Source organism: Malaclemys terrapin, chromosome 1, assembly GCF_027887155.1.
Source record: "Malaclemys terrapin pileata isolate rMalTer1 chromosome 1, rMalTer1.hap1, whole genome shotgun sequence".
Taxonomy (NCBI): domain Eukaryota; kingdom Metazoa; phylum Chordata; order Testudines; family Emydidae; genus Malaclemys; species Malaclemys terrapin.
This window is the reverse complement of record NC_071505.1, coordinates 90,327,949-90,397,519: the sequence shown is the minus strand read 5'-3', so window position 1 is coordinate 90,397,519 and position 69,571 is coordinate 90,327,949. Positions and strand designations below refer to the sequence as shown.

The following is a 69,571-nucleotide window of genomic DNA, read 5'->3' as shown; positions in this document are numbered from 1 at the left end:
GGCTGTTACCCTTCCCTTTATAGTTATGTCACATGCATTTCTAGGCAGTTTGTGGTGGTTGGGGGAGGATGACATGGCAGTTTCCAGCATGGTTCTGTCCAACATGAGCAAGTCCCTTGCTCTCATGAGCAGGCCCAAAGTAAAAGTAAGAGAGCTGGCTCTGATGTTGCGAGCTGGTCCTCTTGCCACCTTTTGCCTCTAGAGTCTGCTTAAGAAAGCTGTGTTAAAAGGTATGGCACACAGAAGCCACCTGCTATAGCAGGAAGGAGACCCTACTGAAAGTGTTACCTGGGGATCCTTTTGGAACAGGAGGTCTGCGTTGATGACCACAGGTACAGGCCAAACTGCTGCCAAATACTATCAGTTGGAATTGGAGATGTAATGTTCCAGATCGTTTTTATAGTATAGCATTATGCCTGGCTAATGTCCACAACTATGCTGTGGTTATCTTAAGGCTAAAATCAAGTGTGACCTAGCTGATGTGAGGGGAGACTTGTCTTACTCCCAGAGAGCTGTAAAGCCCAGGATATCTGTTAACAAGGAAGCATTGTCTGGTGGTTTAAGCACAGCTGGGAGATGTGGGTTCTGTTCCCTGCTCTGCTACAGACTTATTTTGTGACCTTAGGAAAGTCAGTTAACTTGTCTGGGACTCTGTTTTCCCCACCTTAAAAACAGGTATTCTCTCTGTTAGATGGGGGCTGGGAAGCTGAATTCCTATTTGTAACACTTAAGAAGACTGTGTTTTTTGCCTTACCCTGTAGGTGGCAGTAAAGCAGCAGAAGCAGCTTCGAGTGCCTATTACAACCCAGCCAATCCCCACAATGTCTATATGCCTATGGTAAGCAACATTGAGTTGTCTGTTGGGCTGGAGGGCAAAGGGGCAAGCGGAGCTAACCCACTTGCTGTTCAGCTGCTACAGCTGAATCCTGGGCAGCTTGTCATCCTACTGCAGCAGCTGCTCAGGTCACAGTGCATAGCCCAGGCTGGGCCAGGGCGCACCAAGTCTAGTATCCTGCTTCTGGGTGTACCTAAGCAGGCTCTTTGCCCATCTATCTAGCTGCGGGCAGTGCTTGATCCTCAAGAGGAGAGTGGACCCACCCACATGCACCAGATCAGTTGAACTTAGATGGGTCTAGGTGTCTCATTTCTTTCTGACCCCCACAGGCAATTGGCTCCCCAAAGCAGGAGGTTTACGATCACGACTATGCTATTTAGAAATGATCTAGCCACTCTTTCCTACAAAGAAGGCTCATCAAAATACTCATGCTTAATCACTGTTCCTGGACTCAGTCTTAGTATTTTTCTGATCAAGAAGGCCGGGAACTCTAAGACCTGCACGAAAGTTGTTCCTGTACAGAAACAATATATTTCTCAGCTTCTGCAAGAATGGGGGTAGCCAGATATAGGAACTTAAAGGGAAAGGGTAATGCAGGTTTAGACTGTTCTGGGCCAGGGGAGACGGACAAGATCTGTCCTAACAAACTGCCACAGGAACCACAGAGTCACTGGGGAGGGTGAGAGGAAGATGAGGATTAAAACAATGTCCAATCACAGTGCTGCTCTTAATGAAGTACACACATCCTGATAGGCTTTTAAAGGGACTCTTTTGGTGTTCATCTTTTTTGTGTGGTGCGGGACTGGCAAAGGTTCTGGGATGTAACTGAAACTGGGAAGAAACACCCAGGGGTAGCTGTAGCCTAACATATAGGCCCCACCCCTGTCACTGTCAGCTCAGTATCTCTCAAGCTGTAGCCGATGGCAAAGGTTGGGTGCATAAGCTAAGCCTGGGAGTGCCCGGAAAGCTGAACAGCTACACACAACACTGCTGATTGTAGATCGAATCAGTCACCATGTCTGTTTTTTCTCACTTTGCAGGACCAGCCGCCTCCTTATGCACCTCCTGCTGAGAAAAAGAACAACTAGCAGAAGGAACCCACCCACCAACTGCTCACGTTCCTTCTCCCCAAAGACACTTCTGTCCTGACCACCACCCCCTCAGTTCAGTGTATCTCTAGGCTTCATGTGTGTCTAATATACATAGCGTTGGGTGGCCTAACACCTGCCCTCTTTAAACATTGAGTGTGACAATACAAGTGGAACAGCAGAAGCGGCAGCAGCGTTTTCCTGCCTGATTGCTTTCCATCCCAGGGCCAGAGCACTGTCCCTCGGAGGCTTTTGCCATGAGTTTGAGGGGAGGGCTGAAATCTTAGACCAGCAGAGCGAGCGCATCACTAACGTAGGACTAAAACATTACGGCTTCTTGATTTTTCGAGTGAAGGAAAATGGTTTGAGACAGTGGTTTTAAACTTCCTCTGAGGCAACCGTAAGTAAGAAGGACAGAGGCAGTGGGCTGCTGGGTTTCCCCATGTTGGTATAAAGGAGGAGCATGTTACATTTTTCATGGGTGCTGTTCCGTTTGTAAGGGAATCGAGTGAAGTGCTGGAGGCTTGTCACCTCAGCTTCATTGGAACTGGGCCACGTTGTAACCTGGGAGACCGCTCCTGAGACACACTCAACCTAGTTAAACATTTTGCAGTGTGGGCTTCAGTGTGGAGAGGCCAAGTACAATGCTAACTAAGCAGTAGCAGCAAGGGAGTATGAACTGGCTTTGGCTAAATCACTGGCCCTGCGGGAAAGAGGAGCAAACACAGGTGCAGTTTTACACCTGCCTTGGACACAGCGAAGCCCCCCCGTATGCACCTGTCTCCTTTCCCAGGAAACCTGCCTCTCTCAAAACAGGAGATGGCTGGAAGAGGCGAGATGCCTCACTTGCTGGGGTGTGCAGACATCCAAGGATGCCTGGTTCTTCCTCCTCCTCCTCCCCTCTATTGTGAGAAGCTTCTCTTCTGTATTGTAAACGTACTTCTGAGGAGAGGGGGATGTGTTCAGTGCAGTGGAAGCGAGACTCTGTGTCCACCTGCTGCAGGTGGCCAATGAAAGACTTGGGAGGAACCCGTGCGTCTAACCTGGAAATGGGCAGTGGCTGTCTAAAAGCAGTACGCCTGTGTAGATGGGACTGGGCGGAGGGGAGTGGAATCTGGGCTACAGAGCTCTGAGCCAAGGGGAGTGGGAATTAATCCAAATCTTCCTTTCATTCTCCTAGAAACTGGCCCCTCTGTGCAGCAGTGCTGTGTGCAGCAGCAGCCATGCTGCGGGTGTGGGTGAGTGAGAAGTATTAGGGTATTCTACTCCGACAGCACATGTTTCACCGAGGAGAGAATAACCCTTGGCAACAGCCTCACCATAGGGATGGGGTCAGAAGCTATTGCTTTGACTACTGAGCAACCTCATCCCCTGTGCTGGCTTCCTTAGAAAGCACTGGGTGGGGGCGGAGAAGGGTCTGTCTTCCCTCCATGTGCAACTAAAGCCGTGCTGGTGTGAATGTGCTGCCATCCGAACAGTAGTGGGGGTGAGGAAGAGAATCTCAGTGAGTGGGGTGGGTTGGTTTGTTCAATGGCGGTGGGGTAACTGGATGGCTCTTGACTGCTTGCATGGCATCCCCCCGGGGTGAGACAGTGCCCGTTCACCAGTAATAACCAATATTGTTTGTAATGTAGCTGTTACTGCTAACCCTCAGCTGTTACTGAGAATAGAGCAACTCAGTTGGGACCTTCTCTTCTCCCTTAGGAGCTGATGCCCTGCGAACTTGCTTTCCAAAGAGAATCACACTTGTCTAGTGGAGCACCTCTGATTCCCAGTGTAGGGCCTGCTCAGCCCCTCCCCACCCCCTGTTCTGACTCAGGGTAGGGACTGTTTGTTTGGTTTTTTTTTCTTCCCCCTTTGCTCCCTATGTGCTAGGTTATCATACAAGCAAGGCTCACACAACGTGTGTGTATTCCTGTAGCTGCCTGACATTCTTCCACATAGCAGCCATCTGCAAGGGAGGAACTTTCTTTTCTAAGAAACCTTTTTAATCTGAGTCAAAGATTCTCTAACTTTCTGGAATTAAAAATGTTCTGCCATCAATGTTTGTAATATCTTTTGCGTTGCACTTTAATACAGAAGCATTGGAATCTTCAGGCCTGTGCGTCAGTTCAGTGGTGTGCGTGTAACCACCAGTGTGCCGTGCAATGGGCAAGAAAAATGGAATGGCTAGGATAAGAATTGCAAAAAACCATAATTGGTTGTGGGATTGTTTTCGTGGCTTTGTGATCAATGCATGGTCCCTCCCCCGGAGCACTGCTTAGCTGGGCTGTAGAACTAGAGTGGGGAAAACGGCCTCTAGTTGAAAATCCCACTCCACTTGCACCTCCAGCTGTGTTTATAGCCTATCCCTTAGGCTGGGAGGGAAGGGAGGCTGCCTTTTGCCATCACTGCCTTAGCTGCTGTAACTAATGTCCTAGTTAACTCAAACTGGCACGCTAACCCTTTCTTGTGGCATGCCAAGCACAGCTAACGGGTTGTGGGAGTTCTCTGCTAATGCAGTATTCCTGCAGCTCTTCTATAAACAGCTGTTCTCAAGGGCTTGTTTGCCCTGGTCCCACAACTAGCACTGATTCTTTTATTAGTGAAGGAGCACAAGTGGAAGGTTCCCAGTTCTTACCCCGCTGCCCAGTTGTGGTGGTGGTCAGCTGTTCCATCTTCTGGGTGTAGGTTAAATCCCTGGGGACAAAATACCTTTCTTCCACATTCACCTGCACTTGTACAGCTTGGCTCGTGCATCCGACACCTGCTTCGCGGAAAGAGCGGCACTAAATGTGGGCTAGCTTCAAGGGGGTAGGTAGCTTCTCCTGAAGATGGGAGTGAGGGCAGGCTTGGGATAATCACACAAGGCTGAGAATTGCTGCCTCTAGGCTCCACCTGCCAGGGAGCCCTGTTACAACACTCCAAGCTGTAGGACACGTAGAACCGCCTCTGTCTTCTGTAACTTGACTGAGAGCTTTGGCTGGAGTGAGGCTTTAGCTTAGGTACTGAATGTGCCTAAGGTCCTACTTGTCATCACACTAGCACAGTTTCTTACCTACGTCCCTGTGATATGTTTGCAGTGGTGGGCTTGACACTAGTAGCTTGGTTTGCAATGCTACAAAGGCTGTGCTAGGAGAGGAGGAAAAGAAAGAAGCTCTTGGCAAAAGTGTGACTGCAGCCAGCTGTTGCCTGCACCCAGGTTGGCTGGCTCAGTAGCATAGACTGAGCCCTCTGTCTCATGGGAACAGGGCCGGCTCTAGGTTCTTTGCCGCCCCAAGCAAAAAAAAATTTTGGCTGCCCCCCCCGTCCCAGCCCTGGGTTCCTCGCCACACTCCCTGCTGCCCAAACCCTGGGCTCTCCCCCACCACCCGCACCCCCCTGCTGCCCCAGCCCTGGGTTCCCCCCCGACTCGCACCCCCCTGCTGCCCCAGCCCTGGGCTCTCACCCTCCCCCCCCGCACCTCCCTGCCGTCCCAGCCCTAGGCTCCTCCTACCCCTCCACCATTGCCCCCCACACACACCTGCTGCCCCAACCCTGGGCTCTTCTCCCCCACCCCCCGACACCTGCACCCTCCTGCCGCAGCCCTGGGTCACTGGTAACTCGCTCCCAGGGCAGGTCATTCAGCAGGAATTTTAGATGTGCACAGAACACAGACAGGATTGGTTCCCATATGGTTACAGAACTGCAGTAAAGTGGAACAGTTTTCAGCTTGTGTGATTGGAGGATATCTGGATGCGTATTATAAGACTGTCCTCCATAAATGAGGAAAAGTTGAGGTGCCTTTATTATTCTTTTGTTTCACTCTTTCTTTCTATGGGGAATTTGCCAATGCAATATCACTGTCTTCCTTTTAAACAAACAAACAAACAAAAAGCAATGGCTGTTGAAAATAGCAATTCCAGTCCTAATAACCACTGGGAAGCATTTCTTGCTCAATTTTATCCTACTTTTTCTACAGCAAGTTACAGTGGATCAGTATATTTGATTTGGGAGAAATGAAGTAACAGCTGCCCAAACTGAGCTTGAGCACTCCTGAATTTTGCGGTGTTTGAATCTGGAAGGCAGGTGCTGGGGGGGGGGGGGGGGGGGGTGTTGTGGCTCCGCAGGGAAGCACGGCAGCATGTATGCAGCAGCGTGTCTGGCACTGCGCGAAACCAGACACGCTGTCTGAGTAGCACGGTAAGGGGGGGCTGGGAGGTTGGCAAAGGGGTAGGGGGTTCCGGGGGGGGCAGTCAAGGGACAGGGAGCAGGGGGGGGTTGGATGCGGCGGCGGTTCGGGGGGGCAGTTGGGTAGGGAGAAGGGGGGGTAGATGGGGTTTGGGGGGGCACTCAGGGGACAGGCAGCAGTTGAATAGGCATGGGAATCCCAGGGGTTTGTCAGGGGACAGGTAGGGGGTGGGGTCCGAGGGGGGAACTTGGGGGAGTCTCAGGAGGGGGCAGTTGGGGACAAGGAGAGGGGAGGCTTAGATAGGGGGTGGGGTCCCAGAAGGGGGCAATCAGGGACAAGGACCAGTGGGGCTTAGATAGGAGGGCGGTCCTGGGGGGCAGTTGGGGCAGGGGTCCCGGGAGGGGGTGATCAGGGGACAGGGAACAGGGGGGTTGGATGGGTTGGGGTTTCTGTGGGGGGCAGTCGGAGGGAGTGGATGGTGGCAGGGTGGGGCTACCCTCCCTCCCCGTGGAGTATCCTATTTTTTGAATGTTAAAATACGGTATCCCTGCCCTTCCCAGTGCAGCTCTCCATTCATAGCAGGCTGTAGCATGAGGTCTCAGCTTCCTCACTCCCTCCCCCTTTCCTGTTGGTAGTGGCCAAGGGAATGCTGGGAAATGTAGTTCTTTCCCTGCTCCAGGGCTGGCTCTATAGGCAGGGAGCTAACCAAGGAACTACAGCTCCCAGGGCCCCCTGTTGGTTCTCAGTTCCCATGCTGGATCCCTGCCGTCCCTGCAAATGGGCTGCCCCAAGCAAGTGCTTGCTTTGCTGGTGGCTAGAGCTGCCCCTGAATGGGAAGGAGAAAAGCTTAAGCCCTTCTTTGAGCTTGCAGCAGGAGCTGTTAGGATGGACAGGACCACTCTCACTGCTGTCCTCCAGCTGGCTGCTCTAACTCCCAGTGTCCATCTAGTGAAGAGCGAAAGGAAGCTGGTGCCAACTTTTGACTCCTTAAAACTCCAGTGAGTGACATGTGGTGGGGGAGACTACTATTGCTCTGGGAATGTTTTCTGGCCAGTAACAAAGTCAACAAAAGAATTGCACTGTTTATAGAGGTCCTACACAGAGCCCATGTTCTCTCCCCTCTAGCCAGCCCTCCCCCCAGACAGCATGAGGACAAAGTGGGTCCGTACCTCATAACAACTTAACTTGCTAGATTGTCTTTGTGGCACAAGGATAAAAGGAAGATCTAACAGTGACTCTTATGCAGGAGGAGACCATTTGTTGTTTTTATTGTAGAGAAAGTTACAGGTTTGAGAGAGGACTTTTCATTACAAAAAAAAAAATCGGATTGGTTGTGGCAGTGAAGCCTGAGTCCTCATTAAGAATTAACCCTGCCCCATAATACTTTTGAACTAGGCCCTGGTCTGTATCATCTCACCCTCTCTAATGTACACAATTCCATTTCCTAGCATGGGTTTTATAGCACTGGCCCTCCAGCCTGAGATGGTACATTACAAGTATGAGTGATAACTGGGGTGACCAGATAGCAACTGTGGAAAAAATGGGACAGGGGCTGGGGGGTAATAGGTGCCTAGATAAGAAAAAGTCCCAAAAAATTGGTCTGCCCTTTTAAAAAGGGGACATCTGGTATGATAACCCCTGTGCTAGCTGGTAACATATTTACGCTTCTTAGTCGGCCAGCAGTTTCAGCAAAACAGAGCTGTGACTTACGTCTCTAGTTAAAATAAAATCGAGCTAGAAACTACTGTCCTGCCTACAGTGCTCAAGTGCGATTTATTTTCAGTGGAAAGCAATGTTTAGAGTTCTCTTCACCAGCACCTGGCTGGTTCTGCAAAGCCTGTGCCACTCTCTACTGTCATTGCTGGATGGGGGAACTATGCAGGGAATGCAGAATGTCTGTCCTACAGCAGGGGTCTAGGCTTTTTCCTTGCAGAGGAAGGCGTGAAAACTAGGGTTACCATACATCCTCTTTTTCCTGGACATGTCTGGCTTTTCGGCAGTCAAACCCCCGTCCGGGGGGAATTGCGAAAAAGCCGAACATGTCCGGGAAAATGGCGGCTCTGCTCCTCCCCGACTCTTCGGCTCTGTTTAAGAGCCGGGCTGCCCGAGCGCTACCGGCTTCGGGCATCCCCCGTGCCTCCAGACCCTGCTCCCCCAGCCGGGCACTTCCCCGCCCGGGCTCCGGCGGCCCAGGGTCCGGAGGCATGGGGGCTGCCCGAAGCCGGTAGCGCTCGGGCAGCCCGGCTCTTAAACAGAGCCGAAGAGTCGGGGAGGAGCAGAGCCGCCGCGGTTGGAGGCTCTGCTCCTCTTCGGCTCTGTTTAAGAGCTGGGCTGCCCGAGCACTACCGGCTTCAGGCAGCCCCCGTGCCTCTGGACCCTGTGCCGCTGGAGCCCGGGCGAGGAAGTGCCCGGCTGGGGGTGCAGGGTCCGGAGGCATAGGGGCTGCCCAAAGCCCGAGCGCTACCGGCTTCACGGTTTGCCGGGCAGCCTCCAGACCCTGCGCCCCCAGGAGGGCGCTTCCCTTCCCGGGCTCCAGCTGCGCTGGGGAAGCGCCGGCTGGGGGCGCAGGGTCTGGGGGCTGCCCAGCAAACCCTGAAGCCGGTAGCGCTGGGGCAGCCCTTTCCCCCTGGCTGGGAGTGGGAGGGAGGAGGGGGTGGAGTTAGGGTGGGGCTAGGGGTGGGGAAATGGGCGGGGCCAGGGCCTGTGGAGGGTCCTCTTTTTTTATTTATGAGATCTGGTAACCCTAGTGAAAACAAACAGCTGGAAATCAATGTTATCAGCTTGCTGAAGTGGAAAGGAACAAGCAGATGGCTTCTACGTCTGCCCTGGAGGGGGGGGGGGGGGGAACCTAGCAGAGATTCTCACTCATGCCTCAGGCCAGCCCTGCAGCTTGTAGTGCACTAATAAACAGGTATTGATTACATTGTAGGGGGAGGATCACCTCGCAAAAGACTCTTGCAGTTCTGTCCAAAATGGCCAAAGCCGCTCTGCTAGTAGCCAGTCAGTACCCAGCTTTTTTTAAGCATAGGCATCTCCCATTGTATCAACAGTACATTCTACTGCAGTGAGTCAGGTGTTACTTATCAGAGCTCTAGGTAGGTTGCTCTATGGGAGATGGGGAGAGCAGTGGGCAGCCATTTGCTGATGTCACTTGGTGCATGCAAAAGCCTGGCTTAGAGCCCTGTTGCAAAGTCCCCTCACCAACTAGTTAACATCTTCTATGCCACATATTCCTCGAATCCATATGCTGTAGCCTGTCCCATTCATCCAGCCTAAGGGGCCACTAGTATTCTGAAATATTCTTCCCCTGAGTGAGGAGGAATTCTGCATCACTGCACATGTGCAGAATTCATGTCCCCTGCAGATTTCTTTGCTTCCCTGCAGAAAAATGACTTTTGATGGGGAAGCCACAAGAGTGGTCACATATCCCTCCCTGGCAATACAGGCAGGTTGGTTCAGGCACCCAGAGCAGCTGGTAGACATAAATCACTGCCAGGAGGGGAGCTGGGCAGTCATATGTGTGTGAGAGAGAGACACCGTCCCTTTCACTTGCTATTGTGGCACACTTGGTGTGGAGGGACAGGACTTCAGGATGTTTCTGAGGAGGTAGGCATGGGGCAGGCTCTGTCCCTTAAGGCAGAGCAGAATGTAGCAGCCGGCCTGCTTAGTGAATTCCCCCAGAAGTATAAAACAGTTCTAAAAGTTTTAAGGCTCCTTTACATTGCCAGAGTGGTGTGAAGGACAGTAGGCCTTAAAAATGCTTATGGTGCTTTACTGATTAGAATTGGTCTAAATTTTTGGACTGAAAAAATGTGCTCCCTGCACTGTTTGCTACTGACTTTTCTGGTGATGGTCAGTAACCGATATAAATTGAGTTTGATTCCCCAGCCCTCACTTGCTCTTCAGTTGCCTATGATGTAACACTGAGCATATGGCTGTATATATTGGTTGACTAATAACTAGAAATAAAGGATCAAACCTCGCTACATTACTATTAGGCAAAGGGGTTTGGGGATTTCTTCTAATGCTACTCACTCCCCTTCTCCATCCATTGTATTGTAGTTTAAATAAATTACCTAAATAATTGAAACCAGCATGATTACATTATTTTGACAAATAAAATATGCTGAATTTTGCAAAATTTTAATATCGGGTGCAGAATTTTTAATTTTTTGGTGCAGAATTCTCCCTGGGTAGCCCATACCCCACTTCCCCCAGCCCTTGAGCTGTCAGTTTGGACACAGCTGGGATGAAGAAGATAGGCTGTTTTCCTTCGTTACAACGCTCCTCTTCTGCCCATACAAATACATTATTCAAACATTAATTCTCTAGCACAACTTACACTGTAACACATAGTGACAGAGTTCCCTTTCAGACAATGGAGTGCAACCAGCTGTGGCTCCGGGGCCCACAATGCAAGTGACAGGCTCCTAATGCAGTCCCCTGGCAGTGTATTAATGGCTAAAAGGCTATTGGTCATGGAAACTTACAAATACATACACAGCTGCCTTTCCCTGAGAAATCCTGGAATGTTGGGCAGCTAGAGACGGAAGGGAGCCTGTTCCCATCCAGCAGGAACCAAAAAGTTCAGGTGCTGGGTAGGCTAGTGCTAACATGAGGCAATTCTCGGCTGGACAAGATTGTGGATGCACAAGTGTTTCTGAGCCCCAGTCAGGCAATGAAACAGACACTGGACACTGCTTTCTCTGCTGTGTACATTTAGCAGTGGTGTTTTTCTAACCATAAATCAGTGGAGAATACTGTAAATCTCCACACTGTTCTGTGAACTAACTGAAGAGGCAGGCTGGGTGGAGCAGAAGCCGGGGAGCCAGGCAGTCCTGTTTAATTTCTGCTCTGCCACTGACTTATTGTATAGCCTCCCTCTGCCTCAGTATCCAGCAACAGGGCAATACTAAGGCTCACCCAGGCTGGGAATCTGTGACGATCAAGCTTTTATTTGTAGGGCACTTGGAAGATGTTAAGTGCTAAATATGACTAATAATCTTCAGGTATGGGTGTGGTATTGTCCCCAATTTACAGACAGGGAAACTAAAGCTTGGTCTACACCCGTGGTCCTCAACTGATTTACCCTTGTGGGCCACATATGCAGCTCTCTCTGTGTTACATGGGCTGCATCCACACAATATATACACTACCTGTATGGCTGTGAGGATGTCACATGGGCCACAGCTGTGTGCTGATTGGGCCTTGGGTTGAGAACCACTGGTCTACACTTAAAAATTAGATCAACCTAGCTCCATCGCTCAGGGCTGTGACAAATTATCCACCCTGAGCACTGCAGTTAGGTTGGTCTAGCCCCTGCTGTTGGCATGGCAGAAGAATTCATCCATCTACCTAGCCACCTGCCTCTTGGAGAGGTGGGATTAACAACACCAATGGAAAAGCCCCACCCATCAGTGCAGGAAGGGTCTACATGAGGGTGCTGCAGCCCCACAGGTGTGCCACTGTAGCAGGGGTAGTGCAGACATTGCCTTTAGCAACTGCTAGGGTATGTGCAGAGTCAGCATTGAAATTCATGAGTTTCATACTCCCAGGACCCTGCTCTGGCTAATGAACAATGCTGCCTCCTACAGGCGCTAGTGGTTTTACAACTGGAAGGGTGTGAGTTCCACTGACTGAAGTTGTCATTCTAAGCGAAGGAAATGGTAGGAAAGTTCTCCTCCACTGGAACATGTGATTGCCAGTGTAGCACCTCCAGGGAGATCGCTCCTCGTGACAGGTACGACAGGGATCAGCTCTAAGGCCCTACTGCAAATCTAGGGGAAATGACCTCTTCTCCGAGCTGCGATACTACCTTCAGCTCCTACTATTCTAGCGCGGGATCAAAGCCAAGCGTTCAAGTAATGAGAGGTATCAAAGGCTCACAGTGACCATGTTCTGCACTTGCCTGGTACCATTCAGGGAAGGGTCTCAAAGCACTTTACAATCAGTAATGAATTAACCCTCATCTCATGCCTGGGAGGGAGGTAACAATTCTCTCTGGTTGACAGAGAGGAAAACCAAGGCACAAAGAGGTTAAATGTAGATCATTAGTTTGTGACTGTGAACAAGCAAAATGTCTGTTCCATGCAGCGATGGAAACACTCAGGGGAGTCACTCCTGGCCAGAGAGCAACATGTACCCATTGGGGCTGGATAAAATCAGAGCTGGCCCCCCATCCTCTTCCTTTGATTGGCTTCACAGTGCAAATGGATGGAAGCCCCTCCGCTGGGGGTGCTGTCTGACAAAGTCCAAGGGTTGATCCAGGTACATTGTGGGATAGAGGTACCACATGACTACGCCCGAGGGGTTAACGATGACAGTGAAGTTCTCTCCAGCCTTCAGGCCGCTGATGATCCCGCCACTGTACACATCCTGTGCCTGAAAGAGACATGGTTGTTACCAGCATTTCCATGGTTCCTCTCATCCCAAAGTATGTAAAAAAACCCTTTACTTCCAAGGCAGATGAGAGATCCCAGGAATTGTAGCCTGATCTGGCAGGCCAAGTAAGCAGCTGTGCAGCGGGGCACAGTAACGCTACACAACAAGGGCAGACTATTGTATCCAGCCCCAAGGGATTTTGATCAGAGGCTGCAGGAGTGGGAACGACTCCATTGAAAATACCCAGAGTCAGAATGATCCCAGGAAACCCAAGGCCCATGATAATGCTCCCCCTATCACCTCCTAGAAATCTCATCCACACACTGACCAGGCCTAACTCACTTTGATCTGTGAGAGCCACAGGGACCACAGCCTAACTGCAAGCACACCATCAAAGTCCCAGAGCCAGGCTAGTCAGTGATTTGGTACGGTTGCAGCACCATCTTGGAGTAAGAATACGGGCAGGAGCTTTGGAGCTGTTTCCACACTCCCACAACATGTAGGGCCCAGCGCCCACATTCAGGACTGCAGCATTCAGAGTTTAGCCTAATCCCTGGCGTGACTATGCCAGGGGAGGGATGAGTCCCAGCACTAGTGGGTGGATGTAACTGGGTCTGTGGCTTTGGCTTGTGGTCTCCAAAAGTACTACGTGTTGTGTGAGGCTGAGGGTGGGGAGACAGAACAAACAAACACTACATTCTGGGGAAGAGAGTAGGAGTGGGACTCTGAACCACAAAGCATCGTGCGTGAACATGGGGGCTGGGCTCCCCACTCTGTGGAGATAAGGGGCCTGCGTGGCAGGGGCGTTGGGATGGGACCTGGTGTGCTTTCCCTGCTCACCTCGTACATGGCGCTGGTGGAGAAGTTGAGCTTGCTGAGGGAGGTGGTGTAGCGGTACGGCATGTCCGTCCGCCGGCTGAGGAAGACCAGGGCACTGGCTGAGTGGGAAAGCGGGCGCAGGAACACCTCAATATGAGACTTCTCCTAGGGAAGCACAGGGGGGAGTAGAAAGAGGGAGTTTAGGTGCATTTCCAGCTTCTCTGCTCCTCTCCCTGCAGCTGCCACCCACTCCCCCAAACGCTCGTCAGCTCTTGGGATGGCTCATGAACCTGCCCTGGCAGGGGCCTGGAAGCAGCATGGATCAAGTCTCTCTGCTGGGCATGAGGTGCCCAGCCACACACTGACACATCAAGCATCAGTAGGAGGGAGTGAACTGGGGTTGTTTGATGGCCGCCCTCCTACCCACCGTGGCCCCAGAGTGAGTCCCAAGAATAACCCATTCCAAACCAAGAGACAAGAAAGGGCATGGGAGGACAAACCAAGCAGCTGAGTCCGGTGGGGAGGGAATGGAGGAGGGGAATACTAGAGCTGTTTAACAAGCATGTCTTAGTTCAACTCTTCCCCTGGGGAGGCCTCCCCAATATTGTGCTTACCCCATAAATTCCCAGCTAACCACAGCCATTCCCTGACTTGGCTCACCTTCTCCCCTGACGCCCAGCCAGTCCCTCTCAACGGCTTTCCCCCCCCCCCCCCCCCATCTACTCCCCTCTCCCTGGCCCTTATGCAGTTGGGTTCCCACACGCGCTCTTCTGTACCCTAAGGACTCTGCGGCCCTGGATTCCCAAGGGGTCCTGGTTGATTTTGATCATCAGTCGGTTCTGCAGGATTTCCCTGGAGCTGCGGGAGAGGGTGCGGAGGTCTGTGGACATGAAGAGTGGGGCAGCCAGCACCGTCCATAAGGCCATCTGGGATCGGGACTGTTCATCACTGAGGCCAAAGTTTCCAATGATCAGCTGTGGCACAGAGAGGGAGGAGCCAGGCAGCGGGGTGGGGTGGAGAGGGAGAGAGTGGAAGAGCAGAAGGGCCGGGGAATACACATTAGCAAGACAACTGCTGCTCTCAGTGGCAGGACCCAGCCCATGGAGAGCACTGGCATCCTGGCAAGCCCTTTCCCTCCCCTGCAGGTGGAGCATACCCAGCTAACACAGTCGTAAAGATGTCCAGCCCCATCTGTGCTCAGTGATGTTAAATATGTATTAATTATAATACCAACACTTTAAAACCCACCTTGCCCCTAGTCTAGACAGGGCCTTTCACGGTGGATGAGGGATGTGGCGTGAGGGTTAGGTAGCTCTGGCAGCCTACAGACCTGTATTGTGTGCCACGGGCTAATGAATTCCTGCCAGCCATGATCTCCAATTCTCCACCCTGCTTCTAGACAGGAAATCCCTGGAGACCTTCCTCTCCACCATCCACAGCCCAAAATTACCATGTCCGGGTCATTCCAGTGGCCAGGGCCAGCCACCGGCTGCAGCACATCCTGATTTGCTGAAAACCAGTCCACGATGTTAAGGACGCTCCTCCAGGAGTCCTGAATGTCACCATAGTTACGCCAGAGGTTACAGATGTTCGCCAGGAGGGTGTAGTTCACCTGGAAGAGAACAAGGTGTACAGGGGGAGGCGCTCGGGAGAGAGGGGATGTGACCACAGAGCTGTGGGATACACCTCTGTCATGGAGCGGGGGGAAAAATACCCCCCCACACACACACACTCACACTGTACTTATCATCGCTAGTTCAGAAGCCACTGATGAGACTCACTGGGAACGCTGGGCTCAGTTCAGAGCAGGGCCGGCTCTAGGCACCAACAAAACAAGCAGGTGCTTGGGGCAGCCCATTTGCAGGGGCGGCAGCTGGCAGGGATCCAGCCTTGGAGCTGAGACCCCATGGGACCCTGGGAGCTGTAGTTCCTTGGTTAGCTCCCTGCCTAGAGAGCCAGCCCTGGAGCAGGGAAAGAACTACATTTCCCAGCATTCCCTTGGCCACTATCAACAGGAAAGGGAGCAGGAGGGAGTGAACTGTGAACTGGGAACAAGTGTACCCAAGGAGCAGGCAGCTTTGGCCCAGATATCCCCTTGAGAAGACATCCCCAGACTGGATTAGGGATACTGGTGTGACCTCACCTTGCAGCCCCCAAAGAAGGAATTGGGTGGAATGAATGGACAGTGCCCCTCTCTATCTGAAACCTAGCAAGGCAGGTACGTGGATCCCACTAGAATTTAAAATGAAAAGTAAGGGAGGGGAGGCTAGAGGCCTTGGGCAGCTTTAGATACAGTACCAGGCATGTAGGGGGATTTCCACTTCTGAGCCATGGAAACAGAAATTGACTTTTCCTTTCCAGATTTAGCTAATATTCAGAAAGGGAATCTAGCACCTGCCTTCCAGATTTGAACACCTCAAAATTCAGGAGTGCTCAAGCTCAATTTGGGCAGCTGTTACTTCATTTCTCCCAAATCAAATATACTGATCCACTGTAACTTGCTGTAGAAAAAGTAGGATAAAATTGAGCAAGAAATGCTTCCCAGTGGTTATTCGGACTGGAATTGCTATTTTCAACAGCCATTGCTTTTTGTTTGTTTGTTTAAAAGGAAGACAGTGATATTGCATTGGCAAATTCCCCATAGAAAGAAAGAGTGGAACAAAAGAATAGTAAAGGCACCTCAACTTTTCTTCATTTATATAGGAGAGTCTTATAATATGCATCCAGATATCCTCCAATCACACAAGCTGAAAATTGTTCCATTTTACTGCAGTTCTGTAACCATATGGGAACCAATTCTGTCTGTGTTCTGTGCACATCCAAAATTCCTGCTCTATGACCCGCCCTGGGAGCAAGTTACCACTGACCTGGAGAGCCCAGGGCTGGGGCAGCAGGGGGTGCAGGTGTAGGGGGGGAAAGCCCAGGGCTAGGATAGCAGGGGATGGGTGGGGGGGCACTGGTGGGGGGGAAGGGGAGAGCCCAGGGCTGGGGCAGCAGGGGATGCGGGGGGAGCCCAGGGCTGGGGTGGGGGGCAGCCAAACATTTTTTTTGCTTGGGACGGCAAAAAACTTAGAGCCGGCCCTGGTTCAGAGAGCCTTAGTGGCCAAAAGGTGTTGATGGATTTGAGGGAATCCAGAGAAGTGCAACACCAAGCAACTAAGGGGCAAGGTGCCTCATTTGTGGGGAAAGCGGAACAGCCCGCCTAACCAGCTAGAGGCAACTGGGGGTGGGGGAGGACACAATGACCATCCACGAGTACACTTGAAGGGTGTAAGCAATGGGGGGGATAAGGGGGATTGTTCAGGGTGATTCAAAGGCCTAGAGCACAGGTGGGGGTGGAATGGGAGTGCACCAAGGGAAAACTCATGATCCACTGTGGAGGAGCCTCCCAGGGGAGTTGGTGGAAGGCCAGTCATTGGAGACATTTAAAACTGGACAATGCTCTGAAGAATAGATGGGTAGGGAATGATCCTGGGTTGGCTGGGATAGGGATGGAGAAGAGGTGTCCTACAGGCCTCTTTTCCACATTTAACTTCAGTGATTCTCCTGTTGACATCACCACTTTTCAGGAGTGTCCTTTTACATTAACAACCTGGCCCAAAGATTGGTACCACTGCCCTTCTTCCTGCACCCCAACCTGGCATCCTTCCATGTGGATCCACAGCCTGTCTGACAGCTCACAGTCCCTTTGGGAGGTCAGTGCACACAAGCCAATCATAGCAACTGGGGTGGAGGAGGGGTAGGAAAGGAAGGCATTAGGAATTCATACAACGCTGAATAAAAGCTCTCCCCCAGGACAGACAGTGCAGGACGTTTAGAGGAAAATCAAAGGAACCCCAGATCTGCCAGGGCAAGCCTTACCTTGGGTGGAAGCCCTCCCTGATACGCTGGCCAGCTGCAGGAATAGGCAATGGGACGGCCTGTTGCATTCAAGGCCATTGCCATTTTAGGGTAGCCTTTGAGAGACAAGAAATCCAATTGGTCAAGGAAATGGCTGGCATTGACCAGGGGGAAAACAGCAGCACTTTCTGGAACGATCACTCAGATGAACCTAGTTACATGGATTTTTAATGTGCTATTTTAAGAGACACACAAGTAGAAAGAAAGGGGCTCAGGGATGGTGGGGGGAGAGGAGAGGTGAATAACAGAAGCTGCCTTCCTTAAGAAATCAAATATTTGAGGGCTTCTCCACCCATACTCAGATCCTGAGGCTGAAACCTATCCCCCCACACCATCAGAACTGCCAAACCACCAGGTCCCCCACCAAAACACAGACCCATCAGACAAGCCACTCTCCGACCACCAATGGGATTTCTGTAGAAAAATAGCTCTGTCTTATGGCCAGTAAGGACAATCTCCCCCATGCTCCCCATGACAACACCCTATGCATGTGTAAGGGTCTTCTCTGAAGGTTCTGTAGCCACACTGTAGAGCAGGTATCTTGGACACCTTCTAAAATCTTAGCTAGGGACCTAGCCTGGAGATGAAGATCCAGAACGGGAGGCACAAGGAAATGCCACGACGTGAGTTTGTGCCCGTTAGCAGAGGGGTTCTCAGCCTTTTACCAAGCCAAAGTCCCATATTCAGCCATTTCTGCGCACCCCTCTTGAAACGTGCCACCAGCGTCCTCAGAGACTGCCCCACTTCCCCTGGTGCTTCATAGGAAGCACCATGAGCATCAATGCAATGAGTTACGGAGATGGGGAGTAGGAATCGAGATGGCAGCCCAATTCCCCTGACATGTGCAAGAGCACACACAGGTTGCAAGAGCCTTTGCTTTAGCATAAAGAAAAAATGTCGTCTTAGTTCCTCTGACACCGAGGACAGTAACAGTGGTGTGGTTCCAAGTCCACACAGCCCAGGAGACAGTCTTTACCCTGAGCCTGCTCGTCTTCTGATGAGTAGCAGCCATCCAGCTTCAGCATGTCCACGCCCCACTCCGCAAAGGTCAGGGCATCCTGTTCGATCCGGTCCAGCGTGGTGCCTGGGTAGCCACCGCATGTGTAGTTGCCCATGTCTCCGTAGATGCCCAGCTTCAGTCCCCGGGAGTGCGCCTGTGCAAAGGAGAGGGGTGTGAGAGAGCCTGAAAGCCCCTGGCTGCCACTTGGAGCAGGTGTGTGTTTGTGGGGGGAGCATGTCAGAGTGGACAGCGCTTTAGCTTCTCTCACTGCTCTAGAGCGTCCCTTCCCACATCTCTCAGGTCACGGACCTCATGCCTCAAGGCCACGAGATGTGATGTGACTGAAATACCGAGAACCCACCCTGTTCCCCATCTCCTGCCCCTTCCCTCTCTGGATCCTGCCTTTACACCAAAAGAATCAGCTCACGTAATCTGCCAAGGCTTTGATCCCTCTGGGAAAACGCTTGGGATCTGGGATCAGTTTCCCTGTTGCGTCCCGCTTCTTCGCCATCCAGCAATCATCTATGTTCACATATACGTAGCCCAGTTCCTTCCAGCCATCGTCCGCTAGACGATCTATCATGTCAACGAAAAGTTTCTCGCTTCCTCGGGGATGGGGAGAGAGAGAACAGGCTCAGAGCAGACAGAGGTAACAAAACAAACCCATTATTAATAACAACACTTAGCACGTGCTCTTCTGTATCCCCAAAGGCTGCTACAAAAACCATTGAGTCATTCAACCTTTAACCAAGATGGAAAAGACCTTTTAGGTTCCATCCTCCCCGTCACTGCCAATGCAGGGGTCGGTCTCCACAGCAGAGTCTCGAAGGCTTTGTCCAGTCCAGTTTTAAAGGACTCCAGTAATGTCCACTTCTCCTGGGAGTCTATTCCCTTGTCCACCAGATCTCATCAATAGGAAATGTTTCCCATTATTCCTCCTTGTAGCTCGCGGAGCCTGAACAATTCTAAGGCACTTATCTGCCCTCCGTGGCTAGTATCTGAGCCCCTCACAATGTGCAATGTATTTATCCTCACCATGCCCCTGTGAGACAGGAAAGTGCTGTTATCCCCATTTTGAAGATGGGGCAATGGAGGCTGAGGTCATATAGGGAGTCCATGGGGAGCAGCAAAATGAACCTGGGGCTCCCAAGTCCCAGACTAGTGCTGTAACCACTGAACCATCCTCCCTCTCTTTACTCGCCTTGCTGTTTACACCCTTCATGCATTTGTCAATAGAAGCTAGATCCCTCCCTCAGTCCTCATGGCCTGTGCAGACAGACACATTTTGTCCATTCACTCTCTCCTTTCAAATCATGCCCTCCAACCCCCATCAGCAGTTTTGTTCTTTAAATTCTCTCTCCAGTTTCTCAATCTCTCTCCGTTACTGAGGTCCCAGAACAGAACACGCAATTGTCGGTGGGGACCTCATGAGGCCTGTACGGAGAGGGGCTAGCCCCCTCCCTCATCGGCCATCCCACCTGGAGTTTGTCAGCTCCTGGGCTCCAGACTGAGCCTCAGGGGGCCCTACCAAAAGGGCTATGACCCATATTGCTGCCAAAGTCCCCTCACCCCATTCCTGGCCTGCTTGGAGCTAGGGGAGGGAACAGAAGGAGTTAGAAACCTCTATCGGGGACAACAGGGACTTGGGAGGCTTCTGCATGAGGTGATCTGGGCCTAGAGAGAGACAGTGAGTGCGGATCAGGGAGTCGCCATTGAACTCCCACTGCTCTGAAACTTTAGTTGCATAGATTGGGCAGCTCCAGCACTGCAGGGACCGGCATCCAGAGAGAGATCGATCCAACCCCGCACGTGCTGCCAAGAGGGAGTTGAGACCAGGAGGATTCCAGGCCAGGGAAGAGCGAGCCTGGCCAGAGTCTGGAGAACACCCTGTCCTGCCCAGGGGTGAAGAAAAAACGTGAAGGTGACTTTTATTGAAGTTAGCCAATGCCACAGGGCTGCAACACTCCATCTCAGGATGCACTACCTCAGCCTAGCATCTTCCTTGGGAAGAAAGGGTTGGAGGAGTTTGAGAGTGTGCGGAGGTGGGGAAATGGCTTATTTATCCATGTTCATCAATTAGTTAACCGTAACCCTTTCCTTCCCCAGATCCTAGCTTCCTGTTCCTAATAAAGTCCCCCTTTGTTATGCAGTTATTTTTGGTGTGCCATTCCTTTGCTGGGATTTGTTTTATTTACTCTATTGTCCCCTGTGTCTTGGGCTTTCCACCCCTTGCCAGCTAATAGTATGGTCACTGATTTCTCAAGGGCTGGCCGCCCTGTGTACCTGGCACAGCAAGGAGTCCCTTGAGTGGAAGCACCAGGAAGGAAAAAGCCAGGCAACGCAAAGAGAATGGACAAGCTCCAAATATTGGTGATTGGTGGGAGAAGAAAGGGGGGGAGGCTTTGTCCACCCCTCCGGGGGAGTGGCTACAGTTACGATTTGTATTATAGTAGCATCCAGAGACCCCAAGCAGGACCAGGACTGCACAGTGCTGGGAGATGGTGCCCATGCAGAAGAGCTTGGCGTCTGAGACGAGCTGCTGTGAGGGGGCATCACAGAATGACCACAGGGAGGGGAGGAGGTTGTGCAAGAGTCACAGTGACAGGAATATATAATTATATAGACTAGATAAGTGAAAAAAAAATACATGGTCGGGGCTCATTCATATTATATCTACATCAGCAATCCCTGCGGGGCACCCGGGCTGTGATGTCTCTTCATACTCAGCTCCAAAGCATGAGTCCTTTCGCCACACTGCAAGATCATCATCCTCCACCTTCCCTGACTGTCAGGAGGATCAAAGAGTGAGGAGGGGAGCCAGGGAAATGGCTGCTTGATCATTTTACAGGGCCGAGAGGGACGGGCTGACAACGTTTCAGACCTCAGGCTGGTGCTACAGAATGCCCTTTGGCCTTTGCTTTAAGCACAGTAGTTCTTGGTGTCCTCAGCACAGAAACAAGCAGCCTCCTGATTCACCACAGCGTGGGGGCCCCGGTGTGTTTCTGCTGCTGGAGAGAGAGGAAACATTGTCCCTCCCCTTCAAAAAACAGTGTCTTGTTTCTATGGGGGGGGGGTGTTGAAAGGTCTGCTGGGATTCCCTACACTGGACAGGAGATTCCCAAATTAGATCTGACATTTCCATGAATAAGAACAGCAAACACAGAGACAGCCGCTGGAGTACAATTAGGGGATGTCAACCCTGTGGCTTCAGGTCACAGGTGGAACACCCCATCCCTCCTGTAAGGAGAAGGCCGTTGGCTGCAGCCAGATTGTAAGGCCTAAAGCCTAAGGCCTTCGTCTGCAGCCAGATTCCAAGAGCAGCCAAGCAGCAGCCATGAGATGAGAAGCAGGAAGTCACATCCTCACATTCCAGCTAAATTACATTAAAACAATGTAATATCGGGCTGTTAAGAAGGCGATCCTGTTCTAATGGCACCCGCCATCACCAGATAAAGAAACAGATCTTAAGATGGTTTAAAAAAAAAGAAAAGAAAACCTTAGTTTGATAGCATCCTGTCTGTCAAGAAATCATTATTATTATTACTTATCAATAGTTGTGGTTGTGAAATCTTCATTTCTTTATTGTTTTGTCATTATGGTCCTCACTTCCCTATTGTTTATCTGTATGGTCTCTGTGTCGTTCTTTAATTGTTTCTGTCTGTTAAATAATTTTGCTAGGTGTAAATTAAGGTGGTGGGGTAGGATTGGTTCAAGAATTTTGTTACACTATGTTACGATTGGTTAGTAACATTTTAGTATAATGATTGGTTAAGTTACAGCTAAAAAGAACTCAAATTTCACTACACCTCTACCCCGATATAACATGACTCGATATAACACGAATTTTATATAACGCAGTAAAGCAGCACTCCGGGGGAGTAGGGCTGCACAGTCTGGTGGATCAAAGCAAGTTCGATATAACGCAGTTTCACCTATAATGCGGTAAGATATTTTGGCTCCCAAGGACAGCGTTATATCGGGATAGAGGTGTATATAAACTGGGGTCCAAAAGGAAGTTCTTTGGGAATCAACTCCAGTACACAGCCCCAAAGATCAGAGCTGCCAGACCTCACCACTCGGCCAATGATACCGTGCAGAAACTGGAGTCCCCCAGATGGACCTGATCCTGACTGGACATCAAGAAAAGTTCATCTGTCTTATTGGGAGTGGCGAGCACTGTATGTGTAATGTGTGCATTCTGTTTTTGGTGATTGTTAATAAATAGAGGTGATGTAGTATATTACTGTGTAAGGCTCTTTCACTGGTAAAAGGTCCTGCAGAAGTAGTATACACCCGGAGCCCTACGTACTGGGAAAGGGTGTGGGTACTTAAATTGACCAGGTTAGTTACACCCTGAGCCCTACGAATTGGGTAAGGGTAGGTGCTTTTTGCCTGGAGCCCTACGAATTGGGAAAAGGTGGGGTGCCCTAATGTGTGCAGGCATAATTCATTTTGCTAGGTGTAAAATTACCTAGCTGGGGCCAGGAAGAAGTGTCCCTCCAGGATGTCATATTGCATAATTAAGTGTGTGATGACAATTTTAAGTCTTCCTCTGAAGACTTGGTGCTGCTAGCGGTGGGAGACAGATGAGATGGACCAGTGCGGCGGTTTCCATGTCTTCAATGGCTTTCACAATGTTTTAAAATTACTCTTCATGGCACAGAGATGTGATGGTGCAGGAGTTAGCAATCTTTGCCTCACATCTGACTTGAGTCACACGTGAAATGAGTCTGGTTCTCTCACCTCAGATCCTCATGAGCCGGATGCTATGGCACAACCTAGCTCCTGCTTCTCTGCAGCCTCCTCCGCCACTCCCCAAAATGTCTCTGTTCCAACCCCCTAACTACCACCCATTCCTTTTATTTCCCCCAGCTGCCAAAGAGCTGGTAAGGGCAAGGGTGGGGGGACTCATGTCCAGGGACTGAGAGTGAGTGAGGGGTGTGGAGGAGATAGGGCATGGGAGGGATGGACTCTGACTGAGGTGTCTCTGAATGGCGGGGGAGCACATGAAAGGAGGGGGATGCTGATGCTGCTCAGGGTGTCTCTGAGTGAGGTGGGAAGGGGCATTGGCTCAGCCCAAGGTTCAGAGTTCCCCCTCTGCCTTCGCTCCTCCAAAGCACTGAAGCCAAAAGCTATTCAAACAGAGCACTACAAAAAGGTGATGCTTTAGCCCTTGACATGCAGAGGGGAAGCGTGGGAACTCCTCATGGTGCCCTCAGCTGCAGGGCGAGCCAAAAGTGAGCGTAGTTTGCCCTTTCTCTCTTGACGCCTTGTCATCTCCACACAGAACTTCCAGATACAGCTCCCGGTGTTGCCTCACTCACCTGATGCAGTTGTCAGGGTCCGTCTCGCAGTCAGTGTTGCAGCGAAATCTCTCCCACGCCAGCCAGCCCATCGGGGGCGCCTGCATGAGCCCATTCTCCAGAGCCAGGGCACGGGCCACTAGGGCCAGGCCAGAGACAAAGGCTGCCAACTTCATTGATCTGGAGCGAGGGATAAATGCTGACAAGAGAGAGACAAAAACCTTTCAGTGGAAAGAGCCCTCTCCTGCCTCAGAAATCAATGGGGTCCACTCGGGGGATCCTCCCTCTGCAGTGGGTCATCCAGCAGGTCACAGGGCTCCACCCACCCATCCACCACACACACACTGTCCATGGGGAGGACTATGAGGAGATATGGCATGTCCAACCCACTCCCCCAACCCAGCTTTATGCAAATCATGGCCCTTTGTTATCAGCTTCAGGCCACCCCAGCTGACCTATTTATGTAGGGTTCTACAGTGGCTCTAGTTGTTAATCACCCCTCTCGGCCTTTGTTTAGCTCGGAGGGGAGGTTGTATCATCCACTCATTACTGCGTTAGGGTTCCTTCCATTGCCCCACTTCCTCTTCCCTCTAGTCCAGCTGCCTGAGAGTGTTGTCATTGTTTCTCCACAAACCCCATCTCCAGTATAGCAATCCGTGAGTAACCCAGAGCCCAGACTGTAATTATGCATGTTACTACACCACCTGCACCCCAACACTCCACCCATATGGCCTCCTAATATTCTACCTGTACGCCACTACGCCATCACATACCGTCCTGCACCCCCAAAGCTCCAGAGGAAGATACTTGCATCCTGGCCCACACATCCTTCAAAGCACCATGGTGTCAGGTCCTCCTCTCAATTACTCATTCCGGTTTGCACAGCAATCCTCCTGCATTCACTCCCTTACGCCCCGTGCATGCCAGTCTGCCATAGCAAAATGGCTCAGTCCAATGCCCCATCTGTCCCCCCAAGCACCTCAGTGGTGACAGTTGCACCCCAAAGCACCACTGTATCCCTACCCAGTGTACACCAGTGCCATCATCTACTAGCAATGGCCCAGCGCACTCAGATGTCCCGAACGTACACTCGCTGCCAGCCCCATAGTTCAGCGACACACCCTCCCAATATCCTCTCTGAGCTGGACCATTGGCTTTGGTGAACTCTCTGTTTCTGCTGTCCTGAGGGGGATGTAGTGTTCTCTGGCTCAAGGCTGTAAGGTCCTTCTGCTCCTGGGCCACAAGTGTGATGGGAACAAACAGGTGATCAAAATCTCAACCACAGGGTAGTGCAGACATGGGGCGGGGGAGGGAGTGTGTCTACACAGCACACTAACCCCAGGCTCTGACACAAGTTTGAGCCCAAGCCCCACTTCTGTCCACACACAAGCCAGTCTGACTTGAGTGGCAAGCACTCAGCACCTGGGTCCTAGGGCCCTGCTAGAAGGATGGATCAGAGCCAGGTCCTGCTGCGACTCAGGTCCAAGCCCTGTCATTTTGCAGTGTGGACGCAGCTCAAGCTGCATACCCGAGTCCGTAGTGCAGTATGGACACGTTAGCATGGCTGTGAGCCCCGGGTCTAGCAATTGTAAGCCCAGGTTTCTAATGCAGCGTGGGCTCAAGCACAGCGCTCAAAACAGAGTCCACAAGCCCAGGGTTTACAATGCAGTGCACATGTAACTAGGGGGGTCCTCTGTGGTGACTTCAGGCAGCACAGGCTGTGTGGTTGGCTACTCAGGTTGTTACAGAGCCAGAGACAACTACAGAGCCAGTGTGTGTCCAGCAGCCTCAGTAAAGAAGCCCGCTTTGTGCTCATTCCAGTGATCTCTGTCCTGGGAGATACTCCAGACAGGAGCAGAGAGGATCTGGATGCGTGGGGTGCATTCAACTACACCCATTTACTTGGCAGCCCCAGTCCTTCCTGGTTTGGCTTGTCTTTTTCTAGTCTTTGATTCTCACTTCTGCCTTAGGAGACCTTCAATAATAAGTTGAGCGGAAGAAATGTATTTGCTTTGGCTTGCACTGTGTTTAAAGTCAGATCCTGCTGCTTATCTGTACAACATCTCCAAACTGTGTCCTTCCCTCTCCATTCCCACTGCCAAGGTATTAGTCCTGCTCTAGTAATCTCTGTTTTGGCCATAGCACCTTCCTCCTCTTTAGCCACCCGGCTTCCTCCCTCTGGCCCATTTAACACTTTGCTGCCAGGATAGTCTTCCTTCCCTTCTGCTGGCCCCAAGTCCCTCCCCTCTTCTTGAATCTGCACTGATTTCTCCTCATGTTCACCATACAGCTCAAAGGTCTCCTTGCTCCCCAACCTCCTCAGAATCTGACTCCACTTCTGCTCTCATTTCTTGTTCCTACGCACTCTGCCCTGCACTACGCTCTAGCCACTTTTCCCTCCTGACTGTTCCCTTTGGGGGGTGCTGGCACTCAGGGCTGAACAGAGGGTTTTGGGAGGCGTGGGGCAAAATCTGAAACTGAGGCCCTCCCTTTAAAAAAAAAAAAAAGACTATCACTGAAGGGCAGTCCAGGGGGTAGGGGTGGGTTGGAGGGGAGTCCACACCGCACTCACCCCACAGCAGTGGTTTAGCTCCTGTACCATGGGGTTAGGCCCAGCTCCGCTCTGGGCGTTGTGACCTGGCACATGGGATCACCGGGCCACTCAGGTTTGGCCCTCATTTTGGAGGGGCCACCAGGCCAAATTCCATGAGTGGCACTGCGACCCCCGGGCCAGGTCTCAATGCCATTCAGCTCTCAAACAGGTGCTCAGGGTAAACTGCCCTTCTCTGGAGCACTAGTACAGACAGGCTGCCAGCCTTCTAACCCTGTTCTGAGCACATCTACACAACACAGTGCTTCTCTCACGGAAAGAGGTTCTAAAGGGCTTGCATCAGGCGTTTAAATGTGGTTGTGGTTAGAAAAAGTGCAATGTTGTCAACTTGCGCAATTTCATTGCGACTCTTGGAATAGTTGGTGCTTTCCTTCAAGCCCCAGCTCCTGGAGTCATGTGATTATGTGGGAGATGCTCAGCATTTAAAAAAAAAAAAACAACCAAGCTACAGTTTCTCTCCACAACCATGAAGGTTAAAAGCTTGAGAACATGACCCCCTAAATGCTATATCCCACAAAGACAGAACGAACCCCAAAGGTATTACTTTAAAAAAAAAACTGATTTCAGCCAATTGCATGATTTTGGGGGACTATCTCATGATTTTGAATGCTTGGGATTGACAATGTTGAACATACATGATTGTGTAAAAATGGTACTGTCTTCCTCATCTGCTCCCTGTGGATCTTCTACCTGTCTGTTTAAGTTAACGACAAAGACAAATTGCGGGTGCTATTTGCCCGGAGACAGAAGTGAGGATACAACGTAAAGCAAAGCAGCAACCCTGGCACTGCTGGGGAATACCTCTAACATAGAGGCCTCCCTGGCCAGCCCAGAGCTAGCTCTGCACCTCCCCATCTTTGGTGCAGGAGTGCAGCAGGGGCTTTCCTACACCCCAGATATTTACCAGTTGCCCACAAGCACCGTGAGATCCAGGGCACAAAGTAAGACAGTCCCAAGGGCTGGTTAACCTGCACGAGGGGCCGAATCAGCCCCCAGCAGCTCCAGAATAGGGCAGGGTCCAGCTGCTCCCCCTTGCACTGGATTCTCCACCAGTCCAAGGATGACACGGGACCTGTGTTTGCAATTCAAGAGGACCGCCATCAGTACAACTAGAGGAACATCCATCCCATCAGGGGTTGTTCGATAAGGGGCTGGAAAAACAGAGTGGCCAGGCAGTCATACTAGAGGTTTGCACACTTTCTTGTTCATGTAGCCAAGCTATGTGTATAATCCACTTGCAAATGAAGGCCCAACTGGGGAGGGGCTGACTGAAGTGGAGGGCAAGGGACCTGGCTGGAGGGCGGGGCCTGGCTGAAGTGGAGGGCTGAGTGGCCTCACTAGGGGAGGGAACGGCTGGAGTGAGGAAGGGGCCCGGCTGAGTGTTCAACTCAGCCTACATAAGGAACGAGGTGTGTGACTGACTGGTCTGTTCTATGTGCAGGCAGCAGCTTGCAGAGGGCACCAGAGCTTCCTCTGCCTGCAGTACCAAATGGGCATTCTGTGGGCCTGATTTCAGTGGAAATGAGACTTTTCTGGTTTTCACCCAGCTCACTAGGGTTCTATCCATCGATACCTAGAACATTCCCCGAAATTTTGGAATTGGTCTGGTGCAGTTCTCAAAAGTGACAGAGAAATGCCGTTGAGTGGAGTGTAGGGCCTTGTGTTGCTTGCCCAACCAAAAAGAGAAACTTGGTCTAAATAGTACAGAAAGGAGAAGCTGTGGTCGAGGTCTGGGCAGCTGCCTCTAGGCTTCCCCTTTCTGTTGAACAAGGTATAAATCTAGTCTGGAGATAAGGAATCAAATCTTGAAGTGGTCACAAGTTCACAGAGAGATACACACAGACAGCAGGGAGATTACAGCTGTACAGACTGTTTGCTTTTTTGTAACTTTAGCTGCAGACACCAGGGCAACAGCCACATTATAAATACCTAGATAGATAAGATAGAATCAAGCATGGCAGGTCTCATTACTCCCCGAGGAGATGGGTCCATATGATGAAACCCTCATTCACTTCAGCTCCAGTCAGCACTGGTGAGGCCTCAGCTGGAGTACCGTGTCCAGCTCTGGGGAAGATGTGGACAAACAGAAGCGAGTCCAGAGGAAAGCAACGAAAATGATAAAGGGTTTAGAAAATCTGACCTATGAGGAAAGGTTACAAAAACTGGGCATGTTTAGTCTTAAGAAAAGAAGACTGAGCAGGCACCTGATAACAGTCTTCAAATAAGTTAAGGGCTGGTAGAAAGAGGACGGTGATCAAATGTTCTCCCCGTCCACTGAAGGGAGGACAAGAAGTAACAGGATTAATCTGCAGCAAGAGAGATTGAGATTAAGATATAAGGAAAAACTTTTTAACTGTAAGGATAGTTAAACTCTGCAGTAGGCTTCCAAGGGAGGTTGTGGAATCCCCGTCATTGGAAGTTTTTAAGAACAGGTTGGACAGACACCAGTCATCAGGGATGGTCTAGGTGTACTTGGTCTTGCCTCAGTGCAGGGAGCTGGACTAGAAGACCTCTCCAGCCCTACATTTCTATGATTCCATTACAGTTTCTGCACAGGAGGGTCCACATGGACTAAAATAGCAGGGAGAAGGGATGCTCCTTGTCAGGACCAAGTTGTACTGCCAGAGCTGTGTAGAGAAATCTAGGGCAAAAACAACAAGCAGTGGCGGTGCAACGTAGGTCAGGAGTCAGGTGCAGCTGCAATCTGTGTGCAGTAAATTGGCATTAATGAAGGGTGAACAGTAGCTAATCTGAATCCAGTCATATAAAGCAATGAGTTTCCTTTGGGAAAAAATTGGGCCCTTGTATATGGGCCAGATTGTAACCATATCACCAAACTGACTGGGCTGGTCCCAGCAGAGAAATACCTACCTTTTGACCTGCCACAATCAGAGCACCCACCTGCAGCTTACCCACCACTGGGCAAGTATGTTCAGGTTCTCAAGGTCACAAACTCCTCCCAAAACATGAAGGAGAAAATGATTTATACCATACTGAGATGCTGGGCTTATGCTGAATGCTAAAGAAAAGTGGTGCGTAGGCAGCTGCATTTGTCCAGACAATAAAAAATAAAGAGAAGCAGAACTCCTCTGTGGTCTGGAGCACAGGACTGGCTGGAGACACGTCCCTAACTTCTGCCACTGACATGCTGTGTGATCTTGGGCAAGTCTGTCTGGCTCAAATCCTCTGGCATCACTTTCCCCCCCAATCTCTAAACTGGGACAATAACCTCTCCCAGGGGGTTGTGACGCTTACTGCGTTAACGTTTCTCTAGTGCTTTGAGACCTTCAAAGGGAAGGTCCTACAGAAGCGCAAAGTGTTATTTTTTATTGATAAAGGAGACGTGTTAAAGAAAGGACTGGGACGTAGCCTGCTCTAAAAGCTCAGGATCACCTTCTCGCTTTGATCTGTGCACAAAACTCCAACGGATATCACAATATGATCATGGAGATGCTGAATGTGCCCCCTAAATTCTTTAATACAACTGACTGTTCATAACACACTGCTTCTTCCTAGGGGCCCCAGTCCAACACCAGGGAAATCAACAGGAGTCTTGCCCTTGACTTTAACGGGCATTGGATTTTGCAATCTCCCCTAAGATAAAATTGGGAAAGATCCCCAGAGATCTGAGAAGTTTGAGGCCCCCACCTGGGGGAAACAGTAGTAATCTAAACATACTTACAATGAGGGGATAAGCAGCTCAGAGACCTGGGGAACGGGGACATGGAATCTTTAACTTTTAGTTTATTTGTCCCAAACTAGCCCCAGGTCAGTAGCGATTGCAAGTTGTTACCATCTGATGGCTTTCCGTGAACTGCGTGGAGCATTGAAGGGTCTCAGGCCAGCTCCTACCGGGACAGATTGCTCACGTTGCAAAAAATCACCTACACAGCTTGCAGCCTCAGCAGAGGTCAAGAATTAACCAGGTCTAGAGTCGAGTGAACTATTCATTATGAACAACATAGCTAATGAATTTGATCCTGGTTTCAGGAATTAGCCATGATTTTGACTCATTTTGTTATTCATAATTGTGCAATGAACATATGCTAGCTTATGGGGTGACTGTGAATTATTAGTTTCAGTTATTCATTATTCAGGGTGTGTTACTGGTTCCCCAAGTCACATGGGACTGTTTATGCTCCTCATCTCAAAAGACCAAAACTTTAATAACAAAATTCCTGTTCCACCCCAGACTTCCTGTGTGACCTTGGGCAAGTCACTTGGTCTCTCTGTGCATCCATTCCCGATCCATACAATGGGGATACTAGCACTTCCCTACCTCACGTACATTAAAGATGATGAGAGACTCAGATACTACGGTGACAGGGGCCATATAAAGAGGGTGAACACTCCTGACACCAACTGTGATCCCCCTTGTCTGCATCTGAATTCGGGTGTTCACATCAGGAGCAGCCACTCCCCAACGTTGTGCAAACAAAAACCGACTCCAAAAACGTTAAACAAAGAGCCAGGCAGGGGACAGGCTGAGAGGAAAAAAGCAATCCAGGGCTGGGACAAATGTTTGTGAATCGTTTTGCCTCCAATCACTCAGTGCTAGATCATGAAAAATAGGTTATTTTTTTCATCTTTAGGACTAGCCCTGCCTTGAAGTACATTAATGCAGGAAGCTGGTTCAATATGCACTGTACCTACTCTGCAGCTAAGCAGAGCACTCTGGTCTCCTGTGCTAGTCAACTGGCACTCTTCACCAGGGAAGCAAAAGAAAATCTGAATGGCGGGATGGTATTATTGCACCTTATCAACTGAAAAAGAGCAGTCCCTGGATAGGAAGTGACCATAAACCAACTCTGGTCTCAGACAGGGTGGTAGGGTGACCAGATGCCCCGATTTTATAGGGACACTCCCGATTTTGGGGTCTTTTTCTTATATAGGCTCCTATTACCCCCCACCCGCTGCCCCAACTTTTCACACTTGCTGTCTGGTCACCCTACGGGGTGGAACACTGCACGGTCCATGCTAATGGAGTAGTCTGCATCTAGGAACCCAATTCAAACTCATCAACCACTGGAAACTAAGCGCCTGGAAAGAAGCACATGGCTGATCTCTGTGTAGGCGGAGATGGAAAGACGTAGCTGCCGAACTAGCAACCCGAAGTCTGCAGCACCTCATCCTGCAGGATCCCAGGGCACTTTTAAGATTGTACAGCTAGAGCCCCCCGCTGCCAAGCAGCCGCCTTTGGAGCGAAGGAACAAGCAGCATCAGCCCTCCCCGCGGCTGGCAGGATCTGTCCGGTTCTTGTGCCTCCTCCACTCCGTGGAGGCCCTTGTAGCCGGCTGAGCGCCAGCCACCCGCCCCGCCCCAGCGCGGCAGCCCCGTGTGCCCGCAGCCCGCGGAGCCTGCCCGGGCCCCTGCCGGCTCACTTACCTGGGAGGAGAGGGATGGTCCAGGCGCCGGTAGCTGCTGCAGCTGAACAGCTCTTACCAACCTAGCCAGGGGAGGGCGGGCAATCACGTGATCCCCAGCCACTGATCTCCTGACTAACCGGTTTGGTGACTTCGGAAAGCCGGGGCGTTCAGAGCGTCAGCTGACCGGAGCCTTGCCGGACTCCCGAGCTGGTGTGTCCCTCGGGAGCCGCCGCGGCCGCTCCCGGTGTGGGAGGGGAGCAAAGACGCCCACTTCCCGACTCCCGATAGGAGGAGTCGGGGGCAGAAGAACAACGCCCTCCCCTTCCCGATTCCGCATTGTGGGGCCTCAGGCTGTACGATCATCATAACCCTGAGAGAGCCGCCTGGCTGGCTGGGGCGGGTGACAGGACGGCAAATGTGAAAAATCAGAACGGGGTAGGGGGTAATAGGAGCCTATATAAGAAAAAGACCGAAAAACCGGGACATCTGGGCACATTAGGAGGTGTGCGATTGCTGAGCCTGTGATCAATACCAGGTCAGCCTGGGCGCACACAGTATTTACCTCTCTAGATATGATTGTGGTTTCTAAAGGCACTATTATTATAGTTGTAATATGGTAGAACTTAGAGGGGTTCCACTGCATTAGGCCCTATACTCACCCTGTGTCTACACACGCACAATCGTCCAGTGGTTACACTACTAGCTTAGGACCTGAGAGACCCCACGTTCAATTCTTTCCTCTGCTAGACTTCCTGTATGACCTTGGACAAGGCCCAGAACCTCAAAAACATTTTGGTAAAAACAATGGCAGATAAATGCCTAAATACCTTTGAAGATCTGGGCGTTAGGCCTTGTCTACACTGCCACTTACAGCGCTAAAACTTTCTTCGCTCAGGGGTGTGAAAAAATACACCCCTCAGCGATGCAAGTTTCAGCGCTGTAAAGTGGCAGCGTAGATAGCGCTACAGCACTGGGAGCTAGTCCCCTCGCGGAGGTGGTTTTATTACAGCGCTGGGAGAGCTCTGCCGCAGCTGTGTAGACAACCCTCTGTGCCTCCAGGGGCGCTGGAAAAATGTTTATACTGGGGGCACAGAGCCATTGAACCAAACTGTAAACCCTGTATATGATGGAAACCGCTTCAAGCCAGCGGGTGTGGCAGCACCCCTAGTTCCAGCACCTATGTGTGCCTCTGTTGTCCACCTGTAAAATGGCTCTTCCCTACCTCCCGGGAATGTTGTGAAGATAGATACTGTCTGGGGTGAGTTGCAACCACACATGCCAACCTCAGAGCAGACTGCAAAGAAGCAGGGCAGAGACCCCAAACTGGTGGTATATGCCCAAGAGGACTATCTTGTCACTCAAGCAAGCTGGACTTGGTGATAGTTGGTTGCTATCCACCAAAGATCACAAAATATTCAGGTTTTTCCCAGTCTCAAGAGACCAGTCACTTACACTGGGTCAATTTGTACCTTAGATCTCACACCAAAGATGCTTGCGGCCAATCCTATAATAAACTATCTAAGGATTTATTAACAAAGAAAAGAAATGAGAGTTATTACAAGTTTAAAGCAGGCAGACATGTATACACAAATGAGTGATAGTCTATGGTTCCAAAAGGTGACAGAGTTATAGTAGTTTGTCAGCTGTGAATGTCTTTTACGGCTAACCCAGGTTGACCTGGGGATCTCTGCTTCTGTTTCGTAACTTTGGCACTGTGAGAGTCCAAACAGCATAAGAGATGAGAAATTTTCTTGTCAGCTATTTTTACTTCCTTCTTCCAGGTTTCAAGCTGATGGGACAAGTCCTTTTGCATCTAGCCTCTTCATAGGTGCAAGGGGGCAATTAACAAAGTCTTTGTATTGTGATGTCACATGATGGCCTATTTAGTTTTGACAGGCCTTCTTGATGGGCAGGAGATGATCCCTCCTGACTGGATTCATAGGCCTTGGCTACTCTTGCAGATGTACAGCGCTGTGAGTTAAACCTGACTTCGTACAGCTGAGTAGGGAAAGCGCTGCAGTCTGTCCACACTGACAGCTGCCCAGCGCACTGTCGTGGCCACATTTGCGGCAATTGCAGCGCTATTGGGAGCGGTGCATTATGGGCAGCTATCCCACAGAGCATCTTTTCCCATTCTGGCGCCATGTGTTGTGGGAAGGGGGCGTGGGTGCGGGGGATTCTGGGTCCTGTCCCAATGCCCTGTGATGCATCACTTCGCATCCCAGAAATCCCTTTGTTTCTGTCCACCTTTGGCGCCATCTTTCAACGGTTTCTGTGCAGCGTGATCTGTCTGCAGGAAATGGAGTCCAAACTGCTGAGGCGTATGCTGACTTATCTCGCCAGCACGTCATGTTTGGCTGTCGAACTATCCTTAAGATCCAAAGTGAGAGTGAGAGTGAGGAGTCCGACGATGCTATCGAGCCGCGTAACGCGTACGACACAAAATTGCTTGTGGCATTCACGGACATGCTCAGCACCGTGGAACGCCGCTTTTGGGCTCGGGAAACAAGCACTGAGTGGTGGGATCACATCGTCATGGAAGTCTGGGATGACGAGCAGTGGCTGCAGAACTTTCGGATGAGAAAAGCCACTTCCATGGGACTGTGTGAGGAGCTTGCCCCCACCCTGCGGCGCAAGGACACGAGATTGAGAGCTGCCTTTCAGTGGAGAAGCAGGTGGCTATTGCAATCTGGAAGCGGCCAACTCCAGACAGCTACCGGTCGGTCGCAAACCAGTTTGGAGTGGGAAAGTCGACCATTGGAATCGTGTTGATGCAAGTTTGCAAGGCCATTAATCGCATGCTACTCAGAAGAACCGTGACTCTGGGTAATGTGCAGGAAACAGTGGATGGCTTTGCACAAATGGGGTTCCCTAACTGTGGAGGGGCGATAGATGGGACGCACATTCCTATTCTGGCACCACCCCACCTAGGATCTGAGTACGTTAAGCGGAAGGGGTATTTCTCTATGGTTCTCCAGGCGCTTGTGGATCACCGTGGGCGTTTCACTGACATTAACACAGGCTGGCCTGGAAAGGTGCATGACGCACGCATCTTTTGGAACACTTGGCTGTTCAGGAAGATGCAGGCCGGGACTCTTTTCCCAGAGCGGAAGATCACGGTAGGGGAAGTCGAAATGCCCATTGTGATCCTTGGAGATCCCACTTACCCGTTAATGCCGTGGCTCATGAAACCCTACACAGGGAGCCTTGACAGCAGCAAGGAACGGTTCAACTACAGGCTGAGCCGGTGCCGAATGACTGTGGAGTGTGCCTTTGGCCATTTAAAGGGCCGCTGGCGATCTCTGTATGGGAAGCTGGACTTGGCCGAAAACAGCATCCCCGCGGTTATATCCGAGTGCTGTGCCCTCCATAATATTTGTGAAGGGAAGGGTAAAAGCTTCACTCAGGCATGGACCTCCGAGGTTGAACATCTGGAAGCTGAATTTGCACAGCCAGAGAGCAGAGCTATTACAGGGGCCCAGCGCGGGGCTGCAAGGATTAGGGATGCCTTGAGGGAACAATTTGAGGCTGAAAACCAGCAGTGATATCTGGTGCCCTGCACGGGAGTGAAGTGCAGTAGTTCCAATCTTTAGGAATCAGTGTCTGCTTAGCAGACAAGCAGACTTGCAGTGCCTGTTTATTTCCTGGGCTAAGGAGTCTTTTACTTTATGCAATAATAAAGAATGTTTTCAAAGCCAAAGAATCCATTTATTGAAAAGAAAAAAAAAGATTATTGAAAAGAAACAAGGGGGTGGAGAGGGGAACAGTACAATCACAGATTCACGTATGTCCTGTCTGGTGTGCTGTGCAGTGAGTGCTGCACTTCAGGATAGCTATACTGCATGGTGATGGGGGTTGAGTGCAGAGGGTAAGGATCGTGGTTTTCAGGGCTGGGTGGTGAAGATACTGGTGTTGGAGGCAGCTGGTGGTGTGAAGAACACGGAAGTTGGGGAAAGTGGGTTGGAGGTGACAGTGGGGCACAACGGAAAGAGTTTTGGGACAAGGGCTGTAGGGGGGGGTGGCGTTTGCGGTTCTGCTTGTCTTTCTGCATGGCTACCAGCTCCTGGATAGCATCTGCTTGGCGCTCCAGGATGCTGATGAGCCTATCAGTGCTTTGAGGCCGGTGCGCGGTGCTTTACCGCCGGTGCGCTGCGTTTTCCTGGCGGATCCTGCTTTCTCTCTTCCTCCAGTTCTGTGCTTTCTCGTTCTCTTTAATAGATTGCCGCATCACTTTTTGCAGCATGTCTTCTTTGCTTTTTCGTGGTCTCTTCCTGAGTCTTTGCAGTCTCTGAGCAGGCGATAAGAAGGACGGCTGAGGTCTCAAGGTTGATGCAGCTGTATAGGCAAAATGCAACATTTAACAGAGGCAGCATTGTTTATACCAGACAGAGTAATGATTTCCCCCGCACTTAAGGAATAGAAAACACACAGGGTCTACACAATAGCATAATTTCCCCATCCGAAACAGAGCACACATATCCCACGGGAGCCGCAAAATGGTGAGTAAGGGGGACTGATTGTTTCAGGGCTGCACTGTCCTCTTGGTTTCTGTGCCTTGGGGAGAGCCAACAGCTTCAGGGGGCAGCTACACTGAACATTGTCCCAACATTTTCCACAGGAGTTCGTCCTGGACGATATCTCGCTGCTGAGGGTGACCTGGGAAGCAAGGGAGGGTCTTCTACTGCAATGCGGCTTCCACCCTGGCCCATATGCAGCTTGCCTGTGTGCAGCAATGGTCCTCCCGCCCCTCGCGGCACAGTGGCGCGGACATGTTAGCCTGGCTGGGACAAGGACCATGTTGGCTCTCCCGATAAACCTGCACAAGCGCATTGCACACGTTCTGGATGAGACATTCGAGGAGATTACCGAGGCCAATTACCGCAATGTGATAAACCATATCAGTCCCCTGACTGCCCCTAGAGCCCCTGCCCCTGACTGACCCCCGCCGCCCCATCCAACCCCTCTTCTCATTCTGACTGCTCCCCCGGAACCCCTACCCCATCCAACCACCCCTTCTCCCTGACTGCCCCCAGAACCCCTGCCCCTGACTGCCCCCCACCACCCCATCCAACCCCTCTTCTCATTCCTGACTGCTCCCCCGGGACCCCTGCCCCATCCAACCACCCCTTCTCCCTGACTGCCCCCAGAACCCCTGCCCCTGACTGCCCCCCACCGCCCCATCCAACCCCCCTCTCCTTCCTGACTGCCCCCCCAGGACCCCGTGCCCCCATTCAAACCTCCTGTTGCCCCCTCTGACCGCCCCAACCCCTATCCACACCCCCGCCCCCACCCCGAACTCCCCTGCCCTCTATCCAACCCCCCTCCCCGCTCCCTGCCCCCTTACTGCACTGCCTGGAGCACCGGTGGCTGGTGGCTCTACAGCCGTGCCACCCAGAGCATCAGGACAGGCACCATGCCACCGCGCAGCACAGAGCACCAGGTCAGGGCACAGCTCTGCAGCTGTGCTGCCGGCAAGAGCTCGCAGCCCCGCCGCCCAGAACATTGCGTGGCGGCGCAGTGAGCTGAGGCTGTGGGGGAGGGGGAACAGGAGGGGAGGGGCTGGGGGCTAGCCTTCCGGGCCAGGAGCTCAGGGGCCAGGCAGGAAGGTCCCCTGGGCCGGATGTGGCCCGCGGGCCATAGTTTGCCCACCTCTGCATTAAAGACTGTGAGATGCTCAGATATCACAATAATGGCAGCCTAATAAGTACCTCAGATAGATATAATAGTGACAGCCACAGCCCCAAAGATCTTACAATCAAAGTGTAAGTCTATAGGCAATACGTGGATAAAACAAAGAGGGAGCAGAAAGAAATGATGGGACTACATTGGTCCTCATGAAAGACAGTGGTCACAGGAACCAGCTGTCTGCCTACTGTTACAGGTGCTTGTTAGGGGATGCAGGCTGCTAAGTGCAGGGAACTGAAATATGTCGTACAATCCCCATTTCCCAGCTCTTTCCTGTGTGCCAAGAAATATTAAAGAACTCCACATTTATTTCAGGCTTTGCCTCATCATCCATTGGCACAATACAACGATGTCAGTCTGTGGTACTTGATGGCAGTTATCACAACCATATCTAAGAACCAAACCACAATTAATGTTTGCATGTAAAACAAGTTAGCAAGAAGAAGAAACAAACGCTGTCATGTAATGATGGTGTTCCACAGAAGAAATACGACGAGGTGGCACCTCCCAGTGTAGACAAACGGGATGGTTGGCTACCCAGGCAAAGTTTGTTTGTTGGCAGTCTCAGCAAAGAAGCTAAGGATCTAGAGCTATAAGACTTAACCCCCACCTAAAGCTGTCACCTCCTTTTTCTGACAAATGGACAGACTGGCAGGGGATAGCTGTGAGATGCATGCACAGCCAGTGTCTTTATCATCCCCCTTCTGCAGATAAACAGAGGACTGCAATCTCCAGCTCTGTCAGGCAAGCACATTTCATCAGCTCTAGAATTATTTTGAAAAAACAAACAAACCCTCAACCTCCCCCCCCACCCCAGATATTTTTAATTAATGTCTCTGTGCAGTTTAAAAAAAACAACAGTTTTTTCTCCGTGCCTCAGGTTCACCCCCTGTAAAATGGAAACAACCATACTCACTTTCCCGACTCACAAGAGGGGTGTGAGGATTAATTCCCTGATGTTTGTAAACTGCTTTGAGATCCTAATATGGAAGGATCTAGAGAAGTGCAAAATATTATTATTTATTAATAAATTACCCAGATACTGCAGAGATGATGGGAGCCACAGCAGTACCTGAGCCAATAAAATGATGTGCACATTACATAATTTAATTCAGAAAGGCAGAAACAGACACTGAGTCTCACATAACAATGTGCTGTGCTTGTGGTATATCTGCTGTGACTGGGTTCTGATTGTTTTGGTGACGGGGACAGGGGACTCAAGTCCCGTGCAGGGAACCAGGAACCCCAATCTGTAGACTTGTACAGTTAGGGTTCTTGGGTTACATGACAGAGACATGAACGGTGTGGTAACTGGGGTGACCACCTGTCTTGAAATTCACTGGGTCTGATTTTCAGGAGTCTGTCTCACATCCTGTGAGTCTCCATCTTCTAGGACAATTAAACATGGTTAGGGAACCTTCTCTCTCCATGGCCTCACAACTATTAACAAGTGTGAACCACAAATTGTACAGAGAAGATGGTTAAGGAGTGACTTGATTACAGTCTATAAGTACCTACATTGGGAACAAATATTTGGTAATGGGCTCAGTCTAGCAGAGAAAGGTATAACATGACACAATGGCTGGAAGTTGAAGCTAGACAAATTCAAACTGGAAATGAGGTACAAGTTTTTAACAATGAGGGTAATTGACCAGTGGAACAATTAACCAAGGGTTGTGGTGGATTCTCCTTTAGTGGCAATTTTAAAATCAAGATTGGATGTTTTTCTAAAACAATATGCTTTAGGAATTATTTCAGGGAAGTTGTATGGCCTGTGTTATACAGGATCATCAGACTAGCAGATGATCACAATGGTCCCTTCTGGCCTTGGAATCCATAAATAAGTTTCTAAAAGTTCAGACGCTTAATTAGCCTGGAACTCTCACAAGATCAGACCCCTCTGGAGATTTCTGGCACTTCTCTAGTTTCATCCATACCAGAAATACCGTGATAGCTGTTCATGGGAACATCCAGTGCTTCTGCTTCCAAAAGCAGGATGCTCAAGAGGTAAACACCTTTTTTTTTTCCCCCCAGTTAAGAGTTTATTTTGGTTTGGATGATGAGCAATGCCTCTCTGGTGAGTTTTTACTTGGCCTAAGAGATGGGGCGAACCAGTTTGTCACAACACAGAAGTTAGACCATTGCTTTGCAGACTGCAATTCTGCCCTCTTCCATCTCAGCAGTAGGCATCAGGGGAGGGCAAAGGTGGTGTTAAGCCTTATTCTGGTGAAAGGTAGAGCAGTTCTGGGGGCCCTTATGGGTAAGGCTAAGATTTTTGTCATGGATATTTTTAGTAAAAGTCACGGGCAATAAAGAAAAATTCACAGAAGTCTGTGACCTGTCCGTGACTTTTACTAAAAATATCCATAACAAAATGGGGAACTCAGCTGCAGGGTCCCCACATTGCCTGGAGCATCTGGGCAGCTGTAGGGACCCTCTCCAAGCTCTGGGGGTCCCCACCACCTATAGGGGTTTGGAGCTCTGGAGTCCCCCCACTGCCCACAGCAGCTTGGAGCTCCAGGGTCCCCCTGCCACCCATTGTGGTTGTGAGCCCCACAGCTCCCAGCCTAGGCTGAAGTCATGGAGGTCGCTGGAATCTGTGGATTCTATGACATCCTTGACCTCAGTGAAAAAATTGTAGCCTTAAGTTATGGGCCATTGCAGCAGCCAAACATAGCTGGAGTGCTGGGCTTTCCCTCCTTGGCACACCCACTATGCTGGCCCTTCATATAGCTCTGTGCCAAGTGGGGAGCCAGCTCCACCCGCTATATGGCCCCTTTATGGCAGTGGAGCAACATAAAAGAGCCACCATGCAGTGGAGAATTGGCCTTGTCTAATATCCTTAAAGACAGCAGGATCAGGCAGCTCAACGGTTAACCAGCAGGGTGTGGGGTTTTATGCCGCCTGGGCACAGCTGTGCGCATTCGAAAGCTAGGAGAGAAAAGCAGGAAGATGTCCTTTAACGCCATTGAAATACACAGGAGTGGAAGGTGGGGAAAGGACAGTTGCTTTGTGACACCACCCCACTGGGTGGATCCACTCTAGGGACTGTCCCACCTACATAGGGACACGTGCAAGTGCCTGTGGAGTCACGGCTAGTAACTTTTCCCCTCTCTGCAGCTGAACTGGGTGCAAGTTTGGCTCACGGATGCAGGACCAAACAATACGCACAGCAGGAGCCCGGTGTAAAAGCACAGCCTAATCTAGAGTTAGCGGGGACGGGGAGGCTTGAAGTGCAAGGAGTCAGATCAGAAGCGATGTAGCGCTTGGGTTCCGCTCTTACGTGGCTCCCAGGACCTGGCGGGGGGGGGGAAGAGGGGGGAACGGACTGTGACCAGCCGCCCCTCTATGTAAACTCAAGCCTAGTGGAAAACCCGGATCCGCTCGGAATCCTGGCGCCCGGCTCCGCCCGGGATTGTGTGAATGGATCCCGCCGAGTCCCAGCTGTTCCACTGGCTGTGCGGCCCTCCGGGTTTTGTACCGCGGCAGCACCGAGCAGCTGTCCCAACTTGTAACTTGTAGCGAGCCGAGCCGAGCAGGGCGGCCGGGGCAGGGGGACGGGCTTTGCCGGCGGCGGTGAGTAACACACTGGGGCGGCCCTGGAGCCACTGGCGCTAGGGGAAAGGGACAACAAGCCGGCCAGAGACCGCCCGAGCAGCTGCGATTCCTCCTCCCAAGCCCGCTGGGCGAGCGCAGAGGCGCTCCAGCAGCCAGGCGCCCCGGGGCCTGAGCGCGCCAGCCTGGGGCTAGTGGCCGGTGTGAAATGCCTCCGTTCGGTTCCCGAAGGACAGGGGTTCCGGGAAAGGCCAGTGGGGAGGAGCACAGGGCCCCCCTTTGTTAGAAGCAGAGGGACCTCCCCCCCCAATAGCTTGGGCTGTTACAGCCCCTCCTGCTTCGATCAGGCTTAGCTACTGGCTGGGGGATTGGCGTCACACCTGGCCCTAGTTGGGGAGCGTATACCGCCCATGCTGGTAGTCTCGGCAAAGAGCTCGAGGTCTGAATGTCCTGGAGTCTCCCAAACCCGAGGCCCCAGTACAGTAGGCTCCCAGGGTGAAATCTCTGGTCCGTTGAAGTCAATGACAAAATTCCTGTTGACTTCAGTGGTGCCACCAGGATTTCATAATATACTATAGGGCATTGGACTTGGTGCTGCGTGACGTTTTGATTAGAAAAGGAGAGTGATGGGATTTAACATGGCACACAAGTGGATTAAAAACTGGCTCATTGATAGGTCCCAAAATGTAACTGTAAATGGGAAATCATCATCAAGTGAGTGTGTTTCTAGTGGGGATCCACAGGGATCAGTTCTAACTTCTTCGCTCTACACCAGGAGTTCTCAAACGTTTTCTTTCTGAGCCTCCCCCCCAACAAGCTATAAAAAGTCCACGGTCTACCTGTGCCACCACAACTGTTTTTCTACATATAAAAGCCCAGGACAGCATTTGGGTGTAGCCAGCAGGGCAATTGCTTAGGGCCCCACACCACAGGGTGCCCTGTGAAGCTAAGTATCGGGGTAGCCGTGTTAGTCTGTATCTACAAAAACAACAAGGAGTCTGGTGGTACCTTAAAGACTAACGGATTTATTTGGGCATAAGCTTTTGTGGGTAAAAAACGTTTTTACCCACGAAAGCTTATGCCCAAATAAATCTGTTAGTCTTTAAGGTGCCACCAGACTCCTTGTTGTTTCTGTGAAGCTAAGTTGCTTGAGCTTTGGCTTCAGCTCTGGATGGTGGGACTCGGGCTCAGGGTTGGGCTTTCTGCCCTGGGCACCATAGAGTCTAATACCAGCACTTCTTGGCTGATCCCCTGAAACCTGCTCGTGGTCTTCTCGGGTACCCTGGGCCCCTGGTTGAGAACTGCTGCCCTATGTTATTTAATGTCTTTATCAATGACCTGGAAGAAAACATAAACTCATCACTGATAAAGTTTGCAGATGACTCAAAAATTGTGGAAGTAGCAAATAATGACACAGGGAGGATAGCTCAGTGGTTCGAGCATTGGCCTGAGAAACCCAGGGTGGTGAGTTCAATCCTTGAGGGGGCCATTTAGGGATATAGGACAAAAGATCTGTTGGGTGATTTATTGGGGATTGGTCTGGCTTTAAGTAGGGGGTTGGACTAGATGATCTCCTGAGATCCCTTCCAATCCTGATATTCTATGATTCCAAGAGAACAGGGTAGATGCAAATAATGAAGAGAACTAGATCACTTGGTAAACTGCATGCATGCAAGCAAACAATAGGAATTTGATTACAGCTAAAAGCTACATATACAAGTAGGAACAAAGAGTATAGACCATACCTACAGGAAACAGTGACTCTGAAAAAGATTTGAGAGTGGTGATGGTTAATCAGCTGAACATGAGTTCCCCGTGTGACACTGTGGCCAAAAGAGCTAATGTGAGTCTGGGATACATAAAGAAGCAAATCTCAAGGAGGAGCAGAGAGGTTATTTTACCTTTGTATTTGGCACTGGTGTAATCGCTGCTGGAATACTGTGTCCAGTTCTGGTATCCACAATTCAAGAAGGATGTTGATAAATTAGAGAGGGTTCAGAGAAGAACCACAAGAATGAGCAAAGGATTAGAAAACAGGCCTTATAGTGACAGACTCAAAAAGCTCAATCTATTTAGTTTAAAAAAAGAGAAGGTTAAGGGGAGACTTAAGAACAAAAGAATGGCCATACTGGGTAAGACCAATAGTCCATCTAGCCCTGCATCCAACAGCGATTGGTGCCAGATGCTTCAGAGAGAATGAACAGAACAGAGTAATTATCAAATGATCCATCCCCTGTTCTCCAGTCTCGCCTTCTGGCAGTCAGAAACTTAGGGACATCCAGAGCATGAGGTTTTGACCCTAACCATGTTAGCTAATAGCTATTGATAGACCTATCCTCCATGAACTTATCTAATTCTTTTTTGACCCAGTTATACTTTTGGTCTTCACAACATCCTCTGGCAATGAGTTCTATAGGTTGACTGCATTATGTGAAGAAGTACTTCCTTTTGTTTCTTTTAAACCTGCTGCCTATTAATTTCATCAGGTGATCCCTGGTTCTTGTGTTACATGAAGGGGTAAATCAGTGAAGACTGATGCAAAGAATTCATTTAGCTCAGTTGCTCTCAAACTTTTTTACTGGTGACCCTTTCATATAGCAAGACTCTTAGTGCGACCCCCCTTATAAATTAAAAACACTTATTTATATATTTAACACCATTAAAAATGCTGGAGGCAAAGCGGGGCTGGGGTGGAGGTTGATAGCTCGCAACCCCCCATGTTCTAACCTCATGACCCCCTGAGGGGTCCTGACCCCCGGTTTGAGAACCCCTGATTTAACTTCTCCTTTAGCATGGTGATTGTCCTGTGGCCCCACTGATTGTTTGATAGGCTTCCTGATTCTGGTGTACTTAAAAAAAATTTGGTGTTAGTTTTCGTGTCTTTTGCTAGTTGCTCTTCAAATTCTTTTTGAATTACAGACTTGATTACAGTGTAAAAGTATCTACATGGGGAACAAATATTTAATAAGGAGCTCTTCAATCTAGCAGAAAAAAGTATAACATGATGCAATGGCTGGAAGTTGAAGCTAGACACATTCAGACTGGAAATAAGGTGTACATTTTTAATAGTGAAAGTAATTAATCATTGGAATAATTTACCAAGGTGGAATATCCATCAATGATGATTTTAATATCACAATTGGATGTTTTTCTAAAAGATCTGCTCTAGGAATTATTTTGGGAAGTTCTTTGGCCTGTGTTATATAGGAATCAGGTCACAATTCTCCCTTGTGGCCTTAGAATCTATGAACCCCTGCACTGGAAATCCAGTGCTTTTTGCTAGCACTAAATTAACTTTAACATTTTAATTAGCTAGAACAGTGTTTACACCAGACGGCTTTCTCATTAAGGTGCTTAACCCCACAGTGGTGTCTGAATAACAGATTTGTGACATTACAGTTGTCGTCATAGCTACAGATTGCACAGTGGCACAAACTGTGGATCTATGGTGTGTTGCAGAGCGATAGCAGGAAAAGGTCTCATTCTGGCTCTTAGGGCCGGTCTACACTGGGGGGTGGGGGGGGGGGGGAAATCGATCCAAGATACGCAACTTCAGCTATGCGAATAGCGTAGCTGAAGTCGAAGTATCTTGGATCGAATTACCTGGGGTCTAGATGGTGTGGGATCGATGGTCGCGGCTCCCCCGTTGACTGCGCTACCGCCGCTCACTCTGGTGGAGTTCTGGAGTCGACGGTGAGCGCGTTCGGGGATTGATATATTGTGTCTTAATGAGATGCGATATATCGATCCCGGATAAATCTATTGCTACCCGCCAATACGGCGGGTAGTGAAGACGTACCCTAATTCTTCAACAGCAGCAGGGGAAATTAGAAATGAACAGCTTTTAGGAGAAAGGATGGTCTCTGGCTCAAGTTAGTTTGTGAAAATCTCTCCTTGAAAAGAGGCAGGAAAAGTGGGAAATGTATACAGCAGAGAGGAAGGAATGTACAGTGACCTCCAAGTGCAATGGGGTACTTGAGGGAAGTGGGCATTCGGGGCACTGGCAGTGTATGTGAGGGTTTGTGAGTTTGGAAGTGCGTGGCTGAACACACGGGTTTGTTGTAGGGTGGCTATGAGGCATTGGAGACACTATGAAAGAATGCTCATGAGTGCCGGGGCTTTGCACACTGAGGGCTCTATGTGAGTATAGGAACCCTACGCTACCAGCACTCCCCGCTATCTTTGAGACACCACTGACTTCCTGAGGAAACTACAATGCATTGGTGTTCTTCCTGAAAACACCATCCTGGCCACCATGGATGTAGAAGCACTTTACACCAATATTCCACATGAGGATGGACTACAAGCTGTCAGGAACAGTATCCCTGATGAGGCCACAGCAAGCCTGGTGGCTGAGCTTTGTGGCTTTGTCCTCACCCACAACCACTTCAGATTTGGGGACAACTTATACCTTCAAGTCAGTGGCACTGCTATGGGTACCCGTATGGCCCCACAGTATGCCAACATTTTTATGGCTGACTTAGAACAACGCTTCCTCAGCTCTCATCCTTTAGTGCCCCTCCTCTACTTGCGCTACATTGATGACATCTTCATCATATGGACCCATGGAAAGGAGGCCCTTGAAGAATTCCACCTGGACTTCAACAATTTCCACCCCACCATCAACCTCAGCCTGGACCAGTCCACACAAGAGATCCACTTCCTGGACACTACAGTGCAAATAAGTGATGGTCACATAAACACCACCCTATACCGGAAACGTACTGACCGCTATACGTACCTACATGCCTCCAGCTTCCATCCAAGACACATCACACGATCCATTGTCTACAGCCAAGCCCAAAGATACAACCGAATTTGCTCCAACCCCTCAGACAGAGACAAACACCTACAAGATCTTTATCAAGCATTCGTAAAACTACAATGCCCACCTGGGGAAGTGAGGAAACAGATTGACAGAGCAAGACGGGTACCCAGAAATCACCTACTACAGGACAGGCCCAACAAGGACAATAACAGAACACCACTGACCATCACATACAGCCCCCAGCTAAAACCTCTCCAGCGCATTATCCATGATCTACAACCTATCCTGGAAAATGATCCCTCACTCTCACAGACCTTGGGAGGCAGGCCAGTCCTCGCTTACAGACAACCCCCCAATCTGAAGCAAATACTCACCAGCAACTACACACCACACCACTGCAGAGACTGCAGAGCTAGAATTGATATGCAAACTAGACACAATCAACTCCGGTTTGAATAAGGACTGGGAATGGCTGAGCCATTACAAACATTGACTCTATCTCCCCTTGTAAGTACTCTCACACTTCTTATCACACTGTCTGTACTCGGCTAGCTTGATTATCACTTCAAAAGTTTTTTTTTCTCTTAATTAATTGGCCTCTCAGAGTTGGTAAGACAACTCCCACCTGTTTATGCTCTCTGTATGTGTGTATATATATCTCCTCATTATATGTTCCATTCTATATGCATCCGAAGAAGTGGGCTGTAGTCCACGAAAGCTTATGCTCTAATAAATTTGTTAGTCTCTAAGGTGCCACAAGTACTCCTGTTCTTCTTTTTGCACTTACACCAGGGATTCTCAACCTTTTTCTTTCTGAACGCAAAACATTCTAGAAAAACTCCACTGCCCACCTGAGCCACAAAAACTGTTTTTCTGCATATAAAAGTGAGGGACTACATTAGGGGGTAGCAAGCAGGGCAGTTGCTCATAGCCCCACACCGAAGCTGCCTAGGCTTCGCCTTCGGCCCCAGGTGGCGGGGCTTGGGGCAGCGTGGTTTCTGCTTTCTTCCTGGGCCCCAGAGAGTCTAATGCCGGTCCTGCAGACCTCCAGAAATGTGCTCGGGGCCTTCCCGGGGGCCTTGGACCCCTGGTTGAGAACAGCTGAGTTACACTAAAAAATCACAAAATATTCAGGTTGCTTCCAGTCCCAAAGACCGGTCACTTACCCCAGATCAGTTGGTGCCCTAGACAAAGACAATGCCTGTAGCCAATCCTGTAATAAACTACCTAGAAATTTATAAACTAGGAAAAAGAAATGAGAGCGTTATTTACAGGTTAAAGCAAGCAAACATGCACATAAATGAATTGCAGTCTAAATCCTAAGAGTGACAGAGTTGTAGAGATCTGTCAATTCAAAATGTCTTTCAGGGCAGATCCACCCAAGGGTAAACCCTGGAATCTCTGACTCAGTTTAGTGTCTCTGGCCTTGTGAGGCCTTGGCTACACTGGCAATTCACAGCGCTGCACTTGCTGCGCTCAGGGGTGTGAAAAAACACCCTCCCTCCCCCCCCCCCCGAGCGCAGCGAGTGCAGCGCTGTAAAGCACCAGTGTAATCAGCGCCTGCAGCGCTGCACGCTCTTCGCAGCGCTGCACGCTATTCCCCTCGGAGAGGTGGAGTACTCACAGCACTGCGAGAGAGCTCTCGCAGCGCTGGCGGCGCGACTACACTCGCGCTTCACAGCGCTGTGAATCCACGAGTGTAGCCAAGGCCTGAGAGTTCAAAGAGAAAAGAGATGGAACATTTTCCTGTGACTTTATTTTATTTCCTTCATTCAGCCCCCAAGACTATAAGACAAGTTTTCTTGCATGTAGCATTTCCAAGGTGCAATAGGGCCATTCACCAGTCCTTTGTATTGTGATGTTCCTTGATGGCCCATCTGATTTTTGATGGTTCTTCTGGACAGGCGGGGGCGGGGAGAGGGGGGGGTAACACTCTTCTCATCTGAGTTCACAAGTTTAGAGCAAACATTTTCAAAGTTACAAAGCAAAACCTACAAATTTCTTTACAGCCTGGAATAGAGACATTACAGATAAGATTAATGCATACAGCAATTTACATACATTCTATAGAGTCTAAACACAAAGTACATTCTTAGTAGACTAATACCTAGTTTGAGCAACACTAAAGACTTGTCTACGGTTACAGCATTGCACTGGTGCAGCTGTGCCACTGTAGCCCTTGTTGAAGACACTATCTATGCTGACGGGAGAGCTTCTCCTGTTGGCGTAGATACTCCACATCCCAGAGAGGTGGTAGCTATGGCAATGGAAGAAGCCCTCCCATCAACATAGCGCGGTCTACACTGGGGATTAGGTCATAACTACATCACTCAGGGGTGTGAATTTTCCACACTCCTGAGCAACATAGTTATACAGACAGAAGTTTGTAGTGTAGACCAGACCTAACACATAAATGAAGTGGTCTGGTCTCCAGCTATGAGTTTGTCAGTTCTTAGCTAATGGCTGCAGCCTTGGCAAGAGCTGACACCTGGCCTGCCAGCGTCACAATTTGTTACCGTAGGATCATTTGGAACAACTAGGCTGAAGGCTGTGTAGTTGTAGTTGTGTCGGTCCAGGGTATTAGAGAGACAAGATGGGTCAGGTAATGTCTTTTATTGGACCAACTTCTGTTGGTGAGAGAGACAAGCTTCTCGGTGCAAGCTCAAAAGCACATCTCTCTCACCAACAGAAGGGGGTCCAATAAAAGACATTACCTCGCCCACTTTGTCTCTCCAATAGGATGAAGGCAGTCATTTGTGGGGCTGTTTATGAACAGTGGGACTGCGTGCGCTAGCTTGTTTATTGTAGAGTCCTCAGAAGTGAGCACTAGTTTGCTGTTGGTCACTTTGTGGGCTGTGCTGCAAGAACTGGTAGCAGGGTTGCATGTGCGGATTGGTTGTCATTAAGATTGTAGGGTCTATATTTCTATCTTGGTTTCAGAGTAGCAGCCGTGTTAGTCTGTATCCGCAAAAAGAACAGGAGTACTTGTGGCACCTTAGAGACTAACAAATTTATTAGAGCATAAGCTTTCGTGGACTACAGCCCACTTCTTCGGATGCATTATTTTTATCTTGGGTACTTATGTGGCCCCCATTAAGGTAGTACGGGAGCACTTTGCAATCTTTTAATGTGTGGTTTTTAGACATTAGGTTTGATGCATGAATTGTTTTACTATATGGTGGATGAATTTTGACCAATTTTTAGAGATCGCAGTCCAATCATGGCATCTTTAGTATACTCTGAAACATTGTCCCTTTTTAAAGCTTGTCAGTATCTTTGCTCTATGCTGGATCTCTGAGCACATGTCTGCAGCCTGCTTCAAACAAAGCTCTGATTTTTCTTTCTAGAATCTTTAAAAGTTGTCGGCTTTGTGTGGGTGGTCGCCAGCCTGTAGCCAGAGAGTCTAGTTCTGAGGCCCTTGACGTCAACGTGATGTGTACACCATCATTGATTATTTTCATTATTAATCTTGTTTTAAGAGCAGAGGACCTGATTCTTTGTCATTCACTGGCATCAAACCAGTGTAACTCAACTAACATAAATACACAGGCACAAAACCAGTAGGCCAGATCCTCAGCTGGTATGAACTGGCATAGCGCCATTGACTTTAATGCAGAAATATTCTGGTGCCTGTATTGTGAGCAAGAGTGGAGATATACTCTAAAGAGGTCCCATGTACAAAATCCAAGAGCAGGAGTAAATGCTGAATTCAGTGAAGGGGTATCCCCAGGGTTTATTTCCAGAGTTCTCAGATATACAGTGAAGTGACATGAAGGGTTTCAGGACATTGCGGGAGGGTAATGGAGACTTACTGTGTATTAATGTATTCCAGTGGCACCCACGATTTATGTCCTGTCCGTACATCCATGAAAAACCAGGGCCTGATTCTCCTCTTACTTACACTGGTCAATGGAATCACTTCCAACTGAAGTGAGAGGAGAATTGAGCCCTGTGTCCCTGCCTGAAGAGCACAGCCTAGGGAGGAACACTTTGGAATATTTGGCGGTAGGGGGGATTTTATAGTCTAATTGACAGGGCAGGAATGTAGGAGGAGGAGAATCCTGAATGCTGATTGGGTGGAGGTGAAAGTCATGGTTTATAATCCAGTTCATCCTGTTTTGTGCATTTCTTTGTCCTAAGTTTTAGCTGGAGAACACGTGCCAGCAGGCTGGAAAAGTAAAAGGACTGCATCATAACATTGTTATGTATGATCCAGTGTATACTGTGTGTTGGATTGTACAGTACAGGGTTGCAGATGGTAAACGGAAATGCTTCTGTAAACAAAAAAAGCTGTTCAGGATCCAGAATCAACCACAGAATCTATTTCCAGCCTTGAGAATTGAGTTGCATATATATATTTCAAAGGAAAACAGTTTAAAATCCATTCTTCCATCAGCTACCGGCAGTATTGCGCCACACAAGGCTGGGTTGGGCTCCAGTTCGGTGTTTCTATCTAGACTGGAACTCCCTTTCCACCCAGTGGCTGAGTGTCTGAGCTCAGCAGGTCCTGACAGCGTGGTTCAGGTAATCTTGTTGAACGTGTGCTCAGCCCTGCCATTAGTGTGAACTCTGCTCAGGTTCATTCTGTTGACTTTATGATGGGGAATATATATCTGAGTGATGTGACCTTGTGTTTCAGTTCCAAACTGCCCTGGTCTCTGTGACCCTCTCTTCGGTACCTTCCCTCTGACTGGACGTGGGGAGCAGAAGGATGGAGCACTGTGGACCCTTGTCAAAGACCGAGCCTGTTCAGGGAAGAGGCCAGTGAGCTGCAGTCTGACCATCATAGCTGCCAAGGTATGGTATCTCCTTGCCCCCATCCCAGATCCTGTTCACATACTGGGCAAGCTAGGCTACTGCATTGAAGGAAGGGGACTGGAATGAGGGCTGCTGCTTGTCTTGTAGGTGACAAGTGGGAGGGCAGGGAAAGCATTTGCTGCAGAGGGGAGGTAACAGACATTGCTCAGTTTGAAAGACACCTTCTGTTTATCCAGTCCCATAATACTAGAGTAAGAGAGCATTCGGTGGCATTAAGAGATATCTGATGTAAAAGGAATAAAGGGAAAATACCTCTTAAGTGACACACGGTTAATCTGTGGAATTCACTGCTGCAGGATATTGAAGTAAATAGTGAAATTCACAAAAATGTAAAGAAGTAATCATTTGTTTGAATAAAACAGAATAAAAGGCCACAGATCTTCAGCTGGTGTAAACTGGCACAGCTCCCCTGACTTCAGAGGAGCTGTGCTTCTTTTATGCTAGTTGATGATCTGGCCCAACATCTGCACTGACACTTAGTATTAAACATTGTACAATAGACATCATGATGATTATTTGCTGGAATCAGGATGACGTTTCTCCCAGGGTCTAGAACTGCTTTGTAAGGTGCAGTGTGGGGGCGGGGGGGTTACACCTTCCTCTTCAATATTAAGCAATGGCTGCTACTTGAGAAGATTGGACACTGCACTAACTGGCTTAATAGTCTGTTCCAAAGCAGGAGTTGTTCCTTGCACTGAACTGGCTCCCTTGCCACCTCTGTCTTTGCCCTGCCAGGACGATGAAGCTGAATGAGCGAAGTGTGGTGCATTATGCCACATGTGACTCTCCGACAGACCATGCCGGCTTCCTCCACAAGCGTGTCGAGCGGCACCACCATCACCACCACCACCACCACACCACTTCCTACCACCGTCGCTGGTTCATCCTCAAGGGCAACCTGCTGTTCTATTTTGAAGATCGTGAGAGCCGGGACCCTCTCGGGCTTGTTGTGCTGGAGGGCTGCACCGTGGAACTGTGCGAGGCTGCCGAGGAGTTTGCCTTTGCCATCCGCTTTGATGACGCTGGCGCCAAAGCCTACGTGCTGGTGGCCGACTGCCAGGCCGCCATGGAGGGATGGGTGAAGGCACTTTCGCGAGCCAGCTTTGACTACATGCGTTTGGTGGTGAGAGAGCTGGAGAAGCAGCTGGAGGATGCCCGTAAGAGCTTGGCTGCCTGCCACAGATCTCCAAGGAAGTCGTCATCTGGCAGAAAAAGGCATTTGTCCAATCCTGCTATGGCGCTTGTCCAGGAACAGCCTCCCATCTTGGAGAACGGTTACTCCACATGGGGCAGTGGTTACATTCCTGCAGGGGCCTCCTGCTCTGACCATGATGTGGGGTGTTCCAAACCCCCACCCCTGCCTCCTCGCCGGCGCTTGGCAGCTGGCAGTGGAGGTGGAGCACTCACCACTGGCCTCTCTTTGGCTGGGCAGGAAAGCCCCGTGTCTCCGGAGACAGCCTGTTTCTCCAAGCTACACAACTGGTATGGTCAGGAGATTGCGGAGATAAGGAGGGAGTGGCTGGAGAGCCAGAGGAGTGGGGAACTGTGAACTGGGGAAGGCAAGGCAAGGCATGGAGTGACACCAAGCCCATTTTGACACTATCGTGGTGCTTGGTGACCTCTCTCCCATCCAGGAAAATAGCCAAATAAGTGACAATGTTTTCTCTCCTTCCTTTCTGGAATCATTGCATGCTGGCTGGGTGGATGAGTGTGGGATCTAGGAGAGAGACACAGATCTTCCCAAGACCTCATTTTCACCTCTGGGGCCTCAGACAGTGTATGTTCCCCTGAGGAATATTGCAGCACAGCTGTAAAATGTCAGGAACTCTATATTTTGAATCTGGGATGCAGATTGGGTGGGGTGGGGTGTGTGTGACCAGACTTGCATACACAAAATGGTCATCGCCCTGCTTCTGTTCAGGTGGCTGTTTTTATTCCCTACCAATCTGGAGTAGTGGATGGAGTGGTGTGTTTTTTACTGGTAAGCCTTCTTTGAGTAATCCGTTACGATTTATCACCAGCAGCTGAATGTTTGCTTAGGTTAGAGGTAAGGAGCATCTATTGCCTGTTAGCTTTTAGAAAATGGCTTCTTATGTCACCCTCACATTCCTTCTGAACCCCAGAGTAATCAGTGGTGAATTAAGACTGGATTGAACAGAGTGTCTGAACTGGGCCCTTTGCTCTGAAGAGTACCTGAAGGTTTGTACCTCTCGCACTACTCACTGGCCTGGCCTCAAGCAGATTTGGGGCCCCATTGTTTTGGCTGGTCCATGGGCCATATTTCACCTTACTCGGTCCCCGATGGTGTTTTACCCCAGTCTCAGTCTATCTGATTTGAATGGGCTCAGATTTATGGATATAGGACTCCCAGCCTTCAAAACTAGGATCAGATTCTTATACAGTATATCCAGTAATGCATTATAGTATAGGTTGGCTAAAGAGAAGAAACATAAAAGGCCACCAAAGGATTCTGGATCATATGGTTGTATCCAGCATGAGGGCAGGTGTGACTCAATAACCAGTAATTATTTACGCAAGTCTGTGGTACCAACTGCCCCTCCCCCAAGAAATTCTTGACAGAGGTGGGGGGTGCAGGGATCTGTGGGTCAATGTCCATCTCATTGCATATTATAGAATTAGCATATCTACAAGTGTATTTTAGGTGCCGTAGTATTTATGGAGAGTAAGGGGATGCAGTGAGGGGTAGGGGCATGGTGATACTTGGGTGCGCACCACCTGTCACTTTCATAGGCACAAAAAAACCCCCAAACCAAACCCTGCTAAACCCATCAGTCAGACTTGCAGAGACCCCACAAACTTATATATTTCCCTCTCTGAATGTGAGCTTGGAATTAAAACTCCCAGAGAGGCAGCAAATTCTGGACTGAACCAAAGGTCAGGAGACCAGAACTCCCAAATTCTAATCTAGCTCTAGCACTGATATACTGTGTGGCCTTGGCCAAGTCAATTAACCCCAGTCTCCCCTTCTGTAAAATGGGGATAATAATACTTCTCTACCTCCCAAAGGCTTCTGTTGTTAACCTCAGTACAGTGCGTTGTTGTGCAAAGTGTTGTATGTGGTACATGGTCACAGTTCTTGGGGTATGGCTGAGGACACTCATTGTCCAGAGCCACATTTTGGCTGGATTTTTCTGATGATATTGTAGCTGAGACCCTCCTCCCAAAAGTGGGGCCTCATCACTGGAACACACGCATACAACGTGGAAGGGGAGGAGAAAATCAGTGGAGGACGGACAAAGATAATTGTGCACTCTGTAGGGATGGGGCAGAGAGGGAGGGGCATAAAGAGAGGCATTTGGGATGAAGAGAGATTCACCAGTGTGTCCCTCTGGTTTTATGTCGCTGCTGATCTCAGTGGAGTTTCACCCGCTCAGAAGTGGACTAACTCAGTGATGAATCAAGCTTCAATAAATGAAGATGAGTTGAGAGAAAGGCTGCTAGGCCACAAATTGCTGTTAAAAAGGCAGTTGGGCTTCTGGGAGATAAAGATACATGGACAAGGAGAGCAAATAGTCTGGGGACTGTGTAAAAAGCTGGTGGCAAATAATGCAGAGATAGTATTTATCATTTTCCTACTCTTTCCTTTTATCCTCTTACTAAGAACTTTGTTTCAGAGCAGAACACGTTGCGCAGACCCCTGCTACCAGCCAAAGAATTTTTAAACAATGTTTTAAATTACATGTACCATTAATGAACCATACTGTGAGAGCAATGAGCATCTCCGGCTTGTGGCTACTGGTGCACTTCTTGGCTGGTTGAAGCATTCAGCCTTGTTCTTCACAATGTGCAGGAGAAATTTCCAAAGGCACAAAGGGAGTCACGCCCCCAACTTCCAATGCTTCAGCTGCCTGACCGCCCTTTGTGCCTTTGAAAATCCCAAATGGCGTGACTTTGAACTGTGAACAACATTTTTATCTCTTATTCACTGCTGCATTTCGGTTTCTTTATAGCATTCTTTGGCTGAAATCCCCACCCCTTTCCCTGTATCATATCTACTGCATTCGTGAGTTAAAGGGGACACTGCTAACTAGTGCAGACTCCAATTTCTGTTTTGTCCCGGGGTTTTTTGGTTGGGGTTGGGGATGCAGAAAGTGTTTATAGAAGTTAATATGGAGAGAAATATTTTTGAGACTTTTTAAAGTCCATCAAAAGCAGCTGTATTTGGAAGGTTAAGCCTTCCCTGTCACTATTGGAAACCCAAAGACACCAGCACTTTGCTGGTGCCTGAGAACCAAGAAGTAAAAACGATTGAAAGAGAAAATAAGTAATCAAGCCAGTTTTGCTGTTGGAGCTGAAATTGGAATAGTATAATTGATTTAAGTCTGTTTGATTTTTAAGATTCTTCTCGTTTTAATAAGACTAAGTAGTGTTAGTAACACTTCTAAAAGCTTTATTTTAATATTTTTATTTTGCCTATCCCATTACATAGTTTTCACGCTATCTGGCTTCATAGCTAGTGTGTGAACTAAATAGTTATCTTGGAGTGTGACCCACAGTGTTATCTTCAAGCATCCAGTGTTTTTCTAATGATTTTTTTGGTCTTTATATCCCTAAGTCCTGTGAACCAGGGGCAGAATACCAGTGTTTGTGTTTGGGATAATTTTGCTTATTAATGATCAGAAACTAAAACATTGAGTGATATTTGTGCCTGCTCTACAAATGTTTTTGTGACTTCATTTGGTTATGGTGCAGCATGACTTTAGATGCATTGATTTAGGGTTTTCCTCATCCCTTTCCCACCTCAGTTCCACAGTAGGTATTGGCACCTGGTGTCTTTAAAAAAAAATCACATTTGGGTCTGTGCAAAGATCTGCTCATGTGTAGTAGTTTTCTTTGCTGGGTGAGCAAAGGCAAGTGCTCCTGTAGCCAGGGGATCAACTAGCGTGTGTGTGTGTGTGTGTGTGTGTGTGTGTGTGTGTGTGTGTGTGTGCGCACCACTGCCCTCTATTGGATAGAATATCAAACCTCCTTATCAGTTCTGCTGGCTATGCCCTTGAACTGCTCCCTAGGCAGAAGGTCAGGATTTCTGTTTCCTGATATTGCAGTTGAGTTGGTTAATGGACCATGCTGCCTTTGTATCTTCAGACACAGATCATTACAGGGCAAGGGAGACAGGTCATTGCCTGCCAGAACAGTCTCCCCTGCAAGAAACTGAGACCTAGCTTTTAGCCAAACTTTTTGTCACCCAATCATTCAGGTTGGGGCTGTTTATTCTTTTATTCCTCCCCCCCTTCACTATTCTTAATCAATGAAAATCTCTGACCAGAACAGAATTTCTAGCAAAAGAGGATTTAATATTTTAAAGTTTGATGGCTGTCCCTCTGAAGGTATTCAAGATGCTGTCTTTTGCAATAAATCTTTGGTACAATATGAAAAGCTCTTTCTGTCATATACGGGAGGAAAATGCTTGATAATATTTCAGTAATGGAGGGAGGCTGGTGGTTCTTCATGAGCTCTGCCAAAGATTGGGTCTGATCCTGCCAAAGTAATAATTGAAGTCGCATTCTTCTGAGGAAGGGTTTTCATCTCCAGACCTGTTTGCTTTATAGCTTTATTTACCTACACTTTGTTGTAAAAAAAACACCACTATGACGTTTACCACTTGGTTCAAATTGAGACAGGGCTGATAGTAACCAAAATATGTCATCTGGTGGACCCATGTGAATTTAGGGTTGCAGACTATTTCCCAGTGGCATATTTGTTCCCAGCCAATTGTAGTGGTTTTTTGTGATGTTTTAGTAGAGAGGCCAAAGGTTCAAATAGCCATGGAGACTGACCTGCTGCTCACCCACACAGGTGGCATCTCCCAGATGAGTAACAGGAGGTGATGGTCGGAAGCTTGCACCTACGGTGTATTTGGTCTGTGGATTAAGTGGAGATGAGTCTCCAGTGCTGCTAATCTAGCATCTTTCGCCAGCACCAAATTCCCTTGTAAAGTCTGTACAGTTTAACAAAGAACACTAAAAACAACTTGCAGTATGTTTCTCCCTAGTTATCTTGAAGTGTTTAAGTACTTTAAGTAGATATTGTATTTTTTTAAAGAAGGCAGTTTTGTATGGCCTTTATTTTACATAAAAACAGTATATTATTGTGCATTTAAGTGTTAACATTTGTATTTTAAGCTAGTAATGCTAAATAAACAGTTTTTGAATTTGTAATGTGTGTTGATATTGATTGACTCAGAGAGAGAGTTTTAAATGACCCCCAACATCAGGGCTACCACACCCTAACAGCTCTTGCCACTCACAACTTTTTTGCAGATATTCAGCTTCTGTTTTCCTTTGCTTAATTACATGCTCCATTCCAAACATTGGTGCACCTTTTGTATGGAGTTGTGTAAAATGCTGTGTTTTGTTTTGAATAGTAACCAGGCTTGGGGGTATGGGGGAATAACTTAAATGAGCTGAGGGATGGAATCACAGAGCCCTACTGAGGGCACTCAGTGTCTTGGAAGTGTGGGCTCCATATACTATATGCCAGCACTACACTTCATCTACCACTGATGTGGAATGTAGCAGCTATTTAACACTACACAGCAGTGTTCAGATCGAAACAGATCAAGACATCAGATAAAGAATCTGATATAAAAGAAACCACATGGGAATTTTAGGTCAAAAGAATGCAATTACATCTGTTAGCCCCATTGCCCTGGACAGATCCTCAATACCCTCTACTCTAACAAAAATGCTTTCTCGGTGTAACAGCCAAGCAATAAGGGCCTTGGTTTTATCTGAAAGATGGCAGCACGGTAGTTGGGGCACTAACACAGTACTGACTTGGAAAAGCGTGCCCTTTGATGCTTCAGCACTTCCTGCTGTATGCAGATTTTCATTTAAAGGTCTTCCATCCAACTCTGATCCCGTTTAGCCTATGTAATCTGATGAGAGAGCCACAGCCAATGAGGAACAGTCTGATTAGGCTTTTTCTGTTCATTAAAGGATCTAGTCTAGGGGTTCTCAAAACACATTTTTTGATGGCCTCAGAGTACGGCCACCAGCTCTTGCTGGTGGCCGCTCTGACAATTTTTCCTAACATACTTAATTAGCTTTAGGAAACACAAATGAATATGCACATATAAATGTCCAAATCATTGTAATTTATTTATGTAGGATTTTTTTTTGCAGACTCAATAATAAAAATAATATACAGTTGTCTTTATTGTTTACTGGACCTAAATGGAATAGAAATACAATTAAGGTGCTTTGCATGTTCTTGTCTTTTTTCTTATTGTTTCTTTTGCTTTTTTGGTTGCCTTTTTTTTTTTTTTTTAGACTTGCTAGCTACTTTGGCCTTGGCTACACTTGCAAGTTACAGCGCTGTAAAGCCTCTCCCAGCATTGTAACTCACTCCCCGTCCACACTGACAGGGCACTTACAGCGCTGTATCTTCCTGGGTAGACCGCTGCAGGTACTCCACCTCCCCGAGAGGAATAACAGCTGCAGCAGAGGCCTTGGCTACACTGGCAATTCACAGCGCTGCACTTGCTGCGCTCAGGGGTGTGAAAAAACACCCTCCCCCCCGAGCGCAGCGAGTGCAGCGCTGTAAAGCACCAGTGTAATCAGCGCCTGCAGGGCTGCACGCTCGCTCACAGCACTGCAAGCTATTCCCCTCGGAGAGGTGGAGTACTCGCAGCGCTGCAAGAGAGCTCTCGCAGCCGTGGCAGCGCTGTGAATCCGCGAGTGTAGCCAAGGCCAGAGTGGCTCCGACTCATGGGTGTGTAAATGCTTGCAGCGCTGTACTAATCACCTTGTCAAGTGGCCAATCCTCTCCATTGTTGTGACCGGCTGCAGGAATGCGGAAGTGCCGGTTTCATAGGATTACCATATTTTAATTTTTAAAAAGGAGGACACTCCATGGGGCCCTGGTCCCGCCCCAACTCCGCCCCTTCCCTGCCCCTAGCCCCGCCCCAACTCTGCCCCCTCCCCTGAATGCTCCGCCCCCTGCTCCTCCCCCTCCCCTGCTTCCCGTGAATCAAATGTTCGCGGGAAGCCTGAAACAGGGAGGCAGCAGGTAGGCTGGGGCGGGGTGCGGCGCGGCTCAGTCTGGCCCCCCTGGCCGAGCGGCTCCCTTCGGCGGCCGGCCAGCCCAGGCCAAGAGGCTCTGGCCCTGGCGTCTCCCGCCCGGCTTGGGCCCTGGGGCCCCAGCTCCCAGCCAAGTGCCCGTGCCCCCGGCCCCGGCTCCGGCCGAGCACCGCGCCGACCCCAGTCCCGGCCCCCGGCCAAGTACCCGCGCCCCCAGCCAAGTGCCCGCGCCCCCGGCCCGGCCCCCGGCCGAGCACCGTGCTGGCCCCCGGCCAAGTGCCCATGCCCCCGGCCGAGCACCGCGCCGGCCCCCGGCCAAGTGCCTGCGCCCCCGGCCCAGCACCGCGCCAGCCCCGTGCACCCGGCCCCAGCACCTGCCGAGTACTGCGCCGGCCCCCGGCCCCGCACTGCCGGGCCCTCCCTCCCTATTTTCCCGGACATGTCCGGCTTTTTGGGATTTCCCCCCAGACGGGGATTTGAGGCCCAAAAAGCCGGACATGTCCGGGAAAATCCGCACGTATGGTAACCCTAGGTTTCAAAGCTCCTACCACAGAGAAAAGCAAACAATTTGCAGCTTGCTTTGAGTGAGTAAATGAATGAGCAGGGGGCTGGGAGTTTGGAACTTGCAAAATAGACAGCTGACATGCTCCAAAAAGCACTCTCTCTCCCCCGACACTCCCTGTCACCTCCGCCCGCGCGCCCCCCCCCCCCCCCCCCCGTTTTGAAAAGCACGTTGCAGCCACATGAATGCTGGGATAGCTGCCCATAATGCACCGCTCCCAACACAGCTGTAAATGTTGCAAGTGTGGCCATGCCACTGCGCTGGCAGCTGTCAGTGTGGACAGACTGCAGCGCTTACCCTACTCAGCTGTACAAAGACAGGTTTACCTCACAGTGCTGTACAGCTGCAAGTGTAGCCAAGATCTAAGTCTGCTGTGAAAAGTGATATTAGCAAACACACAAATATCACTTTTCACAGCAGATTTTCTCAGCCCTGACAATCCTGGGGACAAATTGAGCCCTGGATGGTGAGGTGGGTACGGAGGCAGCGGGAGCCAGGGGCAATGGGGCACTAGGGAGGCAGCGGGGGCCAGAGGTGATGGGAGGGGTGGTGAGCTCAGGGAATGGAGCCCAAAGCCCCCTGGCTGGCAGGGCCGGCTTTAGGCCAATTCCACCAATTCCCTGCCCCGAATCGGGCCCCGCACCTAAGAGGGCCCCGCGCCCAGTGGCAGGGCCACCAGGGTGGGGGCAAGTGGCCGAGAATCCCTTCCCTGGCTAGAGGCTCCTTTTTAATTTTTACTCACCCGGCAGCTCTCCGGGTCTTCGGCGGCACTTCAGCGGCAGGTCTTTCACTCGCTCTGGGTCTTCGGCAGCACTTCGGCAGCAGGTCCTTCAGTGCCACCAAAGACCCGGAGCGAGTGAAGGACAAACCGCCGAAGACTACGAGTGCCGCCTGGTGAGAACAAGCCCCACATGTTTTTTTACGTGTTTTTTTTAATTTTCAGTCATCTCTGCTGGGGCCCCATCAAAACTGTTCGAATCGGGCCCCGCACTTCCTAAAGCCGGCTCTGACCCCCCATATGAGGATATAATGCTTGTTCCACCCCCCCGCCAGTCCTGTTATCCCACCTGATTCTTACTATTCCTATTTACTGTCTCTATTGCCAGAGCACCTCAGAGCCCCCGTCCTAGACCCAGACCCCATTGTGCCAGATGCTGGACAAACCCCAAAGAAACAGCCAGTCCATTGTTCTCCCTCCACGCCCACGTCATGCCCAAGGTCTCAGTGTCCGTGGCTGGGTTGGACAACAGCCTCCAGCTCTGGTCTCCTCTCTGTGCCCCCAGCCCCAGTGTGACCCTTCTCCTGTGCTCTCTGTTGCAGCGCCTGGACCTGTTGCTGCGAGATTGGCAGCTCTCTGGAGCCTACGGCGCGGACGCGGGGCAGGAGTATCTTGGAGAAATCACACAGGTAATGATCAGATACCACGTGTGTTCATGGAAACAGCAAACTTTGGGGCGGAGCTGAACGTTTCCACAGCGGGTCTGATTCCCTGCTGACGGCCACAAATGTTGCTTTGACTCCCGCAGGAGCTGGAGGTCTCTACTGAGCAGCCCCTGGTGTTGGAAGCCCTGAGGGCAAGCGGCACCCGGTGCTCTCTATTGCCCCACCCTGGCACTCAGTTCACCAGGAGCAGGGCAGGGACACCAGATGGTAAGAGACCCTCATCTTCTCCCCTCTCACCCCCTGCTCTGCTCCTCCAGTCCCCACCCCCTCCTGCACTGCCCCCACCCTCTCCCCTGCCCCCATCCCCACCCTCTCTCCTCTGCTGCCCCTTTCTTCCCCTCTTGCACTTCCCCCACCCCAAAATCCCAGTGCCCAGCTCACCCCCCTTGACTTAGAATTGAGTCTACTGCCCACTGCACAGGGGCACTCGCTGGGTCACAGCATCTGTGTGGGAGGGGAGAGGGACATGGGGGGGTGTCACTGCTGGGATCCTGGTCTACTAGGGGAACGCTGCTGGTGTCCCCCTTTTGGGTCTTCATGGGTCCCCTGGCACCACCCAGTGGAGACTGCTGTCTCCCCACTGCAGCCTCTCCTTGCCCCCTCATGCCTCTCCCCCATTTTCCCCCAGGCAGTGGGGTGGGGGGCGTTAAGCAGCTGTTGCCCAGAGATGGAATCTCATTTCCTGTGGCACAAACTAGCCCACCCAATCGCATTTAACGTGTTTCCTACCCTGGACACCTGGATCCCTCCCGGATGCCTGGGTCCTTTTCCCCTCTGCAGACATGGACGAGGATTTCCGGCAATGCCTGTGTGAGTACGTCACCAGTGTGGTGCACTCAGCAGGGACATATGTCCGAGCTGGGCAGGTGCTAACGGGGGCTCAGCTGGCTGCCAGGATCAAGGTGGGAGAGTGGGGGCTGTTAAAGGGGGGGGGGCTGGATGGGAGACAGCAAAATGGGCCGCAAGGCGGGGACAGGGATTCAATACGGGGTGCCATTCTGCAGGGAGCAGGGCAGGGTGCTCAGTAGGGGGCGCTGGGCTGCAGGGAGCGGGAAGGGGCTCAGCGGGGGAAAGGGGCTGAACTGTCCCTGATCCCAGTTCCCCCGGGCGTTATTCCCTGCAGGGCGTCTCCCGATATTGGAAGACCCAACGCTACGACTTCTCCTCACCCATGAAGGTACCAGGTCACCCCTCCCTCCGCCTCTCTCTTTCCAGCCTGGATTTCGGGGGAGGGGCGGGAGCTGGTTCTATTGACCCCAACCCCAGGTCCTCCTGACATTGGCCAATCACACTAGCCGAGAAGGGGGCACCACAACAGCTCCACCAAATGTCCTGATTGAGGACTCCTAGCACCCAAGAGATAAGGGGACCTGCAGGAAGCCCTGCCAGAGAAACAGCCCCTCCACTGGGGTGGCAGCAACGTGGTCATGGCTGTGGGGTCGAGGTGCTGCCCTCTGGCTCTATTGAAATGTGGGGGGTTGGGGACCAGTTCGGAGGTGATAGCGAGGAGCAGGTCCTGTACGAATGTGGGGAAGGTGGTGACTGTGGGGGGGCTCCCAGTTCAGAGATGGGACCATCCCATCCGCACCCCCAACCCCGTTCCCTCTCCCCACACAGATGGCTGAGGCGTTTGCAGTGATGAGACAGGAGTTAAACAGGAGAGCAGTAGAAGCCACCAGGAGGGAATATGACCAATTTGTGCAGGAGCTGGTGAGTGCAGAGGGGCTGCGGATTGGGAGTGAGGGGCACCAGCATCCCGGGGGGGAGGCAAGGCTGAGGTAGCAGGGGGCTGTGGATCGGGAGTGAGGGGGCTGCGGGTGTGTGAGGAGGCGGCGCCCCCTGTGGCTGGGTAACGCTAGTGCTCGTCCCTAATGGCCGATCACTCCCCCATCCCGGCAGGACCGTGACCACCAGAGCATGAGCAGCTGCCTGAGGGTGAAGCCCCTGGAGATGCAGCGACGCCTGGAGGGGAAACGCCAGGAGCTGCTGGAGCGCTGCTGGGGGGAGCTGCGGGGCGAGGACCCCCAGAAACAGGCGGCCCTGGAGGAGCTGAAGAAGGAGCTGGACAAGCAGATGGCGGAGTTCCTGCCGCGATATGAACAGCGCTTTAAAGTGAAGAAGGCCGAGTGGTTGGGCCTGTACATTGGGCGGAGGGGAGGGGGGAGGTTCTGGCAGTGGTGGGTGCGGGTATCGGAGTAGTCATCAGGGCGGGTGCAGCTCTAGTGGGGCTGGAGGAAGCAGTGGCCATTGGGATTGGGGCCGGGGTCTTTGGCCTGATCGGGTGTGTTGGGTACTGGCCGCGGGCCTGGTTTGGACAGAAGATGGCCCAGAACAAGACAGGCACCAACACCCCAGGTCAGGGGAATGAGCGGGAGAGCAGGGCAGGATGTTCAGATTAGGAGCCCCTGCTGCGGGGGGCAGATAGTGGGAAGAAACCATCACACCTCACTCTGGGTAAGGGTCTGTCCCAGCCGTCAGCACTGGGAACCTCTGTATGCAGGGGATAGATAGACATGAGGATGTTTGGGGATAGATAAAAACAAACTTACAACAGGTAATTTTGCGAGATTACAAAAGGACACAGAGGTTGACTGATTTACAGCCGGGTCACCGAGATCAGAATCCAGTCCAGATCCCATCGACCTCAGTAGATAAATAACATGGCCGTGGATCCCGTGCTCCGAGCCACCCCCTGCATCCCTCGGTCACAAGTTTTTTTGGTTTTCATTTTCACCAAGTGGAAGAAAAATTGATTTTCATACTTTATGTTTGTTTTAAATATTTTCTCCTCCCCTGATTCAGTGCGTGTGTAGAGGGGACAATTTGTGGGCATTTCCTCTCATTTCCCCACTGATTTTAAAACAATCCTAAGGGGTTAGGGAGGTTAGAACACCCCCAAATCCCAAACCAACAGTTTCAGTTTATTCTCACTCCAGATCCTCCTGCCATTAGCCAGTTGCACTAGGCCAGGAGGGGGCACCACGACAGCCCCCTGCAAAATGTCCTGATTGGGGTTCCCTGACCCCAGCCCCTGAGAGATAAGGGAACCCCCAGAGACCCAGCCGGAGAACCAGCCCCCTCCACAGGGGTGATGCTAATGTGGCCCTTGCTGTGATGTCATTGGGGGGCTGTCCCTGGCTCTGGGGGAATGTGGGAGGTCAGGGGGCAGTGGGGAGGTGACAGTAGCGAGCAGGGCCCTCGAGGAATGGGGAAAAGGTGAGTGGGGGGAGAGGGGTTCCCAGTTCAGAGATGGTTCCATCCCCATCCTCCCCCGCCCCCCTTTTTCCCATCCCACCACAGATGGCAGCGATGATAGAGGAGGAAAACAGAAAGGCAGTAGAAGCCTCCAGGAGGAAATATGAACAATTTGTGCAGCAGCTGGTGAGCACAGAAGGGCTGCGGGTCGGGAGTGAGGGTCACCGGCAGAGCTGGGGGGCGGAGGGGCTGGCATGGGATAGCACGGGCTGTGGTGGGTAGGAGTTGAAGGGGCTGTGGGTGCATGACATGGTGGTGCCCCCTGTGGCTGGAAACACTAGAACCCATCCCTAATGGCCAATCTCTCCCGCTCCCCACAGGACCGTGACCACCAGAGCATGCACCGCTGCCTGAGTGTGAAGGCTGCGGAAATGCAGCGACGCCAGGAGGGGAAACGTCAGGAGCTGCTGGAGCGCTGCCAGGGGGAGCTGCGGGGCGAGGACCCCCAGAAACAGGCGGCCCTGGAGGAGCTGAAGGAGGAGCTGGACAGGCACATGGACGAGTTCCTGACGGCCTATGGGCAGCGCTTTAAAGTGAAGAAGGCCGAGTGGTTGGGCCTGGCCATGGGTCGGAGGGTGGTTCCTGGCAGTGGTGGGTGCGGGTATCGGAGTAGGCATCAGGGCGAGTGTAGTTGTGGTGGGGCTGGAGGAAGCAGTGGCCGTTGGGGTTCTGGCTGGGGGCTTTGGCCTGATGCGGGGGGAGGGTTGGGCAGCTGGGTGGGCCCCAGTTTTGATGGTAGGTGGCCTCGAGCAAGACAGGCACCAACACCCTAGATCAGGGGGATGAGCGGGAGAGCAGGGCAGGGAGTTCAGATCAGGAGCCCCTTCTGTGGAGGGACACACAGCGGGAAGGAACCATCACACCTCACTCTGGTAAAGGGTCTGTGCCAGCCCTCAGCACTGGGAACCTCTGTATCCAAGGGGATAGATAGGTAGATAGATAGATAGATGGGGCATGTGGGGATAGATAGATAGATAGGGTGTATGGGAATAGATAGATAGATTAGATAGATGAGGGGGTGGATGGGGGTAGATAGATAGATGAGAAGGTTGTGTGGGGATAGATAGATAGATAGATTAGATAGAGGTGGTGTATTGGGAAGAACGGGGAGAAGGTGAGTGTCCAAAAGGACACATAGGTTGATTAATTTACAGCGGGGTCACTGAGATCAGAATCCAGCCCTGACCCCATCGACGTCAGTCAATAAATAACCCAGTCCTGGCTCCTGCGCCCCGAGCTACCCCCTGCATCGCTCAGTGACAAATTTAATTGGTTTTCATTTTCAACAAGTAGGAGAAAAATTGATTTTCATATTTTGTGTTTGTTTTAAAGATTTTCTCCTCCCCTGATACAGTCCGTATGTGTAGAGGGGACAATTTTGGGTGATTCCCCTCATTTCCCCATTGATTTGAAAACAATACAAAAGGGTTAGGGAGGTCTGAAAGCCCAAATCCCAGTCCGACAGTTTTCAGTTCATTCTCACCCCAGGTCCACCCGCCATTGGCCAATTGCACTAGGGGGCCAGGAGGGGGCACCACAAAGGGGGCACCAGTGGGGCACCAGTGGGGGGGTGACAGCAGCAAGCAGGGTCCTGGAGGAATTAGGAGAAGGTGGTGAGTGGGGGAAGGGGGGCTCCCAGTTCAGAGGGGATCCCATCCCCACCCCTACCCTTTTCCCTCTCCCACCACAGATGGCGGAGATGGCAGAGATGAGAGAGAAGGCAAACAGAGGAGCAGTAGAAGCTGCCAGGAGGGAATATGGACTATTTGTGAAGCAGCTGGTGAGTGCAGAGGGGCTGCAGGTCGGGAGTGAGGGGCACCGACAGGACTGATGGGGGGCAGGGCTGGGCTAGGCTAGCAGGGGGCTGTAGGTTGGAGTTGAGGGGGCTACAGGTGTGTGAGGCCGAAGTTCCCCCTGTGGCTGGGTAATGCTAGTTCCCGTCCCTCATGGACGATCTCGCCCCCCTCCCGGCAGGACCGTGGCCACCACAGCATGAGCAGCTGTCTGAGAGTGAAGCCCCTGGAGATGAAGCGACGCCAGGAGGGGAAACGCCAGGAGCTGCTGAAATGCTGCCGGGGAGAACTGCGGAGCGAGGACCCCCAGAAACAGGCGGCCCTGGAGGAGCTGAAGCAGGAGCTGGACAAGCAGATGGACGAGTTCCTGTCGGCCTACGGGCAGCGCTTTAAAGTGAAGAAGGCCGAGTGGTTGGGCCTGTACATTGGGCCATCGCCAGCTGCCACCGCGTGCCGGGTACGGGCTCGCCCTCACTGGCCCGCGCACCTGCCAATCAGCAAACGGCTCCGGCCCATTGGCTGCCCCTTCAGGAGGTGGGACGGGGGAAGCAAGAGATTCTGGGACTTGTAGTTTTATGTAGCCAGTGGAGGAGAAGGGGGAGCTATGGCGCTTATGGGGCGGGGGGTCTAGTGGTTAGACCAGAGCCCTGGGGTAGCAGGGGGCTCCGGGGGCTATTTAAAGTGCCGGGGCTCCAGCTACCTCTGCTGCCTTGGTCCTCTAAATAGCCGCGAGAGCCCCACAGCTTCCCCAGGGCTCCGGCAGCTATTTAAAGGGCCAAGGTGGTAGAAGCAGGGGGGCCCCTGCCCTACCTGCAGCCAGCCCCTGCTGCACCCCCTGCCCTGCCTCCAGCCCCACACCCCCTGCCCCCACCAGCCCGTCTCCAGCCAGCCCCTGCCTGCAGACAGCCCCTGCTGCACCCCGTGCCCTGCCTCCAGCGCCGCACCCCCTGCCCTGCCCGCAGCCAGCCCCAAACCCCTTGCCCTGCCTCCAGGCAGACCCTATCTCCAGTCAGCCCCTGCCCTGCCTCCAGCTAGCAATGTATGTAATATAAAATTTTTATTTTATTTATATAGTTATGGAAAGTAAATAATACATGGAAGAAATAAAAGGGTGTTTTTTACGTGTGTTTTTTTTTTTAGTCATCTCTGTCGGTGCCCCGCCTAAAATGTTCAAATTGGGCCCGCACTTCCTAAAGCCAGCCCTGCATACAATAATGGCAAAGTTCTTGGTTCAGGCTTGTAGCAGTGATAGAATAAACTGCAGGTTCAAATCAAGTCTCTGGAGTACATCCACAGCTGGGATGGGTCATTCAGTCCTTTGTATAGAGCTTCCTTTTATAGCAAAGTCCCTCCAGAAGTATGAAGCAGGATTGAAGACAAGATGGAGACGAGAAATCAGCCTTTTATAGTCTCTTGCCGTGTGGTCTTTGCTTTCTTTGTCCCAAGGACACTTTATCCAGCATGTGGCATAGAAAAACCTTAGAGTTCTGTCCATAGGCAGGTCCCTGCATGCCTTGCTGAGTCACAAGGTGTATCTACAAAAAGAAGAACAGGAGTACTTGTGGCACCTTAGAGACTAACAAATTTATTAGAGCATAAGCTTTCGTGGACTACAGCCCACTTCTTCGGATGCATATAGAATGGAACAGCCTCTGGTTGTATGTGTGTATATATATCTCCTCAATATATGTTCCATTCTATATGCATCCGAAGAAGTGGGCTGTAGTCCACGAAAGCTTATGCTCTAATAAATTTGTTAGTCTCTAAGGTGCCACAAGTACTCCTGTTCTTCTTTTTGCGGATACAGACTAACACGGCTGTTACTCTGAAAGGTGTATCTACCTTCTCTCAATGGATCAATTGTATAGCTCATGGTCCTCAGTGGGCCATCAAGCAGGCTAGGCAGAACTAACACCAGCTTGTCTGGGGTGTTCCCCGGAAGCATAGCACAAGTTTGAAATACAGACAGTATAGAGCCAATATTCATAACATCAACTACAAAACTGATACACATATACAGATAGCATAATTATAATCAGCCAATCAGAACCTCTTCATAGACCCCTTCCACGACAACCTTTATACAATATTGGCTGCAAATATATAACAGTGGTCACAACGGTAATCTATACAGTTACAGATTATGTCAATAGCATCACAGGAGGTGACACGGCATCAGTGAGACTGCTATTGGAATACTGCATCCAGTTTTGGTGTCCTCCTTTGAAAAAGATATTGTGAAATTGGAGCTGGGGCAGCAAAGAGCCACCAAATGTTCTGAGGGCTGGAGAAAAATGCCTTCTAGTGAGCGATTGAAAGAGCTCAACCTCTTTAGCTTATCAAAAGAAGCTGGAAAGGTGACTTCATTGAAGTGTTGAAGTGCCTTAATGGAGAGAAAAGATTGGGTATTAAAGGGCTCTTTAATCGAGCAGAGAAAGGCAGAACAAGACCCAGTGGCTGGAAGGTGAAAAGAGACAAATTCATATTACAAATAAAGCACAGATATTCAACAGCGAGAATGATTCACCACAGGAACAAACTACCAAGGAAAGTGGTGGATTCGCCCTCTCTTGCTGTCATTTAATGAAGACTAGATGCCTTTCTGGAATGTGTTTGCCCCCAAAGTAGCTATTGTGTCATACAGGAGGCCTGTGACATGCAGGGGGTCAGATTAGATGCTCTAATGGTCTCTTCTGGCCATCAAGTCTACTAATTTCTGAAAAACCGAGTGTAGCATTGGAACAGCGTCTGAGGTTTTACTGTCTAGTCGGCTTGCTTCCTAGAATGAACACGCCTTGAGTGGGGTGATCCACAGGGAGTAGCTCAAAGCTCCCAGGTGCCTGGCCAGGGGCAGGACATTAGCCCAGCAAGGGAGGGGCATGGCAGTGACATCACAAAGGCCTTTTGCAGGACCTCAGACTATTGGTCAAAGGTGGTGACCTCACAGAGAGATGCTGACATCAGCCAGGCAGGACAGAGGCGAGTGGCCCGGGAAACCTCAGAGACTCCTGTGGCTTTGCTTCAGCAAGTCTCTGTCTCGAGGTCTCTCTTTGAGGACTGAGAGAACATTCGGGTTCACGTACGTGAGCGGCAGGAGGAACCTCTGTCAAGTTTTCTCCTTCCCTTTTTGTGATTGAACTAGAAAGCAGACGTCCCTGTGTAGAAGGTAAGAGCCTCCTCGAGGTTTGAAACCTGTTCAGTCTGATCCATCGGGTGAGAGTTGAATTCTAGGCATGGAAAACACGAGCTGGAGGAGGCAGAATTTTATTCTGCACCTGGGATTTTGTCCCTTAGAATCACTGGTGACATTGGGATTTGTCCTTTTTGTTTCACCTTTTCCTCCAGCCCTCCCTCCTTTCTTTTCTTCTCTTGCTTCTTTTGTCCTTTCCCCTGTTCCCCTCCCAACACCAGGGTGTGTGTGTTTGTGTGTCGCGGGGGAGTGCTCTGCAGCTCCCACTGTGGGAGGTCCACTCAAAAATGTGGGGCTGAAATAGTGCCCCGGCAGTGATCCCCACCAGGAGCGTAGGTGTGGGGGGGGGTGTGTGCAGGGGAAACAGCCACTTCCCCTCAGCACATTTTCCAAAAGTGGCGCCTTAGTCAGGGGTTACCATGGCGCCAGTGGGCGGGGCCCACGCTTGGCTCTGAAGCTTGGCCTGCCTGGCCGGCGCTCACCTCCTGCACGCAAATTCAAGATCCGATGGTTAGTTTGAAAATCAGGGATCTTGGGTCCTAGTCCCAACTCTGCCACTGACTGGCTGTGTGACCTAAGACAAGTCAATTCTCCTTTCTCAACCTTAGCTTCTCCGTCTTTCAAGTAGGGATAATAATGATCCGCTCCTACTTACCTCACGGTGGGTGGAGGATGGAGATCCATTGGCGAGTGTCACTAGGAGGAGTGCATAATATGAGGTATCCTATCACATTTACTCAGATCAGATTGTGACATAATAGAATAGCTGAAATAGTTTATTTTATTTGTATTTTTTTATTTTGAAATTGATAAGAGCAGCAACTACTTAGCTCAGACTGAAGCATCTTATCTAATTTTCGAGATCTAAGGGTCTCCTCTTGGTGTGCGAGGAGACAATTTAACACACTGTGACAAACAGGAGATGCTTTTGTTTTGCAACAAAATATTTTTGCAAAGACCTTTCATCCCACTTGTTATGAGTTCAAGAAACAAACTGGTTTAGTCTG

The 69,571-nt window shown here is 50.5% G+C and overlaps 4 protein-coding genes across 10 annotated transcripts in view; 3 read left to right on the top strand and 1 right to left on the bottom strand.

Annotated features, from left to right (window-relative positions):
• WBP2NL (WBP2 N-terminal like) overlaps positions 1–4,019 on the top strand; it is a 15,924-nt gene extending 11,905 nt beyond the window's left edge. The window contains exons 7-8 of the mRNA XM_054030554.1: positions 762–838; positions 1,876–4,019. Of these exons, the coding sequence (XP_053886529.1) occupies positions 762–838; positions 1,876–1,923 (125 nt within the window). The 3' untranslated portion in view covers positions 1,924–4,019. The remainder of the gene's footprint in view (positions 1–761; positions 839–1,875) is intronic.
• A 6,181-nt stretch (positions 4,020–10,200) lies between these two features.
• NAGA (alpha-N-acetylgalactosaminidase) lies at positions 10,201–31,712 on the bottom strand. 2 transcript variants are annotated; one of them, XM_054030536.1, is made up of 9 exons: positions 31,473–31,712; positions 23,498–23,675; positions 18,601–18,775; positions 18,150–18,327; positions 17,135–17,229; positions 14,724–14,885; positions 14,050–14,247; positions 13,295–13,438; positions 10,201–12,454 (listed from the first exon to the last, which is right to left on the bottom strand). In XM_054030536.1, exons 2-9 carry the CDS (start codon positions 23,650–23,652, stop codon positions 12,272–12,274), a joined length of 1,290 nt encoding a protein of 429 aa, XP_053886511.1. In that variant the 5' UTR covers positions 23,653–23,675; positions 31,473–31,712; the 3' UTR covers positions 10,201–12,271. The 2 variants fall into 2 exon arrangements, with proteins under 2 accessions (XP_053886511.1, XP_053886519.1); XM_054030544.1 differs by lacking the exon at positions 31,473–31,712 and having other exon boundaries at positions 18,601–18,779; positions 23,498–23,672.
• Positions 31,713–40,625: 8,913 nt separating this feature from the next.
• LOC128838361 (apolipoprotein A-IV-like) lies at positions 40,626–66,495 on the top strand. Of its 6 annotated transcripts, none has more exons than XM_054030487.1 (11): positions 40,626–40,714; positions 50,101–50,258; positions 60,204–60,290; positions 60,410–60,533; positions 61,450–61,503; positions 61,944–62,036; positions 62,226–62,438; positions 63,627–63,707; positions 63,902–64,114; positions 65,272–65,361; positions 65,556–66,495. In XM_054030487.1, exons 4-11 carry the CDS (start codon positions 60,531–60,533, stop codon positions 65,943–65,945), a joined length of 1,137 nt encoding a protein of 378 aa, XP_053886462.1. In that variant the 5' UTR covers positions 40,626–40,714; positions 50,101–50,258; positions 60,204–60,290; positions 60,410–60,530; the 3' UTR covers positions 65,946–66,495. The 6 variants fall into 6 exon arrangements, 5 of the variants coding, with proteins under 5 accessions (XP_053886462.1, XP_053886495.1, XP_053886486.1 ...); XM_054030520.1 differs by having other exon boundaries at positions 63,902–64,172; positions 65,556–65,853; XM_054030495.1 differs by lacking the exon at positions 40,626–40,714 and adding an exon at positions 44,898–45,968.
• On the top strand, positions 51,019–51,828 carry PHETA2 (PH domain containing endocytic trafficking adaptor 2). Its single transcript, XM_054005593.1, has one exon. The coding sequence runs from the start codon at positions 51,019–51,021 to the stop codon at positions 51,826–51,828; it is 810 nt and encodes a 269-aa protein (XP_053861568.1).
• Positions 66,496–69,571: the final 3,076 nt, after the last annotated feature.

Bases quoted from the DNA above. Each gene is read 5' to 3' on its own strand.
- NAGA (XM_054030536.1), bottom strand. From the start codon at position 23,652: ATGAAGTTGGCAGCCTTTGTCTCTGGCCTGGCCCTAGTGGCCCGTGCC. The intron at 18,776-23,497 runs GTGAGTGAGGCA...TCCCCGAGGAAG, and splicing joins GACCCTGACAACTGCATCAG to CGAGAAACTTTTCGTTGACA. The intron at 12,455-13,294 runs GTGAGCAGGGAA...TGTCTCTTTCAG, and splicing joins CCACCAGCGCCATGTACGAG to GCACAGGATGTGTACAGTGG.
- LOC128838361 (XM_054030487.1), top strand. The intron at 62,037-62,225 runs GTGAGTGCAGAG...CCATCCCGGCAG, and splicing joins ACCAATTTGTGCAGGAGCTG to GACCGTGACCACCAGAGCAT. The intron at 64,115-65,271 runs GTGAAGAAGGCC...CTCCCACCACAG, and splicing joins CCTATGGGCAGCGCTTTAAA to ATGGCGGAGATGGCAGAGAT.
- PHETA2 (XM_054005593.1), top strand. From the start codon at position 51,019: ATGAAGCTGAATGAGCGAAGTGTGGTGCATTATGCCACATGTGACTCT.